The sequence below is a fragment of the Rhipicephalus microplus genome, chromosome 10, assembly GCF_043290135.1.
Source record: "Rhipicephalus microplus isolate Deutch F79 chromosome 10, USDA_Rmic, whole genome shotgun sequence".
Taxonomy (NCBI): Eukaryota; Metazoa; Arthropoda; class Arachnida; order Ixodida; family Ixodidae; genus Rhipicephalus; species Rhipicephalus microplus.
Genome location: NC_134709.1, coordinates 80744952 through 80817040, shown reverse-complemented (window position 1 = coordinate 80817040; position 72089 = coordinate 80744952). Strand labels below are relative to the sequence as shown.

The 72089-nt window shown below is 46.0% G+C and overlaps 1 protein-coding gene across 1 annotated transcript; it reads left to right on the top strand.

The window, feature by feature from the left end:
* The first annotated feature begins 39478 nt into the window (after positions 1-39478).
* On the top strand, positions 39479-71673 carry LOC142774306 (protein O-mannosyl-transferase TMTC4-like). Its single transcript, XM_075874703.1, has 3 exons — positions 39479-41051; positions 70157-70334; positions 71596-71673. Exons 1-3 carry the CDS (start codon positions 40780-40782, stop codon positions 71671-71673), a joined length of 528 nt encoding a protein of 175 aa, XP_075730818.1. The 5' UTR covers positions 39479-40779.
* The last annotated feature ends 416 nt before the right edge of the window (positions 71674-72089 follow it).

Genomic DNA, 72089 nt, shown 5'->3' with positions numbered 1-72089 from the left:
AAAACAGAATTGCAGAGATGGAACGCGCACTTAGAAACGACCAACAGCAGGGGACACAGGCACCAGCAGTGCAAGGCCTACAGAAAGCGACGCAAGGGGCGTCTGCTCGCGTACAGGAGAGTGCAGGTATGGAAGTGGAGAATCGGGGGACAGTGAAGAGACCACTGCCGGGGGATGAGGTAGCTAACGCAAAACGATTAGCCGAAACGTCACCAGTAGACATGCCACAGCCTGTTTTTAAGGTCATTAGTCTTAAGTCGGATGTAACAACACTTGCGGATAAAGTAGGCAAACAAGGGAAAAGACAGGATAGGTAGGAGGCTCGAGTAGAAAAGATCGAACGAAGCCAGATTAGACACAATAGAGGAGCGTCTCGGCATGCTCTCCACTCAATTTAAGGATTCCCAAACCCAGGTCATGGGCATGTTTCAGCAACTGAGGATGATTCTGTGTTAGATGACCACCAACCCAAGGTTGGCGGCGACCTGTGTGGCCCACTCCACGACCCTCAACTGGACGACTGGTTCTGAGCTTGTCAACACGGCCTCCCAGGGTCCCACGTTTCTGGATTTTTTTCTTTCTTGCATTTATATATATATATATGTACAAATCACCAGAAGAAGCGAACGAGCAAAAGAAAAACGATGCTTTATTGTCAACGTTACGGGCCAGGGACCGGCCTACGTGAGGGCATACGTGCATATTACACTAACACGCACTTATATATATATATTATATATATATATATATATATATATATATATATATATATATATATACGGTGCATGACGTGAACACCGACGCTGACGGCAGCGGCGAAATCCAGCCGAAAGTGCTTATATAATTGGCAACAAAAAAATCACCGCATATCCACTGAGTGAATGAAGATGAGTGGAGTGACAATTCCAAGAGTTTTATCGGTAAATCATAAATAATCCGCTGGTCGCGTTCAGCATCCGTCCGTCCATCTGTATGTATGTATGTATGTATGTATGTATGTATGTATGTATGTATGTATGTATGTATGTATGTATGTATGTATGTATGTATGTATGTATGTATGTATGTATGTATGTATGTATGTATGTATGTATGTATGTTTACCATTTATCCATTTGTCTATCTGTCTGTCTGTATGTCTGTCCGTCTATTCGTCCATCCATCTAGTCAATTAACCTTCCAAGTACCGCCGTCTCACATCTTTTAATCATATATTCATGATATGCTAGTACCGCGATCCAGTGTGCATTGCAAGGACTAAAACGAGAGGTGACTACTTCATACAGAAGGTGCACAACCGAAGCCCTAAAGGGCCACTCACCAGGCCCAATACCAAATTTTAGTTAGAATATGGAACTTGTTGGGTGTCCGATGAGGAATATTTTGCCACAAGAAGTCTTTTATCGGTTCATTATGAGCTCAGAAAACTGTTTTTTTTTTTGAAGCGGCGCAAAACGAGGATAAGAGGACGCGATCTCGAAACCCTTGCCGCTTCTCCGCGTTGCCTTCACAAGCCAAACCTCTTCCCTGCCCTCTCCGGCATCCGACCAAGGGATCACGTGCGCATGACGTGACCGAACAAGCCCGACCCCCGTGCACGCGAGCAATGTTCATTTTTTTATTTACTTATTTGTTTATATTGACAAGCGTTGTGTTGAGATGTACGGCGTGTTTCTGCGGAATGGTTTGGAATCGCTGGCTTAGACGCAGTAGAGTAGATGAGCACAATGAGTGCGCGAACGCGTAGGAGCATTCCACGGCAGTCGTCTGCTGGATGCGCTGACCACAGGGACACGAACGCATGCGAAATGCTAGCACATTAGCCCCACACCTCAATGCAATTCACGAAAAAAATTAAAGAAAGACGCACATATTCCTTTATTGCGTCTCATTATTCATCTCAAGTATTATTCACCTATTCAAGCAACAGAGAACATAAACTACGCATGTCCTGTTAAATAATTTATGCCTTGTCGCGTGGTATACCGTTGATAACATCAGAGCACAGTCGTCTACGTAGATGACCAACGTCACTGCATTGCCCTGTACGTAGGGCCATTCACACGCGCACGTCATGCCCTCCTTCTCTAGGCGCGCGCCCGCAAATGAAAGTGGGAGCAGCGTTCACTTTGACTTCGACCCATTTTTGCGACGCGTAGCGTTGCAAATTTTGCAGACGTGATCATGAACGCCCCATCTACGCATTGCGCTTGTCAGCTCAAAATTGTCAAACCTGGTGGGTGGCCCTTTAAGGAGCTTCGCCCCTAAAGATTCGAAAGACACCATGACGACTACAACAACAGCATTCGTGGGAGGGCTGCAGCTTAAATGAACACGAGAGGGTGCAGCGGAGTTGCAACGTGGCGTATTCAAGGAGGTCACCACGTCCGCGGTCGCTAACACAAATATTCAGTTTTAAATGCGAAACATTTCTCAGTGAACTTCAGTGACTTTGCGCGTATCTATCTATCTATCTAGCCGCCTACGACTTTTAGCTCTTCCAGCCGTTTCAATAATTTTGACTAGTCGGAGCATGAAAATTAGGACATGTTTGTCATGAATGTCATGATTTACATTTCATGGTCCTGCAGCTCTTGCGGTGGTTTTGTTCACGTAACAAGTTGCAAAACTGGTATTGTATGGAATGATTGCATGGCAAACACAGGCGACAAACCCTAACATGCAAACTATGACATGCGTGTCATGTAACAACATGACTACCCTGCCACGCTTTCCATTTATTTTTATTTTTTGTGATTTCTTTCTCTCTCTCTCTCTTCGCAAAAATTCTCCTTATCATCTTTTATTCCTCACACCCCTTTCCCCAGCACAGGGTACCAGCGGGTCTAAGAACTAGCTAACCTCCCTGTCCTTCCGCTTAAACTTCCCTCATCCTCCTCCACCGCGCTGCGTTGCTTAGACAAATGCGCGTCTCAGCACGTCCGGCGTTTCTCCATCACGAAAAGAGAGATCTCAGTGTTGTCTCTGTAACGCATCGGCACGAAATGCAACATGTCGTATTTCGCGTCGTTTGCTGCCGGGCTGCGCCGACGAACGCTGGTGGCGCCAGGCGTCAGACTAGAGAGTACTCGCGTTTTACTAAGATTGCGTCACTGTGCCCAGCGTGCCCGCACGTCAACCCTACATTGGAGTATATTGGGCCTTTTATGATGCACTCGCTGCCGTTTTGCTAGCTACACATATGCCAATTTCGGTGTTACGTGACATCAATAGATGACGAAATATATGACTAGTGCAAACATGATAATCCTGACACGCGTGTCACGTAAGAACATGAAAACATACCACGCTCATTGCGTGCTCGCGGCCGTTTCGCTAGCTCCACATATACTAAAATTCGTATCACGTGACGTGAATAGATGACGAAGGTAAACGACACATCCAAACATGCTAATCGTGACACGGATGTCATGTACGGCATCGTTTACTTCCACCTCGCAACGTTGTGCTGATTTTAAAGTGACATATCAACATCTCTTATTCGTGCTTCGCATATTTTTGAAACTCACTGTACGTGGGATCTGTCATATTTTTTAGGGGCGAAGCTTCTGATATCGGCACCCGTTTGTCCCTCGTAGCCGTTGTAGTAGTGTGTAAAAAGTATAACATTTTGACCTGCAAGGTGGTGCCGGTCAGAGATTTCTTCTGTGCGTTGTTGAACAATGAAAAGTAATGCTCAAGTACATGCCGATGGCTGCTAAGGGGGAATGAGAGACGGGAGAATTCGGCTTTTAGTTAACCCACACGCTGCGAGTTTTTTATTGTTCAACAAAGCACAGAAGACAAGAAAGGGTTGCTACGTTATAGTCGCTGGGCGTTACCTCCTAGGTTTTAGAAAGGTTTAGCGAGAGTTAGATCGCAGTGCCGTGAATACAGTGAACTAGTATATACCATGAACTCGAGGTGGTTAAAGGTGGGAAGTAGACACGAAACGCAAACCGTAAGAAAGTGTGCGTACGCCTCCTCTCGTTCAGTCCTTGGAATATCCACTGGATGGCGGTGCTTCTATTTGAGGAATATATGATGAAATGAAGTGCGATGATGGTACTTGGAGTGTTGAAAAGGTGGACGAACGGACACACAGATAGATGCATGGACGGAAGCATGGATGGCTGCATGGACGGAAGCATGGATGGCTGCACGGACGGATGGACACATGGACGGACGCAGGACCGGATGCATAGACGAAAGCAGGGACGGACGCACAGATGAACATGCGGACACACGAATAGACGCACGCACGGACGGGCGTAAGGACGCACGGGCGGCCACACAACGCACGCGTGGATGGACGGAAGCAAGAACGAATGGACGGACGGATGCTTCGCCCCACTATACATCGTTCGATCCCTGAATATGCTGCCATTTTTTTCTTCTCGGGCAGCACCATCCTACCGTGCTCCTACCGCATACGACAGACGCTTGGACTGTTTGGACCTCAGTACGCAGCTTCCCTACATTTACACTAAGTGCTGCATGAATTAATGGAGTCGCGAATAACAATACCGCATTCACGCATCTGAGAGACGCTCTAGGTGCCGACCAGTACAGACGCGCGAATATCGGCTCCTGCTTTCAAGAATGCTTTCCTGTGGTATTCACGAATTTGTCACCGAGTTTTCAGTCCCATCGTGTGCCGAAGTTCTCAAGAAATCAGGAGATACCACCTTTGTGCTGGTGAGTGGACTTTTAAACCATTTTTGGGGCATTTTTACACGGCACTGCAACCGGGGGATTTAAGCCTAACAACCAAGGAGGCGATTGCCGCCGATGCGCCGACCCGGCGCCATCGTGACTCAACGCTCTGCGCGTTCCAAAACCTGCAAATGAGAATGAATTACCAAGTAGATGGAGAGGACATCTTTCCAGAGGATTGCACGGAAGACATGGGTTGGAAGGAAGCCGAAACGAGACGCTCAAGGAATAAGCAAGCCACGGTTAGCGTTCCTGCTGCCAAGGGTTCGACAAAGGCTGGCGTTGCGGGAGACGCTCTAACCAGTCGTAGTAGGTATAATACCAAGCATACAATCGTGCGAGCTGGACGCATGCCGCCACTACCCAAGGACTTCAGCAAAATTGTGCTACGACCATGTGGAGGAATAAATATCTCGAGAATTGGCACTGGAGCCGTGGCAGACGTGATAGTACTGGCGGCCGGCATCAAAGAAGAGGAGGCCATGCAGGACATCATCTGTTCCAACTTGCAGCAGAACATTATGGTGGCGAGCACCCCAGACCAAGAGAGAGCTTCAAGATACCTCAAAGTCAAGCAAATTCACATTGGAGGATAGTTTTCGAGGTTAGCGCGTATGCCACGGCACCCCACGATACTTGTAAAGGAATGATTCGCGGGATACCCGTAAGCGATACTCAGGACATTTTGACCCGAAAGATTGTGAACGCGAACAACCCGCTCGCGCTGTAGGCCAAGAGAATCAGGACACCGGGACAATCATAGCGTTCCAAGGACACAAGGTGCCAATATTCGTGAGATATGGACCTTCACTTTTGCAGTGCTCCCTTTACCGCAAGAACGTCGATATTTGTTACGTCTGTGGAAAACTGGTACATCGGTCTGACGTCTGTCCGGACCCAGCTGAAACCATCTGCAGAGGCTGCGAGATCAAGAACCCAGATAGCCTGCACCAGTGCAATCCAAGATGCAGGCTGTGTGACGGTCACCATCCCACTGCAGACAAAGAGTGCAAGAACAGGTTCTTAGTGCCATACGTCGTCAGACGCAGACGTAAGGAAAGATCGCGAGCAGCCGCAGAAGCACGAGACGCATCAATAACATCGAGTCCAGACATCAACGACAAGAAGCTTATTCCAGCCTACGGGACCCAGAGCATCCAGACTACTCAAGAACGGGAAAGGCGGCCCCACTCTAGGGGGAGGTCGCGTTCCAGAAGAGGTTCTAGACCCAAGGCCCGCTCCCAATCACGGGGGCACTCGAGTTCTCAAGGTCATCATCAGGGTCGGGATAAGCCTCGGCGGCACCTGAATGGCCAGCTGCCTGGTGTTCAGTTCGAGATCACGGCTTCACACCCGGGGAGGACGCCTGCAGTTGCATCGAAAGGCAGCTGGGCTGAGCGAGTGCACAACGGTGCGGCAGAGGTAATGACAGGTAAGCTGCCAGAACATGATAGAATTGCACAGCTAGAGCAAGAAAACGCGAGATTTACAAAATCGAATGAGAGGATATCAGCTGAGTTAAAGGAAATAAAAATTCTTCTCACTAAGCTAACCAGCGCGCAGTCTTCACAGCCAATGCCTCAGCCAGTCGATGTCCCTGTGGCTGAAAACGTGGGGGACCCGAGAACCACAAAAAAGAGGGCAGTCATGGCAGAACACGTGGAAGCCAACCAAACGAGCATGTCAGATATGAAAGAGGTCCTTGACACTCTCAGGAAAGTAGTAGCCAATCTTAGCGAGCAGATGGGTAGGCTACAGTCAAGCGTGGCGGCACTGGAAGAGCATATGACTTTGCGCATTACAAAGGTCGAAGCATATCTGCACAATACAGCAAGGCCTCCTCATGCACCAAACTCGCCCGTTCGGCCTTCAATACCAGTGGTACCAAACCTGTCGACAGGTGCAGCATCAGGCTCTGGCCGCCCATGTAATAACCATGATGGCAGCGCTACGTGAAGCATTTCGTATCTGGCAATGGAACTGTAGAGGTTACCTTAAAAAGAAGGCAGCCCTACAGCAGTATATCAGGAGCAGCCAAGAAAAGCCTCATACTATATTATTACAAGGAACCCTTTCACCGCAAGTACCATTGTCTGGATTCCGGCCTGTAATAGGGGATACTGAAGGGAGGGGAGTCTGCACCTTCGTATGCAACAAACTAACGCACGTAACCGACGACCTCAAGATAGAAGCAGGCCGGTTGGAACACTTCATGGTAGAGATCGTGCCAGGTACCAGCAACCGCCAGAGCATTTTCATTCTTAATATATACAGCAGTCCAAAGGAACAAAAGCAAGGGTTCAAGACGGTTCTAAAGAAAGCTGTTAATATCGCCGGAAATGTCCACTCGTTATAGCAGGGGATTACAACGCCCCTCATCATACATGGGGTTACAGGTACAACACTGGGAAAGGAAATCGACTTTGGCAAAGTGCCAGTGAACTTGATCTCACCCTAATCACAGACCCCAGCCTACCAACAAGGCTTGGTACATCTTGCTGCAGGGATTCCACCCCGTACCTTACATTTGTAAGGAACATCAAGAAGGCCCAGTGGATGAACCTTGCTATAGACCTAGGGAGTGACCACTGCATTCTCGCCACTACCTTCTCCGTGGAGCGTAAAAAGCAGAGAGAATTCCACTTCACAGACTGGGATAAGTTCAGGACGATAAGGATGGAAAGGGATCAAGATGGCCACAGACAAGGCTTGGAGCAGTGGGTCAAACAGATTAAAGATGACATCAAATCCGTCTCCTCCACCATTACCACAGATTTTCCGGTTGAAAGAATGGATAGCCGGCTCGCTCATTTTCTTGAGGCAAAGCAAGCACTACTGAACCGTTGGAAGGGTCAGCTCCTGAAGCGAAGACTGAGGAAGAAGATAATTGAGGTGAACAGATCAGTCGAGGAACATTGTCGCGCACTATCCAGGCAGCATTGGGACGAAATTTGCAAGTCCGTCGATGGTCAGATGCGCAATGGCAAGACATGGAATATGTTAAAGCATCTCCTCAACGAAAACACCACCAAAACAAATCAAAAGCATGTTATCGCTCGAATTTTGCACAAAGAGATAGGGCGCACTACAGAACAGCAAGTTGTGCAGCGGCTCGTGCTTAAGTACCTCCCAATCAAAAGAGGATTGGCACCACCAAGTAGACAGTACCAGGGCAGGCCCAATCTAGGTCTTGAGGGCGACTTCAACATCGAGGAGATCAGAAGAGCCTTGCCTGATCTCAACGGCAGGCCGGCCCCTGGCCCGGACGGTATATCAAACAAGGCCCTTCGTAACCTCGATGATGATTCAATTGAAACCCTGAAGAATATGATCAATGCAGCATGGAAAGAAGGCAGGTGCCAGGGTAGTGGAAGCTGGCCAGGACGATCCTTATTCCTAAGCCAGGAAAGCCCCCTAACTTGGACAACTTGAGGCCAATATCCTTGACATCATGTATCGGCAAGGTTGCAGAACATGCCATACTGCACAGGATAAACAAGTATATATAAACAAGATAAACAAGTATAAACAATATATACACACAATATGGTTGGATTCAAGACAGGGCTATCCACACAAGATGCATTGAAGCTTATCAAACACCAGGTCATCGACAACGAAACGAGAGACGTGAGAGCCATTCTGTGCCTAGATCTAGAAAAAGTGTTTGACAACATCCACCACTCATTCATACTCGAAGCAATTTCCAAGCTTAGTCTGGGGAAAGCCTTCAATGACTAGGTATGGTCCTTTCTTACAGATTGGAAAGCCGTGATGAAGATTGCATTTATCGAGACCGCAGCAATCGAACTAGAAGCAAGGGGCACGCCGCAAGGGGCAGTGATTTCACCAATGCTGTTCAACATTGCCATGATTGGACTGTCAAAGAAATTATCGAGCATTGAAGGATTGAAGCACAGCATCTACGCAGATGACATTACCATCTGGTGCACAGGTGGAAGCGAGGGGCAGATTGAGAGCGCCCTGCAAGAGGCGATTGACATCGTAAAAGAGTACCTTCGTCCTTCTGGGCTCAAGTGCTCCTAGAGTAAGTCAGAACTTTTACTGTATCGGACTGCATGCCGGGGACCGAATCCCAGGGGATGAAAGCCGTTAAACCAGATGGACATCAACCTCCGTACAAATCAAGGAGATTCCATTCAGAGGGCCGACTTCATCAAAGTCCTGGGCATGCTGATAGTCTACCGGCGCCAACAGCAAATCTATAGCCAAGTTAACTGTGAAAACAGACAGTGCGGTGCACCTCATACGCAGAGTGGCCAACAAAAGAAATGGAATCAAGGAAGACAACCTCATCAGGTTGATGCATGCGTTTGTTCTAAGCCACTTCACGTACGAGGCAGCAATGCACAACTGGTCAAGAGCAGAGTCCGAGACACTGAATGTGCTCCTCAGGAAAGTTATCAAGAAGGTCCTGGGCCTACCAATACATACCAGCCCAAGCGTCTGCTTGAGCTTGGCATTCACAACACGCTCGAAGAAATAGCAGAAGCCCAAGACAGAGCCCAGTTTGCAAGGTTATCTACAACAAGGTCGGGGAGAATGATCCTGCAGGAGCTGGGCCAACACCCAATGGCAATCAGGCACAATTACAATGATATCCCCGACAACATCAGGGAGAATATCATGGTGTTTCCTATACCAAGAGACATGCATCCAGACCACAATGTCGGAAGAAGAGTAGCGAGGGCCAGGACTATACTTCGTCAAGCCTCATACGAGGAACGAGGGGTCGTATTTGTTGACGCGGCTTCCTACGCCAATGGGAAAGCGTTTGTGGCAGTGGTGGTCGATGGGGCTGGCCATGTCAACTCAGCGATGGTCAGGACGAAAGACCCAATCATTGCGTAACAGGTGGCCATCGCCTTAGCACTCAAGATGGATAACATTGAAGTCGTCTACAGTGATTCCATGGCAGCACTGCGGGCGTTCGCCAAGGGGACGGTCTCTGAACAAACGCTGAGAATACTGCAAGGCAAGAACATAACGCATCATCTTCTGAGTTGGTTCCCAGCTCACCTTGGGCAAATCAACGATTCCCCTCCCAATCTCAATGAAGCAGCACGCGAGGCGGCGCGAGAACTTTCCAACCGCGCCTCCCCGGGGATTCGTTCTACCGGTGAAGGGGATAACCGGAAAATTCTTACAACATATAACGAGCTCACTAAACATTTCTACCTGTCTAGAAGGATTTTCCCTCCACCTCACAAAAATCTAACCTGGCCCCAAGCACTTACATTAAGGCTTTTGCAAACGCAGAAGCACCCTACTTTGAAAACGTTACACATCATGTACCCTGACCTATACCCAAGTAATCTTTGTCCACATTGTGGGGAAATAGCTTCATTAGAACACATGCTCTGGCAGTGCACCGAATTCGATCATATATCGAACATCACCTCGGCCAGATGGGAGGCGGCAATCCGCAGCTCATCCTTGGCAGATCAGCTCTGGGCTGTCCACCAAGCCCGCGAGGCGGCTGAGGAGCTTGGCATCTCAGTCCCCACGTGGGAGCTGCCCGCAACCCTACAGCAATGATCTGTGTTTTGGAGGACCAAATAAAAGTTTATCCAATCCAATCCATTTCACGCATCTGGCACGGAAGTACATGTTTTATTTCACCAGTAACTACCAGCATCAAGCATCGGGGTTCCCCTTCATACTACGCTGAGCAACGAACAACATATATTTACTATATCATCATAGCAACTATTAGAAGAAGTTTATAGTAATCACAACTTTATGCCAAGATTGGATATGAACTTTTGGTTAAAGACTATGTGGGATGGCAAAAGAAAATCATCTTCTGCCACAAACATTCTTGTTTTTTGTAGTCCAAGCAAAACGCTATAGAAAACAATGTGCTTTCTAGACAGAGAAAATATGGAGGCTTTTTTACAATAGCCAATTATTAGGGTCTTCACAACGCCCTTTTATCAGCACGCAATCAAATATAATTAGATGCTCTAGTAGAGTACGATGCACTCAGGTCATTGTACATACGCATTGTTTACCATGGTCCATTTTTATGTGTACACATAGGCTGTGTATGATATAACAGGAAACAAATTCACTTAAACCAGGTCGAGACGGCTTTTAGCTCTCCCATAGTAGAGTACCGAGTACTCTAAATCCATAACAACTTTTTATAGACACGCAATGTCTTAGCAAGTTGTATGTGCCTTATCAAGTGTGAGGCTCACGGGATGGCTCAAGCTTTGCCATAGTAGAGTACCTCGTACTCTAAATCGTTGACAACTTTTTCTAAACAGACAAAGCGGCTCCAGTATGTGCAGCTTCACCTTTCGACAGGGCCTCATCAAGTACGAGGCCCACAGGATGGCTATATGCTATCATCTCATAGTAGAGTACCATGTTCTATAAATCGTTCACCACTTCTTCCAAACACACACAAAGCGGCTCACTTCAGTGAGCCGCTCCAAACGGCTCAGTTCTATGGCCCACCGGTTCACCAGGGGTCGGTTACTCTGCATACTTCCCACAAGACAGCTTAATTGATGACTTCAGCGCTTTATAACCCCTCATTTACGGCCTTATCGAGGGGAATTCACCCCGGTATTCTAAAACGCCCCTTCACTGAAAGCTCCACCTTCACTTGATGGATGGGTGGATGAATGGATGTATGGATGGATGGATGGATGGATGGATGGATGGATGGATGGATGGATGGATGGATGGATGGATGGATGGATGGATGGATGGATGATTGGTTGGATGGATTGATGGATGGATGGATGGATGGATGGATGGATGGATGGATGGATGGATAAATGGATGGATGGATGGATGGACGGATGGATGAATGGATATGGCTGTACCCTTTAGATCGGGCGGTGGCTAGCGCCACCAAGCCGTAATACTTAATGAACCAAAAACTAGATTTATTTTTTTCTTTAAAAAGTGAGTTTGAAGATTCGTACTTTGCAATAAAGAGTTTAATTTTCACTCGTGCCTTGACTTTAGCCACCAATCAGATAACCTCCTTCTAGTTAAGTCTACCCACTTAAAGTCTATTTTGCCCTCCCGGTCCGTAAACCCCAGTGCTTTGAAAAACACTGCGCCATCATCCTTCACTACAGGGTGAAGCCCTTTACAGAACATTATCAAGCGTTCAGCAGTTTCTTCTTCCTTTCCACAAACACTGCATACTGTGTCTAATTCTTCGTATTTGGCCCGATATGTCTTGGTTCGCAGTACTCCCGTCCTGGCCTCAAACAGTGGGGAACTACCCCGAGTATTATCGTAGATCCTTTCGTTGGCAATTTCCTGCTTAAAAGCTCGATAGATCTCTAGTGCGGACTTCTTAATTATGCCCATTCTCCACATGTCAGTCTTCGTTTCCTTCACTTTCTTCGTAACCGATACTTCTTTTTGGTTTGACCACCTGCTATTTTCTAAGTATTTACCAGTCAATTTCCTGGTTCGCTTCCTCCATTTTGTATCGACATTCTTCATGTACAAGTAGCTGAAAACCTTCCTAGCCCAACGCTCCTCCCCTGTTTCTCTCAATCGCTTCTCAAATTTTATCTTGCTGCTAGCTTCCCTGCCCTCAAATGATGTCTATCCCATATCATCTTGTACTCCCTGATTCGGTGCATTCCCGTGACCTCCTGAAGCAAGCCTACCTATTCCACGTTGCTTAATTTCTAATCTTGCTTGAACTTCTGATCTCATACACAAGACCGCATTGCCGAACGTCAGCCCAGGAACCATGACCCCTTTCCATATTCCTCTCACAACATCATACCTATTGTAATTCCACAGTGCCCTATTTTTCATCATCGTTGCATGTCTGTTACCTTTAGTCGTCACGAATATTTCGTGTTCCCTAAAGGACTCGGTCCCAGAGCTTATCCATACGCCCAGATATTTGTATTTATCTGTTATCTCTAGCGTGACCTCCTGTATTCTAAGCTCACTACCTTTGTAGTCATTGAAAATCATGACTGCTGATTTTTTCTTACTGAATCTAAAATCTAACCTATCTCCCTCATTAACGCAGATGTCCATCAATCTCTGCAAATCTTCCTTGTTGTTGGTTATTAGCACTATATCATCTGCGTACATCAATGCTGGTAGTGCCTGATCAATAAGTTTTCCTTGTTTGACTAAAGAGAGGCTGAAGCCCAGTCCACTTCCCTCTAATTTGGCCTCTAATACTTGTAGGTACATCATGAATAATAAGGGTGACAGGGGACACTCCTGCCTAAGCCCCCGTTTTACCTCTGCAGGCTTGGATACCTGTTTTTTCCACTTTATAACTACCTTGTTACCTTTATAGATACCCTTTAAAAGATTAGTGACTACATGTTCCACGCCTAGTGTGTGCAGTATTCCCCACTATTCCTCTTGAACCACGCTATTGTGCATTCCCTTGATATCCAAAAATGCTAGCCATAGGGGCCTGTGTTCCTTTTCTGCTATTTCGATGCACTGCGGCAGAGAGAACAGATTGTCTTCCAACTTCCTGTGTTTCCGAAACCCATTCTGCAGTTCCTCCAGCACCTCCTCATCCTCTATACATGCCTGCAGTTTTTCCTTTATAATCTGCATCGCCAGCCTGTAGACCACTGATGTCACTGTTATAGGACGGTAGTTGTTTATGTCAGCTTTGTCCCCCTTTCCTTTATAGATCATGCTCATCCTGCTAAGTCTCCATCCATCGGGAACTTCACCATCGATTATTATTTTGCTCACTGCCTCTCTCAAAGCCTGCTTACACTTCAGACCTACTGTCTTTATCAGCATAATTGGAATGCCATCTGGGCCTGTCGATGTACTACTAGGAACCCTTTTCTCAGCCCTTTCCCACTCTCGTTGTGAAAATGGAGCCATTGCACCACTTGACTGGTCCTTGTCAATTGTTGTGCATAAACTACTCTTTTGTTGAAATTTTTCTGTCACCCTCGTTCTTATATATTCAATAGCTTCGTCCCCTTCTAGCCTAGCACCTTGGGCTGTTGTTATGAAACTCTGCTCTAGGCTCGTCTCAACTCTTAGAGAGTTTAGATGGTTCCGAAATTTTGCAGCTGCCTTTCTATTCTTTTTATGTACTTCTGCCAGCCACTGAGCTCCCTTTCTTCTAATCTTTTCATTGATGAGAAGGAATGCATTCCTTCTACAGCTTAGAAAGGTTTCCCAGTTTCTTTCAACATCATCTGTCGGTTCACCCCGCTGCTTAGCATGTCTGTGTTCCCTAGAGGCTTCCTACCGTTTAGATATGGCTCTCTTAACTTCCTCATCCCGCCAACTTTTGGGTTTGTGTCTTCTTTTCCGGGGTGACTTGTCACGCGTCTTAGCAAGCTCTAGCTCAAAGAGACTAATTAGATTCGTATATGTCCACACTGTCTTATTATCCTCCGTGATTACTTTCTCAATTTGTTTAGTGGCTATTTCAATTTGCCTTTCTGGATAAAATTTTTCCTGTAGTTGCTCATCTTGTCTCCTTCCCACTTTCACTGCTCTGCCAAAACTTAGCTTGATACGTTTGTGATCACTACCGAGACTTCTGGAGCCACCTTCATATATGTGCATTTCCCTGAGCTTATCATACATTCTATGTGACATCAGTGCATAATCTGTCGTCGACTGCAGCCTTCCTACCTCCCATGTTATTTGCCCTTCACGCTTCTCTGTACTGTTGCAAATGATCAAATCAAGCCTTTCACACATATCCATGATCATTTTGCCTGTCGGGTCGGTATACCCAACTATATCTTCTATGTGCGCGTTCATGTCTCCTAGTATAATTATCTCGCACTCTCTTCCTAACTCCTGAATGTCGTCTGATATACACTCTACCATTGCCTGGTTTTCCTCTATGGCCTTTGCTCTCGTCCCCAAGTATACGAAACCAAGGAGTGTCATTTGACCTGCCACTTTCCCTTTTAGCCATAAATGTTCCTTGCACTCCTGCTTGACCCTTTGGCAGTTTGTACTTTTATGAATGAATGCCCCAATACCACCCCCTTTCTGCTGCCTTCTGTTCTATTACAATATTCCCACGCATAGTCCGCATTGTTCGGAGGTTGTTCCATGTTCCTGAGATGTGTTTCTACAAAACCGTATACCATCGGCCACTCTTCCCTTAACTGTTCTTCTATCTCTTCCCACTTAAGCCTGTTCCTACCACCCTGCATGTTAATATACCCTATGTCTGAACTGGCTCGGCGCTCGTGGCTACGTCTATTTCTGCCCCGGACTCTACCTATCTTAGGTACTGGTGCCAATTTGGAATGGCATCTGTCCATACCACCTGTCGAAGAGTCTCCCTGGCTTTTTCCTCGTTACTACCTATCCTGCACCCCGAAGGGCTCGCTTTCCCCCCAAAAAAGCTACTGCGCGTCGTGCAAGTCGCCAACCCACCTCATGACCTAGCCGCCCATCTTAGTGAATTCTGTCTCGTTGAAAACCACCCTACCTATGCACCTCTCTGTTTATTTCCACCACCTCAAAGCCTTTCTCTCGACTCATTCGCCATATCTCTTGGTTTGCTTTGACAACCGCTCTTTGCAGGTGGCTATCACGCATCGGTACCTCCGGTATCGTGCATATCACTACCTGTACCTTAGGAGAAGTGGCGCGCATGTCATCGACGTCTTTCGCCAGTGTGGTTGCTAGTCCTGCTGTATCTTGATTTAGGACATCGTTTAAACCGGCTGAAATTATCACGAGGTTTCGTCTATCAGCTGTAGTTTCGAGTTTTGAGCTCGCATGCCTCATGACTGCTTCAAGCTTGCGTCCTGGGAACGCCCGTACTGCAACCCTCTGGTCACCTCTTACCCTCTTTTTGATGGCTTCTGTGCATCGACTTAAATTCGAGTCCCTGGCGATTATCACATGATGTGACTTTTCAGCTGGAGCGTCCCGCACCTGGGGGCTATCAGCTGAGAAAGCCGATAGAAACGCCATCTACAGGCGGGAAAAGTCACTCCGTATCTATGAGAGTTTGCTGCTATTCTTGAGTAGCGCAGCGTCATTTTCAGCCGAGCAGCGGCGCAGTGCGTGGCTATTTCATGTGAAGGGTGACAGTCGAGTCGAGGAGCGTTTGTGAATACGGGGGTCAGAGTTTCAAAGTGCATCAAAGGCCGCGCATACGCTGTGCGTCGTCATGGCAGAACTAGAACCAGCCACGTCTAAAGCGAAATCTCTCTTTCGCCCACCGTTTTTTAACGTTTCTTGTCACATGCGCGGGTGCATTCTTTTTTTTTACTAGCCCACTCACGCGTACTCCGATATGCGCGAAGACTCGTTTTAATGCGCCCGCTTGCTCGTGATACGCCGTTTCCCGCGCGTTTCAATTCACGCATTTTGCAAGGATGCATTCTGTAATCGCTGCAGCCACACGTGCATTTAACAGAAAACAACAGAATGAATCGCACTCAGAACAATATGTCCTTGGTCTCGTTTTATTGCCATCGTTTCCGAAAATCAACATGTTCATCAATTGTGGTGTGACACAACCTTAAGCGATTAACAAATTAACAGGATAATAATGTAGAGATACTTGAAGAAATGAATTACAGTGAACTGGACAACAAAAGAAGAAGCACACAGGACGAATCACTTGGTCAGTGTGCCTGTTCATTTGTTGTCCCGTTAATTGCGCTCCATTTTTTCAACTGTATGCATCACCAACTGGGGCAAACCTCTACTCTTCTAAAGAACACACACGTGTTCAATTTCACTGAAAACGAAAATTTCCAGCAAGGTTAGGGGCTTGCATAACAGTGATGTAAAATAGAACACTTGGGCACAGCTTAAAAAAACATCTTTATACTGAGAAAAGTGCACAAGATCTCCTGACATATGCATACGATACGGCACATAATTCGGCTTTTATGTCATTATCATGACAACATACAAACGTAAATATCCACGCCATAGTGAGAACAATAAAAGTAGGTGAAGTAGCTAAAATGGAATGATAATGTAAACATTTAAATATGTCAAAATAAACTCTAGTCAAACTCAACTAATATTGGCCACACTTCATAGTTGTTTTTTTTTCATATAACTAGTGATATGGAAAACACGGACCAAAGGAACATGTAATATCGAAGGATAATTGCCCTTGAGAAGAACCGATTCTGCAGTTGTTCAGCTGTAGTCTGTGCACAGCGATGAGCTGCGGCGTTCTGGAACAGCCTAATAAGAACGCTTCAATCCTGAAGAAAAGTGACATCATTCAATGAGATGATGAAGGGCGCAGGCGAATCGTGCTAAAAGGAATGTGGTTCTTCGTAACAGAGCAATACGACTTTTCATACATCTACCTAAAGCCTCTGAGACACGATTATAAGCGATGACGAGTGATTAGCTCGACAAAAATGCAAAGAACGGACTCAAACATGCGGCTTCATGGCCGTTGTGTGTTTGTATATGGTTACATTGCCCGTGCTTGCCCACCGCTTGTTTGTACAATGATGTAAACGCTGCAATTGTAGGCTTTTCTTGTGACTCACTTTTGAAAATATTAACTGTGTCCACACTGGAGAAAACGTGTAAGTACTGCTAGTCGATGTGGACGCAAATTAAACTGACAATGAAAACTACGGCTCAAAGGGCACGCTCACCCGTCATCATTTTGGGCGTCGGCACCATTTTCCGGAACTTGTTCTAGAAGTATCTGAGCAACAAGACACAATGCATGAACAGCACATGTCGAAAAGCATCGCAGCGCGCCAGCACACGGCAAGGGAGCACCATGAAACAGGCGAGCGGAGATCGCCAGCGCACGCTCTGCGAACGCCAGACGCGAAACTTTTTTTACGAATTTCGGAGCCAGCCTGGAGGCGGGAACTGCGCAGCAGAAGCACTTGTCACATGGCTTCCGAAATGGCAAGCACACGACGTGTTAAGAAAAACATCCATTCACTATCTCGGAGGGCATGCTTTTCAGCAGTTCTTTTTTTTTCAATGCCAATAGATGGCGAGGCAGCCGCACACGCTCTCACTCAGACCCAGCCAGCTCACTGAAGGTATAGAGTTATTCTATGCGGAAAGTACGTATCCGACGGCGACGGGTCAGTGAAAGAGCGAAAGCCTAGGGACCCTCCGCTCTGAGTGAGCGAGAGAGAACCGTCCTTCAGTTCGTTCACTGGCTCTCGCTGAACCCTTGAATCGTCGGCTCAGTAGGTAAGCCGCGAGCTGCGAGCGGGTGGCGGCGGCTGGTTAGTTGCCGAGCCGGATCAGTCGGAGAGCCGCGAGCGGGTAGCGGCGGCGGGTCAGTCAGTTGGCTTCGCGGTGAGCTGAAGAACTGCGGCTCACATTTACTGAGCCGCGGATCATTCGTTCTTTAAGAGCCACTCAAAAGATCCGGCTCACTTCGGAGCGACCCATCTCTAAACAAGACCGTGCGATGTATGGCCCGTGGGATGGCTTTTCAGCTCTCCCGCAGTAGAATACCGAGTACTCTTGATCGTTATAACCACTTTTTCTAAACGCACTGTACCTTTTTGAGGTGTATATGGGCAGCCTAAAGCTTTCCCATAGTAGAATTTATGATACTCTAAATCGTCAAACATTTTTTTCTTTTGCTAAACACTCCCCGAAAACGGCTGCATGTGACTTGTGACCCTATAACGCTGCAAATTACACCGTACCATTCACCACCAAACTTTGTAAACACATGAATAGTGGCGCTCACAGAGCGGATCACATTTGAACCAATTTGTTCGCGGAGTAGCACTCCTCCCACTTAATGTATGTATGTATGCCCAAATATGCCCAGTACTGTTGGTAAATGTGGTTCTGTCGGTGTGCCCAATTACGCCCAGTACTGTTGGTAAAGTCTAATAATGCATCATGACCGTTGAAACCCCGATTTGTACCTTTAATGCGTCATTTCTACGCGTCCATCGAATTTGTCGTGTCTCTAATGAAAGTAGTGCAATTTTTTTCAAAACCTTAACACACTGCCAGGTGGCGCCCTTACCAAACGCGTCATCGTGGCTCACTCTATTGGCACCCTCCATGATCCACACCAAAAATATTTGTGCAGCGCATACAGCAATGCTTTTGCTTCACCTAGATCTAACTCCGCATTTCCCGCTTGCGCTTGCCACGCAATACATCGTGGCCGGCCAAAAGCGAAGACACAATGCAGGTTGCGTTTATTTCTAATCGTGCACTGGCATTCAATAACTCTAACATGTCTCGAGTGGACGACCGTACCCCAAGTTTGGCGTAAAATCAGCCACGCTTTTCTGGCTGTCACACCATTTTATTAGGGTTTAAGCTCCTTGAGGCGTGGGTCGTGCATTCCTTCTACGTAGCAGCCAGCTCTGGTTTTAGCTCTTGCAATTTCCGCTAGATGTCCGCTGGATGGCAGTACTTGTACATGAAGAATATATGATGAAATGATGCGGGATGATGGTACTAAGAGTGTTCACTATACGGACGGACGGACGGATGGATGGATGGATGCATGGACCGACCGACCGAACAACCGACCGACCGACCGACCGACCGACCGACCGACCGACAGACAGACAGAGAGACGGACACACAGACAGACGGACAGTCAGACAGACAGACAGACAGACAGACAGACAGACAGACAGACAGACAGACAGACAGACAGACAGACAGACAGACAGACAGACAGACAGAGAGAGAGACGCGGCCGGCGGATCATTCACGGTTTACCAATAAAACCCTTCCAAGCACCGCTCCACTCATGATCATTCACTCCATGGATATGCTGTGATTTTTAGGGGCGAAGCTCCTTATGGCGTGGCTTGTGCGTCCCTCGTAGTACGTAACCACCAGTGTCACATACCCGAAATAGGTATAACATTTGACCTCCAAGGTGGTGCCGGTGAGAGATTTCTTCTGTGCGTTGTTTAACAATAAAAAATAGTGCTCAATGTACATGACAATGGCTGCTAATGGGGAATGAGTGACAGGAGCATTCAGCTTTTAGTCAACGCGCACGCTGCGATCCCCATTAACAGCCATTGGCATGTACATTGAGCACTATCGAACAAGAAAAAGTTGCTACATTATACTCGCTGGGTGTAACCTCCTTAGCTTTAGAAAGGTTTAGCGAGCGTTGAGCCGCAGGGCCATGAATACAATGAACTAGTATATACCATGAATGAATTCGAGGTGGTTAAAGGGGGGAAGCAGATACGAAGCGCAAGCCGTAAGAAATTAAAAGCTGAATCCTCCTGTCTCTCATTTCACATTAGCAGCCACTGGCATGTACATTGAACACTATCTGACAGGAAAAGGTTGCTACGTTATACTCGCTGGGCGTAACCTCCTTGGTTTTAGAAAGGTTTAGCGAGCCACAGCCGGACTCGACGCTCCTTCCCCACGCTCCTTACGGCCTTCTCAATACCGGCGCCACGCATCTATTTTTTTCTGACGCGTTGAGGGCAGCACCACCTCACTGTAAGCTCCGCCGGCTCCCCGCGTCGCCGACTGCGACTTTTCTTGACTGCGTTCGATGACCTCGGGTAAACAATGCATCAGACACGCTCAGGCACGCTAACTGCCCTAGCGTAGCCATGGTTTATCGAACCTGCAGCGCGTGGCCCCTCGGCCACCTCGGCTCCTCGACAGCCGACGAAACGGAAAGCGGAGTCATCGCCGTCTACCTACGGGAAGTTCTAGTCCACCTTGCGACAAAATAAATATTGCTTTTTCTCTCTGAATTTGGTGCGCTGTAATGGATTATTGTTGCTTGTGACAACACGCGTGTGCGAAAATCCCGGAAAGCTGCCGGAATGGTTGCGACTGTGTAAGCGGTGCTCTCAGGGGTCGACTATACCATTTTAACCTCATCACATGCAACGACCGAGCTGTATTGTGTGAATAAAACGTTCATCTTCAAGAATTCAGGCGCTGCAGTTGGTTCTGTTTCTCGTACTCAGCGTTTTTATGATGGCCATAGCGCTGTGGCGCGCACACTGCGCCCGTGAACGCGCTTGGAGGCGGCGGAGCAACAGTGGTCAAGCAGCGCCACCCCGAACTTGCGGCGGCAGGCAGCAAAACGCCCCAATGCGAAGGCCGTAAGGGGAGCGCCGGAGAAGGAGTCGAGTCCGGCCGTGAGCGAGCATTGGGCCGCACTGCCATGAATACAGTGAACTAGTATATACTATGAACTCAAGGTGGTTAAAGGTGGGAAGTAGACCCGAAGCACAAGCCGTAAAAAAAGTGTGCGTGTGCCACCTCTCGTTTAGTCCTTGGAATGTCCACTGAATGGCGGTGCTTCTATATGGGGAATATATGATAAAAAGATGCGAGATGGTGGGACATGGAGTGTTGAATAGATGGACGAACGGACACACAGACAGATGCATGGATGGACGCATGAACGGACGCAGGGGCGGATGCATGAACGAACGCAGGGACGGGCGCACGACGGGCGCCTCTCGTTTAGAGGACGAAAGTTAGACTCACGCCCCGCCGCGGTGGTCTAGTGGCTAAAGTAATCGGCTGCTGACCCGCAGGTCGCGGGATCGAATCCCGGCTGCGGCGACTGCATTTCCGATGGAGGCGGAAGTGTTGTAGTCGCTCATGCTCAGATTTCGGTGTACGTTAAGGAAACCCAGGGGGTCGCAATTTCTGGAGCTCTCCACTACGGCATCTCTCATAATCATATGGTGGTTTTGGGACGTGAAACTGCACATATGAATCAAAGTTAGACTCACACTTGGGCTATTTTTGCGTTTCGTACTTTTCTTTTGCATTCGGGCAAACTAGTAATGATGAGAAAGCGCTCTAATTAAAAAACCGGCTTTTTCTGGGCAGTTTGCGACCATAAATTATGAAAAAAAAATCGGTGAATCCCAGGTACCTTCGGAATCGACGTTAGGCGAAGCATGCGGAGGGAAGGTGTTCACAATGAAGCAGCACAGAGACGAATAACAGAGAAAGACTAAACTACACGAGCGCTGAAAGTTGACTGTGTCGTAATTTATAATTTAGTGGAAGGTCAAGAAGTGGCACTACAGATATGTACAAATGTAGGCAGAGACATACGTTAAACCGCCGCATATATTTACATAACCGGTTGTTTACAAATACGTAACGATGCTAACAGCAACAAGAATGTCAGCAACACCAGAAGCGTTAAGCTGGTACGAAGCGCTGATGCTCGTGAGGATGGTATATCATCGTGAGAACCACATATATATAACATTTATCACCACATATAACTTCAGCGGATAGCACCGAACTACTACAATCGAGGTTTAGCCTACGTGACAGCTGTATCATATGAGTACTCATGCAATGTTTATAACATTGGAGAGGGGGCACTGCAACAGAAATAGACATTTCACGAACATCAGGGTCTATTTCACAAGCAGCTCTGAGACATGGGGTGAAATACTTCATTCGCGTAGAATACTATATCAGGTTTAATTTCTGCTGGGATCCTGGCATTTATTCTTCACGTTCGTCGGGTGAATGCTGCCAATGCGAGCTTTTCTCTTGACTCTCTCACGTTGAAACTACCCAAGTGTGTTCTCGCCAATCCTGGGTAGATATGAAGTGTCAATCGCCTGCAACACAGACCCACATATACCACTGGCCCATACCGTTCACGGGTGAATACGTAATGACAGAGCGTCCATATTTGTTACTCTGACGCTTCGTGGTGAATTCCGACAACGTACCGCAACAGTTGAGCAGGGTTGTCCCAACTCGTCAACATTGGTCAAGGATAGACCATTCTAAAATGAACATAGCAGGTATTAATAAGGAAAGTAAAACCATGCAAGAAAAAGTAGGGTTTCGCAAAAAAGCCAAACATTTTCTTTTATAATATTGCTGCCCTGAGTATCAGCGGTGAATCCGCAGGCAATGGCTGGATTTTTTTAGTTGATTTTTATGATGCATATCTTTCATACAGCATATGAGCGACTAGGACGAATAGAGAGACTAGTATGAATAAAAGAAAGAACAGCGTGAAGAAACAAAAAATGAGGCAGGAACATCTGCCATGAGAAAAGGAGAAATGTGGCTTTGTAAAATTACAAAAATATGCATCTGAAGGTGCATAAGGCGCATAAAGTGCAATAAGGTGCATCTGAAGGGAGGACGTTGGATAGCCAGAATACAAAATTTTATGACTCATAATAACGAGGAAGCCCTCTTAAAACATGAGGTCTAACTGACAGACCATAGAGCTCCACAAGGAGGGTTCTTGACAAACACGTACCAGTTGTGAGATAGAATATACGGCACAATTTACAAGAACCGCGCCAGTCTGACGACAATGGTCGACCTGCCCGTCTCTTTGTGGTCTTTTCCCTAGCTTTCTAACCTAACTTTTATTTTTATGTCCGGGGTTCGGGGTCTTTACTGTCGTGTAACACCCCACACGAAGAGCAAAGCTTGTAAGGGCGAAAAGAGCGGTGGCAGCACAATAGAGATGGGGTGTCCGGGTTGGAGCTATAGTACTCCGTTGCAACTGCTTCTTCTTTCTTTTTGTCTTTTTCACAGCCGGAAGCGATGACAAATGACACATAATATTAGGGGAAGCTTAAACACGCGTAGAATGTACACAATATCTGCATCAAGGACCACCAAGTTTCCCACTTCTCTGTCGTGATAATCCTGGAAGAAAAAAAAAAAGAAATAACTAAAGGAGAATAAAGTGGTAGTTTGAAGAAACATTTAAATTGTGCTGCAGTTCGATGCCTCACTAGTTTGTTTATATCGAAAACCCGACGTTAAGCTTGACTGCATTATTGTTGATTAATTGATGACACTGTTTAGTGGTGTCCTTCCTTTGCACATCAGCATTGTCTTTGCACAAAAAATGGCGCAAGTAAAGGTTGGCGACAAGCAGCTGAGTGTGAGAAACAACTGCACGTCTAATTTTTTATTGTCCACAACATGTCACAAAAAAATTAAAGGCACTTGATCTTCGCCTTCAAAAGTAAGTCACCATAGCGTAATCGCACTTCGTCAGCATTGCCTTCTAGACTGCTAAGTTTCTCCGGTTTTTGATGCATGCCTCAACCATGTCGTAAAGAAACAAACGACTGTGCACGTAACATTGGTCGTTTAAAGGTACCATTTAATGTCTACTGCAAGCGCAGTTGTAAAGTGCCCCCCACACCATAAATATTTCTTTAGGAATTAGCGAATGGCCTTCGACGAGTCAGTATATACGGCAAAATGTGAACTTACGGAGCTGTTCACTTTGTTGATTGTTCTACTGCTGATAATAATTAAGCATGTCTGAGCACTTTGTACTAGATTTACGTGACACGGGACAAAGGGAGTCTGGTGAAAGTCTTTATATCTACCAACAAATGGAGGGGTCGCTTCATGAAGTGAAAGGAGCGTTTTCTCCACTAGAGAGAAAAATAGGTTGCAGACAACCTATACAAGGAGGAAGAAGACACGGACAATTTGAAAGTTTCTAGTAAGTTCATTTTTCATTAATTACCTAGCTGCTTCTTTTCGTGTTACTCTGTACTGCGCAACCTGTTTCTGTGGCAAGTATGAACTGAAACACCGAGCGGAAAGTCTTATCGAAACATTTTTCTTTCAATTGTCACGAAATGATCATCTAGAGCCTGACTGAAGCCACTAAAAAGTGTGTTGTTTATTTCTCTTCCCCCATCGGCTGGTGTAATCTAGTATCTCGGTTAACTGATTGAACTACAGTAGGAAATTGAGCTCATCCCCGTCAAACGGGCGATAGTTACGAACACCAATTGACATTGCACAAGTTCTCATATATCAATGAGCAATCAATGCTCAACAACCTCTGTGAAGAAGCATAGCCCATTCATGTTATACCAATTCCTGTTACGGAGGAAGGAGCGTGCGTTTCTTTTTTCTTTTTTTCTCTCTGTGGTGGTGCCTTCACTGACGTAGAGCGTTCAGCACAGGGGAAAGCTTGAAAAGGTAGATAAAGGGGGCGTCAGCACTCTAAAGACGGTGAGAATTGTTGTTAATAACTTTTCTTTTTTGTTTTTGGTGTTGTTGCTGGAAGAATTGGTAAATGACGCGGTGCATTAAGTACTAAGCAGGAAACAACCTCACTTAATTGCTGGCAAGAAAAATGGTGTCGTGTCATCGAGGATGCTTGGCCGTAGCCCAGGGGACCACGGTTGTCCCTGTCCATTTGGCCAGTATAGACTGCGTCTTTGTTTTCACGATCGCACCGCCTTTTTTTCAACGCTTTGTGTCAGGAGTGCAGTTCAAGGAGCTCTTTTGTGGGTACATCCTGGTTGCGTTTCCATAAAGTATGGTCCTTCACTGTCAATTGCGGCTTGAATGTGCAATAATACAAACATTTCTTCTTTGTAAGGCAACGTTTTGGCGGCAAGACACTTCTTTTACTCGCCAAGCCTCTTCCACACAACACAGGTCAAACCGATAATGATGAGTACTTACATATGATAAGATGATGCGTATGACTAATGCTCACAATTATTTTCCCCCACGCGTGAGCGGCCAGCCTGGACGCCTCTTATACGGAAGCGGAACGTCGAACGAATGGCTTCAGACGCAATACATGGACAATCTCCGAACCACGACTGCGACGATCCGAAGAAAATTTGGGGAAAGTGACACGATAGTTCACTGGTGACGTTTGTTCATTGAGTGTATTGGGTGCAATGAAGCGTGACTGAAACTTGTCGCACCATCCTGGAGTACGAATAGGCGTCCGAAGCAGCACTTCGTCCCCCGGGCTGAAGGAGAAGTCACGATGGGAGCTGTCGTAGTGCGGCTTGCGATTTTGTTGATTGGCTTCTGTATTAAGGCGAGCTCGTTGCCGACATTCCTCGAGCCTTGAGATGAACTGCGCTAATATGGTTGCCGAGGTGTCAGTTGGAACATTTAGGAAAGAAACGTCGATGATGAATGTTGGTGAAAAGCCATACACGAGGTATAAAGGAGAGTAGCCAGTAGTTCTATGAACAGCGGTGTTATGGGCAAATGTCGCAAAAGCCCAAATTGTACCCCATTTGTCGCAGTTTGGTGCGATGTACATCAATAGCGTGTTTGTTAGTGTCCGATGAAATCTCTCTGTCAGCCCATTAGTTTGGAGTTGGTAGGCTGACGTCATCTCATGTACTGTACCACACGTCGTGAGCAGGTTTTCGATTGTGGTGGACAGGAACGTCTTACCGCGATCACTAAGGAGGACACGAGGTGCACCGTGACGCAGTACAATGTCGTTGAGAAAGAAGTCTGCGACATCAGAAGCAGAACTTGTGCGTAGTGCAGCAGTCTCTGCGTACCGTGTCAGCAGTGACAATCCAACGATTGCCAGCCGGCGTGATAGGGAGAGGTCTGAGTAGGTCTATGCCAACGATGGCGAAAGGTGTCTCGGGACACGGGATTGGTTACAGATGGTGAGCATGACATGAAGTTGGTCGTTTCCGCCGTTGACACAGATGGCAAGATGCAACATACCGGGCCACATAGATATAGATGCCAGGTTAGAAGAAACGTCTGATGTGGCTTTGTGTTTTGTGAAAGACCAAGTGGCCTGCACGTCGGTCGTCGTTGTATAATGCTTATGCGTTGGATAATGCAATTGCATTATGGGTCGTTACGCTGGCGTGTGGTAAACTCGGTGTTGCGATTTGAAGCCAGCGTGTCGATAACGGTAAGGTAGGATAATATCAGGGGTAACGCAGTATCTTGGCCACAAGAGAAGCAATCAGCAGACGTACTCGATGATGACAGTGGAAGGGGGCAGCGAGATAGAGCGTCCGCATCTTGGTGTCTTTTGCCAGACTTGTAAATGATGTCAAAATCATACTCTTATAGGCAGAACACCCAACGACTGAGGTGACCAGACAAGTTTCGCAGTGTTGATAGTCAGAATAAGGCGTGATGGTCTGTAATAGCTCTAAAGTGACGCCCGTAAAGGTACGGTTGATATTTTTGTATGGCCTAAACGACAGCGCGGCCCTCTATGGAGTAGTTATGTTCAGCAGCTGTAAGAGCACAACTAATATACGCAATAACTTTTCTCTTGCAGTGGCATCCAGCTGTAGAAGAACTGCACCAATTCCATGGCCGCTTGCGTTGATGTGCAGACATGTAAGTGCGTTCTCGTCAAAGTGACAAAAAACAGGGTCAGATGGTAAATTGTGCTTGAGGGCTTAAAAGGCACGCTCGCAGTTGTCGTTCCAAGCGAAGGTAGATCTTGATATCAGCTGCTTGTGCAGTGGGGACGCGATGGTAGCAAAACGACTGACGAAACGGCGGAAGTATAGGATGCGGGGGCCCGGAAACTTTGTCGTTGTTTCTGATTTTCTGGACGAGGAATGCGTATCACGGCAGCAAGATTGTCAGCATCCGGCAGAACGCCATTTTTGCTGACAAGGTGGCAAAATGGCATTTCTTTGTGTTTAGCTGAAGTGCAGCATTAGAAATACAAGTGAAAACTTCGTCTAAACAATCAAGGTCTGACGGAAAGAAGAGGAGAAAATGACGAGATCATCTAGATAGCACAGACATGTTTTCCACTTAAGGCCGCGTAGAACTGTGACGAACATGCATTCAAACGTAGGAGTAGCATAATATAAACCGAATGGCATGACATTGAATTCACACTACCGTCTGGTGTTGCAAAGGCAGTTTTGTTTATCCCCTTCGTGCATAGGTATTTGTCAATAACCAGACCGTTGGTCGAGGCTGGAAAAAAGTTCAGCGCTTTGCAGAGAGTCAAGAGCGTCGTCGACTCATGGCATCGGGCACACGTATTTGCGCGTGATCTTATTAGGTGCCTGATAATCGACGCAGAATCGCACCGAACCATCCTTTTTTCGTACTAGCCCTACAGGTGATGACCATAAGCTAGACGAAGGCCGGATTACATCTCGTTTGAACGTATCAGCAACGTTGTCCTCGATGAATTTCCGCTCTGCGGATGACACTCGATATGGACGGTGGCGTACAACTGTATTGCCTTCCGTTGCGATTCGATGCATGGTGACGGAAGTGTGACCGACAAGATTGAAATTGACATCAAATGAAGCGCTGTGTTTTTTAAGTACACCCAAAAGTTCTTGCTTTTCCGCTGACGTGAAATCAGGATTTATTGTGACTGGTAAAGAAACCATTGTAGCATGGTCAGCAGTACTTGTAGAGGAAGATGGTGAGTCTGCGTGAAGGGGCACCAGAGAAAATGGTTCGGTATCTGTGAAGCAGACCACAATGGTGCCCCGGGACAGCGCAACAAAGTAGGGTTAACTGCCGTAACTAATGCTCTGCCATCACAAAAACGCACCATGCTAGGAACAATTGTAAGTCCTCCAGAGATGTAGCATTCACACGGTGCTAAGAACACGTCACCAGTAAGGATATTATCTGATGTCAGGGTCAGAATTTGCTAAATACCTGGGGGAATAAAACATTCATCAGCGGTGAGCATCGTTATCAGACGAAAGCACAGTTTCTGACGTGCGGATGACTCTCTGACGGCAAGATATCATGGCTGAAGCTGAGGAGAGAAAGTTCCATCTTAAAATGAGCGCATTAGTACAAGATGATAGAACGAGGAACTGTATATGGTGAAGGATGTCCTCAATAAAAACTCGTGCTGTGCAAACACCAGAAGGCCGAACAAAAACCGCATTAGCACACTGAAGGGGAGGGCCATCATACGGTGTCTTCACTTTTCGCAGACGGGAACACAAGTCGACACTATTAACTGAGAGCGATGCACCTGTGTCCACGAAGGCTTCAGTTCATATATCCTCAACACACACTGAAAGTATATTTGAGGGGCGAGGAGGAGACCCGGCACTAATAACAAAAACAATTCAAGTTAACGACAATAAAACAGTGAAAAACATTATGGTGTAAATGGAGGCCTTCTTGTTTACCTATTGTGCTATATACAAGCCATACGATGTACAACCTCAGTGCAGAAATAGCTCCTTCAAGGCCAAATTATCCATCAGATGAATCAAGCGGACACTGCCAGCTGTGAACACCTTCACTGGCATTGTGTTTCATTCTGACATTGCATTGCGCAGAAAGGTGATTTCATTATTAATATTATCATTGATAAAAATGTTATATACGAATTATAATATTAGTGATATACCGGGATTTACGTCCGATAATCATGATATGACTATGAAAGACGCCGTAGTAGAGGGCTCCGGAAATTCTGAATATCTGTTTTTCTTTAATGTGCATCGACCTCACATTATACATGCGCTTTTTGCCTTTCACCTCCATCTGAATGCGACTGCCGCGGCTGGAATCAAACCCGTAAATTCTATTCGAGCAGGGGAGCACCGTAACAGTTACACTACGCAGCGGACGTTTGAATAAAGGCGATGAATGATAGGCCAAACTCAAGGAACAGACGAATGCAACACTGTGCGCTGCCTTTACAAGCTTGAACTTTTCACTTCCAGTGTACTGAACTTTCATCTGTTTTATAGTTACATAAAAGAAGCATTCCTAACGCGAACCAGTAGGGTAGGCCATCTCAGTTCATAACAGCGCGCTGCATGTCCGTGGGACTAAATATATTTTTTTTAGTTTTTGTTGTCTTATGCTACCTCATCACCATCAACGACCAACCATCAAAAGGCCCCCGTCAGAAATTCAACGAAGCACTTTGCGATAACAACCGCAAAATGTCCTCAATATTTCAGAGTGCTCCTGAAACCGTTGAACCATACTGAGCAGGAACGAACCCGGTGTGAAAGTGCCATTTGTGCATTGGTTTATGAGCGGCAGCCATGGAGCAAGTGTGACCGGAGTTTCACAATTGTTCTAAACTTCGAACTTAGCCTAGCGTGACTGCTGACCCCAAAGAGATGCGAGCTAGGCTTTAATGGTGAATGGATTGCCGCTGTTACATGATCCTGTGAGCAATACTTCTTTACTGGATGTACAGCTGCGCCAATATTCTCAGAGATGGGTGCAGATATATCCGCGGGCCAGCTGTCATTTGTTACTCGATCATACTCAAATTCTGATGCTGGTGCACTGTATATTACCATTGTGTTCATTTAGATACCTTGGACACATATCTTTCTGTACACAGATTTAACATGATCCCACTGGGGAAGCAACAGTTGCAGATTTCAGAAATTGTTTGCTGATGCAGCGTTCATTCTGCACACTATGCCTAAACTTGGTTGTGGTAATTTCAAAAGCTTACAGTCTCCTGTCGCACACGGTGCCTGGAATCAATGTCTGGCCTAATGGCAATGAAAGTAATGTGACCAACAAAGATAGCTTCTCTTGTATATTCATGTACTGCAAAAAAGATAAACTTTTCAACATAACAGAATTCTTGTCTGCTCAGACAAAAATGAATAAGATATTATTACGTCAATTTATTAATTTATTGTTATACATAGTCTCACATTACCAACGAATCATCAAAACTATTCAAGCTTAAACTTTGAAGTTTTGAACTCTATGATAATCAAGCCTCAGATTCTTCTCTACGATTATAAGGAAATAATTTTTTTTGTCGGGGATTCTACAGGAGAGCGCTAAATTGTGCTGATACTCCTGCTTACCAGTTCGATAGAAACGGACTATTCTTTATCTGTTTTTCAGAGCTATCATGGTACATTATTATATACAATGTGTGTCTGTTATGTCTTAGTACTCGATAACTTCATAAGCCAGGCATGAAACGAAAAAAAATCAATAAGTAATACAATTGACAGGCATGTTTTTGTTAGGGATGCCATATGTGAAAGAAAGTTTAGTTGTTCCTTGTCATCTCTATCCTTCATCAAGTGTGGCGCCACTGATCATTAAAAAGACGGTTTAAAAGGTATGGATTATTTCTTCAGGCTTGAATGTTTAGCCTAATGGCTAAGTCTGGTCACCGCATCAAACCAACAACAATTATAATAATCGCACACATTTACCCATAAAGAGAACGATGAGTAGTATGTTAAGCAGCCACGGTTCGACCAAAAGTTCCATAAAGACGTGCTCTTTATTGATCACCGTAGACGTTCATAGTTGCACACACAGCCGCTTTGTGAGCCCTCGCCATTTCCGCACTCATGCTCACGTCTTCATGCTGCTATGCTCCACGTGTGTGAGAGAGAAAGGAGTAACTTCCCGTATAATATACAGAGAAGTGCAACGCCGCTAGCGGGCTTCACTTATACCGGAACATGCGCCAGATTAGAACGATTGCTCTTCCGAAGAGCCATCTAGTGGGTGCTTCCACAACTAGCGTGGCTACCATGATGGACAAGCTCTGACTATAAGCATTTTTACATCTGAAAGAGAAGCGCTTGGTTATGTGTAGTTTGCAATTGCACTATGTCGGCCGCTTTAGGCGGTCGTACCTGGGGAAGGGCAGAGGGGGAGGTGATTTTAACTGCAAAGAGAAAAGTGAGCTCCGTAACTGTTTCTCAGAGGGAGGACACCTCAACACTAGATCACGAGGTATGGGGGTATAGAAGGGACTAAAAGGATAGGATTAAAAGGTAAAAAGTAAGATAAAGAGGAAGGAGAAAGCGAGGCGCGGGGACAGCGAACGACGGAGGTAGGGAGAAGACAGGAAAGACGGACACGGTTGCAGGAGCCCGAGGACGGGGCACCACTGGCGAGAGCTCTTGTCGGCGACAGGAGATGGCGTAGGGCTAATCCAGTCGGCCAGAGCTACGCTGTCGCCGTCGTCGGAGACCGGCGCCAGGAGGTGGCGTAGGATCAACCCAGTCGGCCAGAGCTGCACGGTCGTCGGAGATAGCGAGGGCACAACCGGTCAGCACGAATCCAGCGAGTGAGTCGGTCGTGCCATGCGACAAACCAGTTCGGCAATTTGTCTCCGTAATCCACCGAAGTACTACGCGTTTGTCGCGCGTCCTCCGAATGGTTGGTTGCCCGGCGTGTATTGTTCAATGTGCATTTCTTCACCGTTCAGTTGCTGCGGTGCGACTGTGTTCTTTCGTGTTTACGAACCACCACCAGAAGTTGCGCAATAAAAAAGAATGGAACAAAAGCAGGCTATACATACCTACGTCCCACTCGGCTGCCTAAGTTCTTCCCTCATTACGACAGAAACACCAATACCAAAGCGTGAGCGACCCTATAAACTATATTCGGCGATGACACGTGTCAGGAGGAAATTATAAACACGGGTGTGCTGGCATAATGATAGATTACAAACGGTAGACGCATTTCTTTTTCATCAATCAGCAGATATGCAAATCGTTACAAAGTAATTTCACGTGCCAGTAGCGTGACCAGAAAATATTTAGGAAAAGTGGGGGCTGGTGGGGGAGGCGATTGCGACCATACTTTATGTGTGCTTGTGAGTGCGTCTGTATGTGTGTCTGTTTGAACATACAAAAATAAAACATGCAAAAATGAAAAGCTTCCTTGCGGAAGAGTAGGGTGAATACTGCCTCCTTCCCTCTCCTTCCGAAGGCTACATCAGCTCTACGTAGAACAGGGCCTTCGGAAGTTTGTGCTACAGAAAGCGGTTATCTTATTTACTACACATGTGGCTTCTTATGCTGTGCTATTAAGAACTATTATTGAAATTCTTAAAGCAGCAGCACCTGTTCTTGACACGTGTCAGTGTGCGGGAAAATTTCACGTGCGATTTATCTAGCACATTCGCACCTTGATGTTATACGCATGTGCGATAAGTTAGCCGTATATATAGAAGAATATACACAATCGTTTGTTTTCTACTCATTCTATTCTCAAATTTGTTACGTTATTATTATTTAGGACATGGCGTCTTTAGGTAGCCCATTTGACGACATATGAGGCTCTTTCTTTTGAGAGAAAACGGGATACAATCACGTTTCTAAGTATGGAAAAAGTAACATACGTCGTGTTTATTGATATGGTGTAAATAAAGCATTTATTCTAAGAACAGCAAACTGTTCACTCAACAGAAACTCGAACGTTGAATGTAAAATTGCGTGCTCACAGAATATGCAGCCAGGAACGCACAGGTTGTGTTCAAAAGCTTCAATGCCATGATGCCGTAGAAAAAACATAACATAGTGGCCTGGGAACATTAGAACACTTCTTTGAGTGAAGACACAGACAACGCTGCCAAATCAGGTCCGATGAAGCCGTTACATTGTGGCTATGCCCGCCAAGAAATTCAAGTCCAATTACTACATTCGGTGTCATTCTAGCCGATTTTCAGCAACATATGCGGGGGTCACAGACCCACATCATATTTGGACGCTTCTATTCGCGGAAACACGCAATCGTAACCTCACATAGAAAATGTTAATTTTAAATGCGGAGCATTTCTAAGTAAATTGATGTCGCGGATCCGGCGTCAGCGGCGCCATCCACGCCCCCACTGCGCATGTTCAAGTCTCGTGCTGGCCTAATAAGACACCTATAATACTGTCCCACCAGAAGCCATTAAAGGATAAGACACCACCGGGCGTTCAGAAAGCCAGGCATGCGCAGTAGGTGTACTAACCTGTCCCACTGTACTTTTCTCCCTCGAACGCGGGCGATGCGCATATATAAGTGACGGAGCGCGCGTTCGTAATGCAGTCAAGGGTGTCTTTACTTGGTTTCCGCTCGACTTGACGCTTTGCTTGATTCAAGTAGATGCGATGAACGTGACAGTACCTTCAACCTGTGGTTGGTCACAACCCAACATCAGCGTTCCACCACTCGTTTCAGGCAACGCTTCTCCTTCGTTCAATAAATAGGAATGTTAAGGACGAAACAACAATCCAGCATTCCCAAAGCATAACCAATTATGTAGCATTCATGCGATACTCGCCCTCTGGGACGCATTTACTCGAATTCCCCCTCTGATAAACACTTTTCGAAAAAAAGCCCAGGTAAGCGCTTATACAAGGTTACGGTAAAATTACAATGCCTCTTTTGAATTTTTTTTTCGTGATATGAATCGAGAGAAACAAAAAATCGGACGTATTCGCTCACTTCAATCCCGAGGCAAATTGCTTCCTTTTCGGTCCTCTATGAACGGAGCAGGACTGTAGATATCATCCTAATTACTACTACTTTTCTTTTTGTTATTTTGCAGTCCCCGTAATTTGTTCTCGTTTCTCAATTTGAGTCGAGTCAGTATTTTTACGTGCACGTCCGCTCTTTCCTGTGAAAAATAAAAAAAAATCAATAAATGAAAGTTTGAGGAGACTATAAGGAGAGACGAATGATTTGCGCGATATATTACAAGCAGACGTGTTGTAATAACGCGTGCCTTAGTGGTGTACGTCTTTATTTTTTCTTGCGTATTCATAAAAAAAGTTTTATAAGAGAGGGCAGACAGTCGAACGTTTCTTGATGAAAGAAAAGTGGATCGCTTGGTCTTTCTTAACTTGAATAAAACAAACGAAACGGAACACGTGATTTCGTTTGTGTCATGCGTTTTTTTTTTGCCTACTTTGGTGGCTTTAGACTATGACAGGCGTTAGTATAGTACGAATATGCGCATGCGCGGAAATTCGGCGTGTTCTAAAAAAACATTTCAAAAATTTCAGCAAAAACAACTATTATTAACCTGCGATTACGTGAGCTTGCACTACCAAGTAAGCTTGTCTGTCAGTTCTTATTATTATAACAAAGAAAGCGAGACCACAGATTTATCCGTCTTTTTTTAAGCAATCTAAAATTTCATTGAGCTCGGCCTCAAGCTATCGACTAGTTAAGCCACTGAAAAGCCTAAAGCAGATATTTCAAGCTTTTGAAAAGCACCATTAGAGAAGCACTGTAATGATATTTAGTACTGTTCCTTCTATAGTGACTGATTGTACCTCGCTCGGAGGATCACACTCCTGTTTAAGTTCTCACTATCTAAGTTAGTGCTACGTTATATTATTAGTTTATTCATCGCTCGCTATATTAACTACATACATTTTCCATTATCCTACATAAATTTTTGTATTCGTACACTGCAATATGTTAGCAAGACACTTCTGTTTAGGTTATTCCTGAACCATGCTCATTCTCTGTGCTTGTTTACCATTGACCTGAAGATTACTGTAATGAACGCCGGATAAATTTCAATATAATTCTTGTTGGGTGACCTTTGTGTGTGCGAATGAACATACGGAAGATTTGCCACCATCAGAATTGTTTCTCAGCGGAGAGTCGCAGCAGCCGATTCATATATCTTCGTTGATGGAATTATCAGTGAAGTCTTGTTTTTACGTAATATTTGTTTTAATTTTCGTGTGAAAGCGATGCGATGTCTTCTTATAAGGAAATTGCGGCTATAAGAAAATGACTTAGATTTACATTACGCTGTCTTCTCTACAGGAATGTGCCCCATAGACAAATTTTTGTTTTACTTTGGGAAAACAGAGTCTACGTTTTCATTGGAAGATGCCGATATTTTACGTGCTCATTGACAGTTCCTTTCCTCGTGATAAACAGCTACTGCTAGCGACACTTTTTGATAATCTGTTCAAGCATTTTATAAAATTTGTTATCGCGAAGTCATGTTTCAGAATTCTGGTCACTACGTATATTTTTATAGGTCAAGAAATTTCATGAAAATTCGCTGCATTAGTCCTATTTACCCACGCGTCAGACCTACAATAAAAATTTTCACTTCTCTTCATTCTTTTGGTGCTCTTTCGGTCTCATTATGCATCTGAAGTTCTCTGAACTTTTTTCTAATTCACACTTCTTCCTTCATTACAATTGGCGTTATTATGGTTTGTTCCTAAATCATTGAGTTGCGTATTGAATGAAGTTAATTGAGAAATTTCACTTACTGCATTTGTCTGCACTTCACTGAAAAATGTAAACGAAACTAGATAAAATAATGACAGCATCTCATACATGTAAGGCTCATTGACTGTTATTTTTTCTCCATTTTGTGTTTGTTGTCCCTCTAAATTGGAACATATTTGTCTTACTCTAACTTTCGATTCTCTTTTGTGTTCGCTCTTTGCATAGCAAGCTTCATCTTTCTGTTGGGATTATTTTTCGTTTCTTCTCTTCACTATTCGTTTATTTCTCTCTTATTTCATTTGCTTTCCTTAGTGTGCACTGATCATTTCTCCTCTTTTTTATCGAAATAAAATTTAAGGATTTCTCACAAAGTATTGGAAACCCTTTCCAATTCATTGTTACAAAAAATAAAAAAAAACACAATAACATACTCACATAGCTGAAGTCCTACATCGGTGAGCCCAAAAGTTCTCATTCAGCCAGGACAAGCACAAAACCTTAAGGCTCGCTTTCAACTTAGTTTGCTCAGTAAGGGTCACGAATCTTTGTATCTTCGAAAAAAACGTTGCAGTACGTTCATTGTTTTGCATTTCTACGTTGCCGTCATTTCACTTTTTGAGCAGCTCGTACAGCTTCAAGCTCAAAAGCCAGCTTCTCGGAGGTGATGCCTGTCGCCCCATTAATCTCAGGCAGTTAGGAAAGTTTGCAGAATGCGAATGAAACGAACGTCTCTTCACGTTCGCTACCTTCAATGGATATCAATATCCCTCTACTGCTTGTTTGAGACTATTAAAAGCAGTATTCGAGTTTCCATCTTTCACTTTGCTTTATTGTTTACTTTCAGAAGCTTGTGCTATTAAAATCAAATAGAGTGCATTTCGTGTGTTAGTACAAACCACTATACAGAGTAAACATACAGGAAGTTTTTACAGCTTTAAATTTTTGGGGAACCTTCCCTCAAAAATAACCAATCGAAATTAGGTTAATTAGCCTTACCTGTAATGTTACAGTGAAACTCGTGTTCTAATAGAACAACGGAAAACAATCAGGCGTAACAGAAAAAAAGGTAACACAGTTTTGAAGGGTGGATATGAACCCACGAAGCAATTTGCTGCTTTAAATACACCAATCGATCCTCTTCAAAAGTGTAAAGTTAGCTTTTCTGCTATGATGTTTCAGCAACTAAAGGCGGTTTGTCATTTAGTGAAAATATCCTGATCATGTGCGGTTTGCTTACGCAATGACTTAGACAATGGTGAGTTGCCTCTCTTGATACAACCACTCATAATAAACATGTTCAACATGTCCAGCATGGTAAACTAGGACCGCGTCTCCGCTTAAGGCACAGCAGGTGCCGCCATTACTCGTTTATACATGCAATGAAGATAAGTGTACTTGTAAATTATGAAAAAGGGTCTATAGAAGTGCTGTTTCGAATGTAAGAATTATGTAAAGCAGAAAATTAAGCAGCATCTGTTTCGTAATCTCTAACAGCAATATATTCGGTATATATTTCTCTAACTGTTAATGCGCTGGAGGCGGAAATATTGTAGGCCCGTGTTCTCAGATGTGGGAGCACGTTAAAGAATCCCAGGTGGTTGAAATTTCCGGAGCTCTCCACTACGGCATCTCTCATAATCATATGGAGGTTTTGGGACGTTAAACCTCACATACTAATAATAAATCTATCTATCTATCTATCTATCTATCTATCTATCTATCTATCTATCTATCTATCTATCTATCTATCTATCTATCTATCTATCTATCTATATATCTATCTATCTATCTATCTATCTATCTATCTATCTATCTATCTATCTATCAGTAACTATGAATGCCCTTATTTATATTGTCCTTTTTAGCTGTCATTCTTACTTGTTTGGTATTTTCATAATATTTACTCTGTATAGACGTTCCTTGTTTTCATTCCGCAAGGCAGGTTACATCTGATCAGGGCGGCCATTGGTGTCTACTTTGCGCGAAGTTGGCTACTTTTTGACTCGTTTGGCACAGAAAATTTTTTGTTTGCGCCATGGGTGATTCCTAACTGCTTTTAAATCTCTTCTCTTACTTATTCGAATTAGGTTAATTTCCCCTTCAGTAGTAAGGACTATGTTAACAATAGCGCTGCTGTTCGATCTGGGTACAAATTTGACGATGATATTAACTGACATTGCTACTTCGCGTATACATTCAGCTCGAGTTCTGGCGTCTTTTTAATTCCATCCAACGACAACCCTGCATCTGTTACGAACGTCCAGCGTGTCGATTTGTGCGAATACAGCGAGCGAAATACCGCTTTAACCGTGCCCTAGCTACAGGAGGCTGGCACTTGCTGGAGACCTCGCAGATATTTCTCGAACGCAAACACCGCTACAGAGCCGGCCTAGCGAGCGTGCCGTAATTCATGCATATTCAGCGAGCTTTCGCGGCACTCCTGGCTGTCCAGGTTCTGCGCCTTCCCCTAGTACAGTAGAGAGATGGCAGTATTACTCCTTAAGAGTAATTAGGTTATGTTAGAGATGTATTCCGGCTAAAGAAATGGTGTTACATTAACATTACCCTAAAAAATCATGACAATTTATCTAAAGTGTGGTGCGCTCAGTTGATCACCTGTTCATGTATTTATCTATTATTTATTAACAGTGCTTATGCTGGGAAATTCCTGAAATCTTTGTTCAGCTTTCCAAACTTGATGCTGTGCAATCCCATAACTCGTCTTTTATTTTGTTTCCTTTTTCACCAATTTGCTTATCCCTAAAAAAGAAATAGCGGGCATGCTACATTGTAGTAAGAAGTAACTGAGAAAGTCTCAAATTACTCACTTTAATAAAGGCATTGTATCAAGCTAATACCTTAGTTTGTGTAATCTTGGAAATGTAATTGCTACAAAGTTTGCAACAAATAGAACAACTGAATTTCGCTAAAATATTAATTTTCCGTCAAACAGACATCAATAAGTAAGCTTTTTCTAGAGTAAGTAATTTACAGGAAGTTGGTCAGCCATGCTGGACTGCTCACATCCATGTTTTTTTACAGTAAATTATTTACAGGACCCTGTTGTCGAATTGGGCAGCCATTCTGGATAGCTCACATCCATGTATACGTTAGCACTCCACCAAGCCCACGACGGAGAGTTGAAGCAAGGCATTCGCGTTTGCCCGAAGGAGGCAAAGAGACTAAACTCCACATGGCGGTAAGCCTTGCCGGGTATTCCATAAAGTTTTATTCATCCATCTATTGATTGCACTACATTACTTCTACCACATACGCTGTTGATTTAATGCTGTAATGAAAGATGAATAGCTGCTTGGCAATTTTCTAGAAAAAGTGTGCTGTTCTTACAGCCAATGAAATCCGTTATCCGCACTACTTCTGGCTGATGTACTTATCCGCTAATCACAATACGACTTTCTATGCATGGTCTTTCAAATGAGAGAAACAATGACAACTGAGCAGCACATTGTTCACTGGAGGTGCTTCAACACATAAAACCCGCAATAACGCTGGGTTTCGTTATTTCACACATTTCTATCAAGTTTTCAAATGACTCTCCATTTCGATTATTTCCTTTAGTATAACTAGACACTGTATTGCTCGATGAGATGCTGGACGCGATGCTGTGGCCACGCCAGTTGGAAGTTCTGCAGTTGCAGAAGCGTAATTGCATGGGATGGAGAGAGAGAGCGAGTGGTGGGGGGGGGGGTGGCAAGGGAAAGTAATTTGCATATCAGGAACCCAAAGATGGCACAATTTATCACACGTATGACGCACACTGTACAGATTTCATTATTTGCCATGAAGTCTAGAGGTGTTCGAGTATATCGCATAATAAGTGTGCTTTCCGAATCGGATATACCACGAACTGTTCAACTCTCGAAGTCTCGAATATTGGCGCAGCCCTACTTCGAACGAGGTCTTTATAACAGCGGCTCAAATCCCTGCTCCGAAAAGATGAGTTTTTACGGCACCCCCAACCCACAACATCTGCGCCACCGGTAGATGGCAGTAGTTCCCACGAAACGCATCGAACGGGCCAGCACCAGTACACCATCGAGCATGCGCGGATCCACGCCAGGGGTCTCCCGTTTCGCAGGGACGTCCAGTTCGTGTGAGTCCTTTCTGCTGGGTGCCTCGTGCGCCGGACGCTCTGAGCGAGGGTGGTCTCGCGCGGCTCTGCAATCGCGCGCGCGCGAATCTAATTCGCGTTTCGTTGCGCCGTGTGCTTTCAGCTTACTGTGAATCCTTCATTTTAATCTAAGCCTGTGCCTGGGATCGTCGCATAAAAATTTTGCAATGGGCAGTCCCGTCGGTGGATAAGGAGAATGGATTTGGTGTTGTGCATACTTTTCTGAAAAAGGAAGATGCAGCTTCAGATGAGCTCGCGTGCAGGTGCGAGCACCGGAAAATGTCGTGTATCTTTCAGTGCGGCTCAACTAACATTTAGGGGTCCACGGGGACATGCGTTCCAAAGGATGTACCAGTAGTGTTCAAGAAGGTTTACGTTTTGTTTGATTTTCTTTTAGTCTCTTCTAAACTTTTGCTCACGGTGCACTTCGTTCCCTTGTTGTGATAAGCATGTGTCGTCAGGCGTTCGCATCCCCAAACGGAAACAGTCCGAAGGTGTCTACCACCATTCATTTGCTGTACCGACCGACAATCGCGTCTCTGGAACGGGTTTACCGAGGATTACCACGCTGCGTCACTGACAGTGTCGCACAAGACCATTGTGAGTGGACATACGCATTGAGTCTCTCCGCCGGCCAGGAGTAAGCCGTCCGATGCTGCCACGTGTTTCGAAAAGTGACGAATCTTCCCACCACGTTTTCGCTTTGGTTGTGTGCACGCCTGTGTAGTTCATCGACTGCTCTAGCGCCGTCCAAGTGTATTGTTTGAAATAGTAGTGCGACGACAGCGTGCCTGTTTTGATTGTGTTGTGTGGCGTTGGTTGTGTGGATCCCGAAGATGGCTGTAGGGGGCTGGTTGAGCGGAGGTGCGCAATCGTCCCTGCTTCACGCCTACCTAGAGTCATCTGCAAGTGCGTCCACCGCGACGGCGCTTTCCGATCACTCTGACCGCGATCGGAAATGCGGCCGACCGTACACATGGCACAAACGTTGTCGCCGTAAAACAACGAGCACTGCGGACACTTTGCGTGCGCTGACTGGGTCGCTGGGCGCCCTATGTGCTTCTGTAATCGCGAGGATGCGTTCTTACTTTGTATACTCTACGAGACTACATGCGGCCAGTTGGAGTGCGGTACCAGCTGAGGACCAGCACCACCAGCAGCGGCAGTGATCATTCAACTGCCAAAGACGTCCGCGCCTCACGCAACAACAGTCACAAAAGAGACGCGACGGGGCAGTTGGTGCCGCCGATGAATCGGTGTGCGGCATGGCACGTAGGCCTTTAGCCGCGTGGATGCCCACGTTGTGTGCCGGTGTTGTGGCGGTACTGTGTTACATGAACTCGCTGGATGGCGATTTCGTGCACGACGACATGGTGGCCGTCGTTGGCAACCCCGACGTCACCGGCGAGAGTAGACGGCATGCAGCATCTTCGTCGTCATCGTCGTCGTCGCTTTGGATAAACGATTTCTGGGGCCGACCGATGGCGGATCCTCGAAGCCACAAATCGTACCGGCCCCTCACAGTGCTCACTTTCAGGTGAGGAGTATGCGTGCTTAGAAGTAGGTAAATGTAACGTGCTTCTGTTTGTAGAATTAGATGCGCACGCTGTATCCTAAAATGAATGAGGACAGGTATTTCTACATCCTCGCCAGGGCTTGCAAACACCCCCCGAAAGTGAATTCTCAGACAGCAAGCTAAATTATTCCTAGCCGACTATTTTGCCGCGATGGAAGGCGCTTGCGGTTCCCGGCTGCTGACCCCGAAAATCACGGGCCGATATTGGGGAAATACTAGAGGGCCGTGCTCTGTGTGCAGTTTAAACGCACGTAAGTGATTTCCGTAACCGGCCACACAGGCTTGCCTCATTAACATATTGTGAATTTCGAACGGTAAACCCTAGATATCTGCTAATACTTTTCGTATCTAGGATACACAAATAGTCCAGATGAAGGACATTGAGAACGCCAGACATAAAGGCGCGATTCGCCCACTGATGTGAATTCCAGTTGAACTGCGTGGAAAAGCTTCGCCTAAAACTCTCTTCTGGAGGTGGTAGTATAATCATAAGATGAACAGGTGAAGTGCAGGTGGTATGTTACATATACGTGATGTACTCCTGCAAGCATTTATTGAGCCAGCGTGAAAGAAGTATCATCAGTACAGCTAGTTGTTACATAAGGACTTACTAATAACTCCTAATGCGTTAAAAATGCGATTGATGATTGATTGATTGATATGGGGGAGTTTAACGGCACAAAACCACCAATGACAATAAGAAGCGCCATATTGAAGGGCTCCGGAAATTTAGACCGCCTGGGGTTCTTTACTGTGCAGCCAAATCAGAGCACATGGTCCTACAGCGTTTTCGCCTCCACCGTAAACGCAGCCGCCACCGTCGGGATTCGATCCCATGACCTGCGGGGCTGCAGCTGAGTACTTTAGCCAGTATTGCTACCACGTTGCATCTTAGTGATAGAATTGTATCTTATGTGTATCGCATCCCGGATGGTATAGAGATGTGTACTAGATGCGTTATATATTAGATACTTCATAGATAACCAATAGGCCTGCCATGCAACCTTAGTTGGTAGGATCGTATTGCTGGTGTACTTTTTATGTTGAAAGCTTATACAATAATTAGTATTAACCAACTCAACGTTGTGGCACATGTTTTACATTATTATTATTATTATTATTATTATTATTATTATTATTATTATTATTATTATTATTATTATTATTATTATTATTATTATTATTATTATTATTATTATTATTATTATTATTATTATTATTATTATTATTATTATTATTATTATTATTATTATTATTATTATTATATGAGCACACAGCAGAGCGGGTGGACGGCACGAAGAGTACGAATACCCACTGTTCGGCCAATATTTCTTGCTCAGAAATCGTTCCAATCAGCTGCGTTTAGCGTACACAGTGCTACAATACATCCTGTGTTCTTCGGTTGAAATGTTCACATTCCCGCTTGTCGAAAGCGCTTTTCGAATTTCGCTCTAATTCAGTTTTTGTTTTTGAGATTCTAAGGAAACTCTCTTTTTCTATAGCCTTTGACTCGCCCCGAAATTTAACCTCGCCGTTGCAAGACTGTGTTATGGTAATTCACTGTAGGCTTTGGTGCTTGGTCAGCATACATTAAATGCAAATAGGGGTCCTGTTTCGTTCGTTTATCTGCGCGCGCGTCGGCTGGCGTTCGATGAGGTGCCTAACCTTTCAGTATTGTTCGGTATGCCAGTTTACTTTTTTAGCAGAGACTGAGAGCAGATGCTAAACAGAAAAAAAACACACCAAGGAAGAAGAGTGCTGAAACGCCATTTGCACTCCTAATGACCCGCGGCATGCCGGTCAGTCACGCTAGCCCGGTGGCGTAGCGGAACGTTTTCTATTCTTGCGGATAAAGGCTGCTGGGAAAGCCCGAAAGAGTGTGAGATGCACATCTTATTTTTTTTTCATCAACTGTACCTGCGTGGCCAATAGAACCACGGAAAATCTGGGAAGCGAGTGAAAGATTCTGTAGCGTATTGCAAGATTCGTCTAGTCAAATCGCGACGCGTTATCGTCGCAGAAAACGTACGCGACAGGGCTATCACCAGAAATTTCTTCCCGGAGCTATAATGTATGCCATTTGTGCGTGAGTTTGTCATTGTATATATATATATATATATATATATATATATATATATATATATATATATATATATATATATATATATATATATATATATATAGGTATGGGATATGGCACAACGGGAGCGTTGTCAACAAGGATAAATATATTTATTTCCCAACAGTTTCGGGAGGGGACCTCCCTTCATCAGGGGATGAGTTATACTGACATGAACTTCCTTGCTGCCGCGTCCCTCTCGCCTTGAAAGACGTTTGCGAGAGTGAGAGGGAACTGGAAGAAGGAAAAAAAGGGAGAAAAAAGACGAAAAAAGAAAGAAAAGAAAGAAAGTAAAAAAGTAAAAAAGAGGAAGAACCACTGTCAACACTGACAACGAAGCCAACTGTCCGTCTACATCCACCTACGGTTCATGTCACGTGCTGTTCGGTTCTTGGCGTGTGTCGGGCCACCCAAGATTGTCGCCGCGGTGCCGGGAGGGTCCGGGACGGCGTGCCTAAAGAAAGGGGTTTCCCCGTAATTGGTCGTTTGGTCGTTCGGCGGGCGGCGGGCGGTGTGTGTAAAGGAAAGGTTTCTCGTTAATGGGTCGGTCGGCTATTTACCTTTAATCTTCGTCCGTTTCCCTTCAACGGTCATGAAGTGGTAGGCGAACGTAAACACTTTGTATGTGCATGTGAAAAAAAAAAAAAAGAAGAGGACAGTGTACACGTACGAGTCAGTCAGAAAAAAGCATGGTCTCCAGCTATCAATCTTTGTCACCAATTTTCTCCTGGCTTACTTCTCGGAGGCAGTTGAGTTTTCCGGGGTCCTCATTGATACCGGCTACTAATGTACGAAATTTGAAAATAAAATATGCCTCACGCTGTTCGCGCTCGCGTCTGTTTGAAAAACCGAACTGCAAAAGAGTTACGCTAATATTTTTAAAACTGTGGTTTGGCAGGCGCAGATGTCTAGATAAAGGTAGCTTCGGCAGTGAAGTGGCGTGGTACCGGTGATTATTGAACCGCAGCCGAAATGGCGTGTCTGTTTGGCCGATATATTCTTGTCCGCAGATGTTGCAATGTAGCATGTATATTACGTTACTGGAGTCACAATTAAGGCTTTCAGTTATGCAGAATTTGAAATCCGAGAAGTTCGCTTTGGATTCACGTGTTGTGAGCATCTGTGGGCATACCTTGCATCGAGATTTTCCGCAGGGATGGCACCCTGATTGAATTTTGGGGGTGTTTGTTTTTGCCCTGACAAGAATGTCCTTCAGATTTTTATCCCGGCGGTACACCACGTGAGGTGGCTTCGCGAAAATAGAAGTTAGTCGTTTGCTTTGCCTGATTATGTTGAAATGGCGGGAAAGTATGTTGTTGATTCGTGGCGCTGATGAGGAGTAAGTTAGTACAAGGTTCGTTTGGGAAGTCGTTTTAGGTACTTTGTTTGGTCCCTTAATTATATCATTCCTGTTCACGTTGCGAGCACGTAGTATGGCATCGTCAATAATGTCTTCCGGATAATTTTGTTTCAATAAGGAATGCTTTAGGTGTTCCGCGTGTCTGTCAAATTCCCGCATATCGGTGCATATTCTTCGGTACCGGTAGGCCTGAGAATATGGAATACCCGTTTTGCAATGCTTTGGGTGGCTGCTGTTGAAATGTAGGTACATTTGACGGTCTGTAGGCTTTTTGTAAAGGTTTGTTGACAAGCGGTCATTTTCGACCGTGACAGTAACGTCCAAAAAGTTAATGCTAGTTTTGGAAATTTTGTGCGTGAATTTTATTGACGGGTGGCATTTGTTAAAATCCTCTATGAAGCGGAAAAGACTTCCCTCATCATGGTTCCATATCATAAAAATATCGTCTAAGTATCTTCTGTAGTAGAAAGGTTTCAAGGTGCGTCCCTCAATGAATGGGATTTCAAGTGAAGCCATAAAGGTGCTCGCGAAGTTTGGGGCCATTTTCGTGCCCATTGCAGTGCCACTGACCTGAAGGAAATGCTTGCCGTTGAACTCAAAATGGTTATAATTTAGTACAAGTTCAAGAAGTGTAAACAGTACCTCGTCACTTACACTAGTTAATGAGTCAGATTTTACATATTCAGAAACCATAGCCGCTATTCCGTCATGGTGGGGTATGTTGGTGTACAGTGAGCAGACGTCCATGGTCACCAGAAAACTGCCGCCTGGGATGTCGAGACTTGAAGTTTCGCAGATGAAGTGGTTTGTGTCCTTTAGGTAATAGGGAAAATTTGGGGGGATGTTTTTTATTAAGGAATTGATGAATTCTGATATATTTTCTGTTGATGTGCTGTTACTGGATACTATCGGACGGCCCGGATTACCTGCCTTGTGTATTTTGGGGAGCAAATAGAATCGACCGGGAACAGAGTGGGCCGGTAACATTGCTTTTAACATTTTGCCGGTAATTTTCTCGTCCCGGCGGAGATTGTTTAGGGTTACTTTTATCTCCCTTTCAAATTCGGGAGTCGGGTCTGTTGGATTTTCTTTGTAGAATTTTGTGTCTGATAGCTGTCGTTCCCCTTCCTTTAAGTAGTCCGACGTATTTAGAATTACTATGCAGCCTCCTTTATCAGCCGGTTTGATAGTAATTCCAGTGTTTTTTCGTAGTTCATCGAGTGCCCTTCGTTCTGACTTTGATATGTTGTTTCGAAATGGCCGATTTTTTCCATACGCTCTGATGATATCTTTTTGAACTGCTGATATATACATATCGAGGTGTTTGTCCCTCTGCTCACCCGGACACCATGATCCGTCACCACCAATCACTCTATTCTCGTTCGTACAGTCCTTGCGATCATGAAAGTATTCACGGAGGCGGAGATTACGCGCAAAGTTATCGAGGTCTTGGTACAGTTCAAATTCATTGAATTTACCGGATGATGGACAAAAGGTCATGCCTCTCGACAAAAGTTGAAGCTGAGCGGGTGTGAGTGTTGTGTTTGACAGATTGAGTGCATTTTCCTCATAAGTTTTCGGCTGCTCTTGGCTATCACGTGGCACGGGAGTGTCAGCGTCATATTCGAGAGTAAGGATGTTTTGATTAGGATTGCACTGTGGTTCTGAGTTCCCATTTTTCTCCTCAAAGTTAGGTTGAGGTACGGGTGGTCCCTGGTGTTCTTGTACGGCCTCATTCCTATTTTCCTGTTGCAGAGCAGTGGAGCTACTGCAATCCCGCTTGAATTTTCTATCTTTTACTACTGAAATTTCGCCTCTCTTCTTTAGTTCATATCTTTCCAGTTCTCTTGCCTCATGCTCTCCGAGATTAGATACCAATTTCTGCGTGGCCTCCGTGACACTGTGTTCGGCGGCCTTACGCTCACAATGGTCCGCAATGACCCGAGTCAGTTGCAAGGACGCTTCTAGTAATATTTTTTCCCACTTCCCCCTTTCTGCTTCACTTAGTGTAGACATTGAGGGGTTGCAGGCTAGGCGGAGACCCTTAGGTGCAATTTCGTGAGATAGATATTTGTTTAGTTGTTCTGCGTGTTTTTCGTATTGCACCCGCTTTTCAATGATTTTCCTAATCGATAGAAATGAGTGGGACCATGCGTGTTTAAGACTGCCCGTACCTTTTGTTTCCCCGTGTCATTTGGAAGCCGCCGCCTTGGTCTTCGCCGCATTCGTCCGCCTGGTGTTGTAAGGCCTCGCTGGTGGGAGTGGCGACGTCGTCACTGCTGGGACCCTGGATGGCTCTTTGTATATTTATCCTTGTTTTTTTATATATATTTATCCTTGTTGACAACGCTCCCGTTGTGCCATATCCCATACCTTCACGAAGACTAACTGGCCCATTGAATTATTACTCCCACTATATATATATATATATATATATATATATATATATATATATATATCACTGAAAGAAATGCCTGGCCGTGGTGTTAAGAAATTTCGCCAATACTTGTATGGCCGCCCATTCAAGGTTATCAGTGACCACCATTCGTTGTGTTGGTTAACAAGTCTGAAAGATCCTTCCGGGCGATTGGCACGCTGGAGCCTTAGACTACAGGAGTTTGATATAACGATGGTGTATAAGTCGGGAAAACGACACACGGACGCCGACTGCCTATCTCGATCACCAAAAGAGTCGGCTGCTGCTTTTGATAAAGAGACAGCGTTCCACGGAATCCTCCACACGTCAACCATCGCAGATCACCAGCATGACAATCCTCAGCTACTTGGCTTGATTAATTATTTAGAAGGACGAAGCCAGCATGCGCCCAAAGCCTTTACAAGAGGACTATTGTCCTTCTGTCTGCGAAACAATGTACTTTACAAAATGAACTTCTCGTCAGATGGGTCCACCTACCTGCTTGTCTTCCCTACCACTCTTCGTTCTGAGGTGTTGCAAGCGTGCCATGACGAGGAAACATCTGGACATTTAGGCTACACGCGCACTCTGAGCAGAGTTCGAGGGAGATATTACTGGCCTAGACTCACCGCTACCGTGAAGCATCATGTTCGGACCTGCCTCGATTGCCAGCGGCGCAAGTCACTTCCAACGAAACGAGCCGGTTTGCTACACCCTGTCCAGATCCCGACAACGCCATTTGACCAGATCGGAATGGACCGTTTGGGCCCACTTCCCACCTCTAGTGTTGGTAACCGCTGGGTTATACTGGCGACCGACTACCTTACTCGCTACGCCGAGACAAAAGCCATCCAGAGAGGCACAGAAGAGGAGGTAGCACGGTTCTTCATAGACAACATTGTGCTGAGACACGGTGCGCCATCAATCGTTATAACAGATCGCGGAAACGCATTCACGGCCGCGCTTTTAGATCATTTGTGGGTGCTCAGCGGTGCTATTCATCCCAAATCAATAGCTTACCATCCACAAACCAACGGGTTTACCGAGCGACTCAACAAAACTCTGGAAGACATGCTTTCGATGTATGTGGACGTCGAACACAAAAACTGGGACGACATTCTCCCTTACATAACGTTCGCATACAATACTGCGAAACAAGAAACCACACGGATGACGCCATTCCACCTTGTTCACGGACGAGAAGTAAGAACGATGTTGGACGCGATGCTGCCACACGAATGCGATGACAACGAAAGGACTGCTGACGCGTTTACTCAATGCGCAGAGGAAGCCAGGCAGCTCGCACGTCTGCGAATACACCAACAGCAAGAGTACGACGCAGGCCGCTATAACCAACGTCATACACCTGTAACGTACGAAACCGGGGACAGGGCATGGGTGTGGACGCCTGTACGAAGACGGGGACTGTCCGAAAAGTTGCTCAGAAGGTACTTCGGACGTTATCGAGTGCCGCGACGACTAAGTCACGTTACCTATGAAGTCGTCCCGGACAGCCCAAACTGTACAAGGCGTCGCCAGCACCGACCTGAACTTGTGCACGTAGTGCGCATTAAGCCATACGTCAGCGAGTGAGTTTGCGGGGCACCGTCGCTTCTACAAAGTGACTTTATGCGCGAATCACTGGCTCAGCTATAGCATCGGGGCGATCCTCTTTTAAGGGGAAGTAAATGCCGCGCCCGAAACAAGCAACGAAGACGATGTGCGCGCCAACAGCCTCGTGAGAAGGACACTGAAGAAGACGACGTGCTTTTGTTTAGCTCTCCTGCTCTTGGCTCCTGTATAAAACACACGCCGTCGGTTCTCGGACTCCACATCTCGGTGAACTGCTTACGTTGAACCGCGACAATATATATATATATATATATATATATATATATATATATATATATATATATATATATATATATATATATATATATATATATATATGTGTGTGTGTGTGTGTGTGTGTGTGTGTGTGTGGTATGCTAGAAAAATAGCGTGAAGTCAACGCCTTTTCCATAACTACCATGGTATATACCACGCCTGTGTATATATCGACATGCGAACTTGAAAATTCTGAGGGGTTCGGAATATAACCCCCTCTGGTCTGCTTACCTTTGTCTGGGCAGAAAATACTCTGAGATACACCGGTCGCGTCGACACCTCGCAGAGTAGGATTTATTTCTCATACACACAAAAAAAAAATACTTGGCAAACTGATGAAACAATGCGGAACTCTAAATGTCGTCTCGTTTAACCAAAGTAGGATTTAATCGTTGTATTATAGCGCAAGTAGTTAACATATACCTGCACAGAGCGTATTGCGAATCCTGTGCTATAAAATGGCAACAACAAGCGCATAATAAACGCTGGCACTCGATATTATCTTCTTCAAAGCGTCGTCATTTACGGAGACCAACGGCACAATTTGCGTTCCCGCGTAAAGGGGTAACCGGCGCCAATGCTCATGCATACACCACACTGCGCTTCAGCGACACAGAAGACCGACGTTCACAGCTTGAGCCGAGAAGGGGCACAGTATAGTATTGCGTACCGCCGGCCTCTGCCTCGGTCCACCAGGGCTTGACATTGGCCCGTCGACATCATCGCCTTTGCGCAACGCTTGCGGCAATTTGATGCATCGGTGCTATCCCCGTGAGAGAAGTCGGCGGCGGAGATACACCGTTCGCGCACCTGGAAACTGAAACACTAGGACAAATGGTCACACGCTAGCATGAATCTAAATGCAAAGAACGTAACTGCGTTTCGCCTTTTCGGTCAGTTTCAACGTAGTAATAGCAGCAGCACGTACTGCTACCCAAGAAACTTACGTTCACCTAATTTATTACTCTCTGACTCCGAAGCGTGAATATTGTGTTTTAATTTTTACTACAGTAAAAAAAGCACTTTCTCTGCTTTCAGGTAAAAGGAAGGCGCTCAATGCGAAGGACTAGCTCTTAGGATGTTATATCTAGCTTAAAAAAATAGTATTTGAAATATATGACCGGACACAGGGAGAAAACTGTTGAATATGAACTGTCTCCTCGTTAAGGCTTCTGTTACTCACCGATACTGCTGGGGTATACGCCGGCACACAGAATCGGAAGCCATCCAGCACCTGTAATTGTAAACAGAGACAGGCAACTCTCAGGTGGCAATGCACCGGCTGCTCCTATAGCTGTGATCGAGACGCTTTAACTATGACCGTATATACTTTAACCAGACCAAGCTTCAACTGCGTCGCCACCGAATCGTTCCCTATAGCCGCCAATAAATGTCAAGGCGCATTACTTCCCTTTACCGCTCATTGACGGCGGCAGAAACCCATGCCGTCTTGCTGCAGCCAATACAGAGCCCCATTCGCTAAACAAATATGCAAGCTACAGAAGGTGTGTTTGTGGAGTGTTGTGCATGCGCCTTAATAGCTTAGACAGCAACAAAAACAATAAAAAGGGGCGTTTGGTAGCTTAGTTGGTAGAATGCTAGGCGCTTATCATCATGATCCACGAGATCGTATAGGTGCGGTTTCTGGCTGTGCAAATTTCTGAGATAGTTATTTTTCACTTTCGTTCGCGTTCACTTTGTCAATGTCGTATCTGTGACTCATATACGCCACTGAAGTATTCATGTACCACGGCATGAAACATTTTTTGTGTTTACATTTATACACTGGTTCATACAACACTAAAAGCCCGGTGAAATAACTATGACGCTGCTCACAACACCTGCATTCGCTGAGAGGGTCTTATATGTAGCCGTAATAAGTGCATTCAGTAATGTTAGGAATATCGATGTTGTCAGAAGTAGTCGATCAAATAATAATGAATGTGTTCGCAAATCGGGTGTTGAGAGTTTCGTTTTTGGGCGGACCTAAAGAAACGGTAAATTGTAAAAAAAGACAAAACAAGAGACAGCACCCTTGCTGCAAGCCCACTGTTCTTGATGATGATGATGATGATGATGATGATGATGACGTTGATGACCTGGACGACGCTCACCCACAAAGGGGTATATGCCAAGAACCGGGTGGTAGGATACTAAACTGAAATTAAAACTTATCTGAAAAGCTAGTTTAGAGACAAAAGTATTGACATTTTTAGTTGTTCGTTCTCCGCTTCTTTCTACTAGCCGAGCTCGCGCGAGCAGCAGTGCCGATCTTGCTTCCTTACAACATATACATAAGGGCTATCTTCAAGCCAGGTCTTTGTTCGAGCTCTAAACGAGAGAGAAAAACAATGTGTACAGTCAGCTTTTCTCATACCTGACACGCAAGGGACCTTAAAATGTGCGTTGCTGAACCTTTTATTCAGTAGTTTTAGTCTATTTGTATATTTCGCAGATCTCGCAAGCTTATAAATATTAATCGCAGACAACGCTTCGTTACCAACTTGTACAAACTTGGTAGTTGTTTACTTCTGACTCACCCGGCATTTTTGAGAAGGCCAAGCTTCCACATTGCCTAGTTTTCTGCGAAGTTGGTGACAGAGAGGCATTATTAATGTGCGAGGCGGGGTTGCTTTCTTCGAAGTTTCGTGTTCGGACCGCTTTCGCTGTGGTAAGGCCAATGTAAGCTTCTGAAACAGGGGTGAAAACAGAGGGAACAAAACAACCGCACGCACTTGGAGATGCCACCCACGTGGTGCGTAACAAACAATTACAAGCTGCATGAAAAAGTGGCAGGCAGGCAGCCCTCGCCACGGCGGCTCGAGGAACATGTAGGGGCGGAACATTAACGTGTATAGCTCGCTGCCGCAAGCGAGCTCATGGGGAGCCCCCGACTCGCGCGGGGGCTCTCTTACTTTCCCAGAGTTCTTTTTTTTGTCTTATCTCCGCCCTTGGTTTCGCGACAGGACGTCGCAATATACGAGAAACAAAAAAGGAAATGCACGTTTCGAGGTGTGCGAAAATGTACCCTCTTTTTAGCTGCTGTGAGGAGGTTTATTAGCCGTTAAAGGCAGCGACGAGACAGCGTGAAGAACCGTCCAGCGATCGGCACAGCAACGAACCGAAGCACGAGCCGAGAGAGCCGGGCGTTGGCGATGCTGCTCGCTGCAGGCACATCTTCTTCACAATCGCCTCCGCTGAAAAAGGAGCCATCCTGGCGACTTAAGAAGTTTCAGGCAAAGGCTCATGGTACGGTTTCAGTCGGGAAACATGGACAATGTCACGTGCACGTCGGCGCATGTCGTCCGATCGGGAAACTGGTTCAATTAGGAAATTAACCGGAGAGGTTTTCTCCAAAACGGTGTAAGGCCCCTCGTACCGGGGGACAAGTTTCGAGGAGAGTCCCGGTGTTTGGTATGGGATGGCAAGCCACACAAGAGACCCTGGGGCATAGCTGGGATCCGGAAGAGAGGTGCTACGGGTTTCTTTCTGGCGTTGTTGCTCTTCCGAGGTGAACGCACGGGCGAGCTGGCGGCACTCTTCAGCTTGTCTAGCAGCATCGGAGATAGGTGGACACTCGGAAGCATCAGGACGGTAAGGAAGTAGGGTATCAATTGTATGGGAAGGCTCACGTCCGTGAAGAAGAAAGAAAGGTGAGAATCCCGTGGTGGTTTGTATTGCGGTGTTATATGCGAACGTGACGTATGGGAGAACACGGTCCCAGTTGCTATATCAGATGCCACGTACATTGAGAGCATATCACCTAGCGTGCGGTTGAACCGTTCCGTTAGTCCGTTAGTCTGCGGGTGGTATGCTGTCGTTTTCCGATGAATGACGTGGCATTCCGAAAGCAGAGTTTCGACGACCTCGGAAAGGAAAGCGCGGCCTCTGTCACTAAGGAGCTCTCGAGGTGCACCATGTCGAAGGATAAAGCGTTGCAAAATGAAAGAGGCAACATCCTGAGCTATAGCGCTCGGCAAAGCGGCTGTTTCGGCGTAGCGTGTCAGGTGGTGAACCGCCACTATAATCCACCGATTACCATCTGGTGTCAATGGAAGGGGACCGTAGAGGTCAACGCCGACGCGATCAAATGGCTTGGCAGGGCATGGAAGTGGCTGCAATGTGCCAGTCACACGTGGCAGTGTTGATTTACGTCGCTGGCAGTCAGGACAGCACTGCACGAATTTACGTACAAAATTGTACATGCCACACCAGTAATAGCGATGGCGAAGGCGTTCATATGTTTTGAACACTCCGGCGTGGCCACATTGCGGATCGTCGTGAACGGATGCGCATACTTGCGATCGTAAAGTGCGTGGAATGACCAGCAACCACCGGCGGCCATCGGGAGCGTAGTTGCGTCGATGAAGAAGTTGATCGCGGATGGCGAAATGGAAAGCTTGACGTCGGAGGGATCGAGATACTGGAAGGTTGGGCGTGCAAGACAAATATTCGATAAGAGAGGCGATCCACGGGTCGCGACGTTGTTCGGTGGCAATCGAGTCGAGATCCAGCGATGACAAGGTCTGGAGGCAAGTGTTTCCGCACGTCTGATCTGATGGTAAAGGTGAGCGGGACAGGGCATCAGCGTCAGAGTGTTTGCGTCCGCAGCGGTATACGACGCGAATGTCGTACTCCTGGATGCGGAGTGCCCATCGCGCAAGGCGACCAGAAGGGTCTTTCAACGTGGAGAGCCAGCAAAGCGCGTGGTGATCAGTTACTAGGTCGAACGGGCGGCCGTATAAGTACGGCCGGAACTTTCCAAGCGCCCACACCAGAGCCAAACACTCTTTTTCTGCCACGCTGTAATTAGTTTCGGCTTTCGTCAGAGTGCGGCTAGCGTAGGCTACAACGTATTCTGAATAGCCGGGCTTTTGTTGAGCGAGGACCGCGCCTAGCCTGACGCCGCTGGCGTCGGTGTGCACTTCGGTAGGAGCCATCGGGTCGAAGTGGCGAAGAATAGGTGGGGAAGTCAGCAGACGGCGCAGAGTAGTGAAGGCAACGTCACATGCAGGGGACCAGGAGGTGAGGTTCACGTCACCGCGAAGAAGCTGGGTTAACGGTGACATGATAGATGCAAAATTGCGAACAAAGCGCCGGAAATAGGAGCATAGGCCTACAAAACTGCGAAGTTCTTTCATGGTCGTCGGCTTGGGAAATTCTGCGACTGCTCGAAGTTTTGCTGGGTCTGGTAATACGCCGTGCTTGGACACGATGTGGCCTAGGATGACGAGCTCGCGTGCAGCGAAGCGGCATTTTTTCAGGTTAAGCTGCAGACCAGCGTTGGTCAGACAACTCAAAACGTGCCTGAGGCGAAGGAGGTGCGTAGGAAAGTCATGGGAGAAAACCACGACATCGTCGAGGTAACAGAGGCACATATTCCATTTGAGGCCACGTAGCGTATTATCCATATGACGTTCAAACGTGGCAGGCGCGTTACAAAGCCCAAAGGGCATGACGTTAAATTCATATAGTCCGTCTGGTGTAATAAATGCCGTTTTTTGGCGATCGGCTTCTGCCATTGGGACCTGCCAGTAGCCAGACCGCAAATCTAGCGACGAGAAAAATTCCGCTCTGTGAAGGGTGTCAATGGCGTCATCAATGCGCGGCAAAGGATAGACGTCCTTGCGGGTTATCTTATTCAAACGACGATAGTCCGCGCAAAATCGGATAGATCCGTCTTTCTTACGCACCAGGACGACGGGAGACGCCCAGGGACTGTGAGATGGTCGAATGACGTCTCTACGAAGCATATCTTCGACTTGATTGTTGATGACGCGGCGCTCTTCAGCGGAGACACGGTATGGTCTTTGACGCAGGGGTTGGTGTAGGCCGGTGTCAACATGATGTTTGACTTGTGATGTGCGGCCCAGTTGAGGTTGCGACACATCGAACGAATTCCTGAACTCATGCAGAAGATCCAGCAGGTCGGCATGTTCGGTGGGAGTGAGAGTGTCGGCGATGGCGCTGGAAAACGTATCATTGGACGACTCCCCGAGTGCCGACAGTGCTTTTGGGTGGTCGCAGTAGTCGTCCGGGACATCAAACAAAAAACGAAGGGTCGAGATCCTGCACGCGGCCGAGACATTCCCCCGCAAGCAATGTAACAGGTGTGGAAAGCGGATTGCTTACGAACATGTTGCTTATTCCGGCGGCAAGGTCAATTGTTGCGAAAGGCAGCGGCAAAGCTCGACGACATTTTAAGATATCGGAAGGCATAAAAAGAACTGTAGCGTCAGTGTAGGCGTTGCATGAAACGGGAACAAGGGCGAAATTTCCAGGCGGAATATCGGTATCTTCATGAACGAGCAACTTCGGCGGCTGATGAGGAGCGTCCAGTAATGGGACATCACACAAGGGTGAAAACTCAACTTCAGCGCGTGCGCAGTCTATGACGGCATTATGGCGGGATAGGAAGTCCCACCCGAGGATGACGTCATGCGAACAGACAGGAAGAACAATAAACTCCACGATGTAAAGAATGCCTTCGATGGAGACTCTTGCAGTGCAGGCTGCGAGAGGCGCTACTTGCTGTGCGCTTGCGGTGTGAAGCGACAGTCCCGAAAGCGGCGTCGTTACTTTGCGTAATAAACGGCAGAGATTAGTGGCAATAACCGAAACAGCGGCGCCAGTGTCCACAAGGGCGAAAGTACAATAACCTTCAACAGTTACTGCGACCACGTTAGCAGGAGAGGAGCGAGGGCTTAGACAGTTCGAAAACGGCGCAGTTCTTGCCTCTTGAACTGCGTTGCTTAGTTTTCCTGGTCGAAGGGTCCGGGCCGGCGACGCATGGGGGAGGGCGATCGCCGACGAGGAGAGGGTGCGCGTTGCGGCTGGAAGGCAAGGTGGTCAGTAGGCGCATAGCGAGGTGGCGAGACCGGCCCGTATTGGACGAAGGGTTGGCTGCCGGGATGCGACGACCGGGCATAGTTGCCGAACGTCTGAGGTCGACGGCGGCAGTAGCGAGCAACGTGTCCGGGAGTGAAGCAAGCGTAGCAAATCGGTCGGTTATGAGGCGTCCTCCAGGGATTGGCGACTGGTGCTGCCACCCAAGGTGCAGTATAAGCAGCCGGGTGTGCGGGCTGTGAGCGCGTGGTGTAGGGCGGTTGCGGGTGCCTACGTACAGCGTCTGCATATGTGAGCGATGCGGCTACGGGCTGCATCTCTTGCGAAAAGGCGACAGGAGGAGCCACAGGCTGCGTTGCATAGGTTAGGGGCGCGGCCACAGGCTGAACGGCTGGCGGATATGCGACAGGAGCGCCTACCGGCTGTGCGACACCCGGGCAGTGACCACGGCTAGATAGAGGTGGCTCGTAGTGCGCAAGAGGAACAGCTTGTGCAACCTCTTCCGATATAGCAGTGCGAAGCGGGGCAGGTAGACGGTTGGTGGTCTCGTGAGTAAAGGGCACTAGGGAAAGTTCGCGGGCGACTTCCTCACGGACGAAGGCTCGGACTTGCTGAAGCAATGGTGAATTGTCGGGCATGGAGTCGAAACTGGACAGCGACTCACCACCAGGCTGAGGCTGCCTAGTCAGAGTGCGTTGCTTCTTCAACTCGTCGTAGCTCTGACACAAGCTGACGACTTCAGAAACTGTGCTTGGATTCCTTGCCAAGAGCATTTGAAATGCGCCGTCGTCGATGCCGTTCAGGATGTTTTTGACCTTGTCAGATTCGGGCATGGTGTCATTCACACGTCGACAAAGGTCGACGACGTCCTCAATATAGCTGGTAAATGTCTCGCCAGTCTTCTGAGAGCGGACGCGCAAGCGCTGTTCTGCCCTCTGCTTGCGGACAGCCGGCCGACCGAACACTTCAGCGCATGACGTCTTGAAGACGCTCCATGTGGGGATGTTGTGTTTGTGGTTATTAAACCACAATTCGGCGACGCCAGTGAGATAAAATATCACGTGGCCCAGCTTGTCGGCTTCATCCCACTTATTGTTGGCGCTCACCAGTTCGTAGTGCTCGAGCCAGTCTTCGACGTCGGTCCCATCCGCACCGCTGAAGACCTTCGACTCCCGTAGCGTAGGATGGCCGGGGCAGTTGAACTGGAGCGAAGGCGTCAATGTAGTGGCGTTGGCAGTCATGACAGGTGGTAGCGTGCGGCTTCGCAGCTCCAGGGTGTAGCAACGGGGATTAACAGCACCTTCCACCAAATGTGAGGAGGTTTATTAGCCGTTAAAGGCAGCGACGAGACAGCGTGAAGAACCGTTCAGCGATCGGCACAGCAACGAACCGAAGCACGAGCCGAGAGAGCCGGGCGTTGGCGATGCTGCTCGCTGCAGGCACATCTTCTTCTTCACACTGCCACCTTCGAAAGGAACGCCTTTTGCAGAACTATAACGTGGGCCGTGGTGCGACCGCCACGATAGGACGTTTTCGAAAGAAATAGCGTCAAGGCCACTGCACATGCGCAATACCCAAACCGAGTTTGGGTTTTGCGCATGTGCAAAAAAATAGCGTCCGCAATCCAGAACCCAAACCGAGTTTGGGTTCAAGGTCGGGGACGCTGTTTTTCTAATTTAGCGGGAGCCCTGAAGACTGCCCCCAGAAGTTTTGGGTCAGACAAATGTGACGGCACCCACTGAAGGGACGGCTCTCGGCTAAGACTAGAGTGACTTAGATTAGGGGGAGCGTCCGAAGCGCTGCAGACCCTATTCGCTGCTGCTTGACCCAAAGCACCCTCACGCAAGGGGCTTTGGGGCCCCAAACTTTTCAGGCCCCTATATTCAAAGACTGCATTGCGTTGCTTCCGTAAATAACTCGAAAAAGAATGAGTCAAAAAAGCACGCAGCGGGCAAATTCACTTCATTTTGTTGTCCTTGCAATATATGTGTATCCTATTCGTAACGAAGCAAATAAGGACCGAATTTTATCTTGTTATGTCTCTCCTTACACCTGGTCCCATAAATATTTGGAAGCGTGAGTAAGCTATTGACAGACAAGCTGTTAAAGGCATCAATAATTTGGTTGGTCTATGCTGTGTGGCCTGCCTTGAACGGCCTATCATTTATGTGCCAAATAAATTGGATAAACCTCAATGCAGGATTACCACTGGTCCCCTAAAGATGAATACGCCAACATTTAGCACAACAAATGGGTATTTGTCACAGAAACATTCGCTGTCTATCAAAAAGATATCATCACCATAGGCTGGTATGTGCCACATACGTTGGGCAAGTCTTGTTGCTCACCACTGGTCACTTAAAAAAAGGAGGCAATCCTTAGCCCTAAAATAGCAAACGGGAAAGGCAACAGAAACTGTAGAAACACCCCAGAAGCGACAGAAGGCTTACGACAATGAAGGCGAAGCGAAAGCCGAGTAAAGGCACCCGTGACTTAACTTCTAACGCACGATTCAGTGCCTACAGAGACCGGTTGTGGAGCACAATCCGTCATTGTTTATCTGTTTTTACTATAATAGAGTCTGCCAGTTTCGGCTTTGCGAGGCGAGAGAGGGAGAGGAAAGCGATAGTTTTGAAAGTACCTTCCTGAGCCCGCACGAGATGCGACCATGCGCAGTGCGAATGGCGCTGCCGCCGATGCCGAACGCGACATCATGCGATTGATTGATATGTGGGGTTTAACGTCCCAAAACCACTTCATGATTATGAGAGACGCCGTAGTGGAGGGCTCCGGAAATTTCGACCACCTGGGGTTCTTTAACGTGCACCCAAATCTGAGCACACGGGCCTACGACATCATGCGACTAAGAAATGCTCTGCACTAAAAAAAACGTTTTCAACTTATAGAGAGATTGAGAATTATTGATTATATTGAACATTGTACTTACTTAGTTATTTGTGATGAAAGAGTCTTACAGAATGTGAGTCATTTTATAATTTTGGGATGATTCATTCACAAAAAATTTGCCATGTCAAATGTAAGTCTGCATCGCTGTGGCAGGATCCTAGGAAGCTATAGTTCACATTATTCTGCAGCGATTCATTTATTCCAAGAACATCAGTACACTTGAACCGCCTTCCAGGATCTGTGGCCATCTTGACCGATCATCACTTGTTTTGTTATGCGCTAACTAGCATTTTATAAACGCACTTACTTGTTCTGTTTGTACACAATGCTTATATTTTGTTCTTTATTGTTTTTCATTTATTTATTTTTTATTATTAGCTGACATTGTATGAGTAAAAAATTATGTTTGGCCCTTCTCCACAATGCCTTTGCCCGGAGAGTATTACGATAAAAATAAATATGCAAAGCTCGCAGCTGTAAACAGAAATGCAGAGAAAAAAGCATCGGAGCTTGCTCAGTGCTGAAGGTTTCATTTGAAGACGTGTGACGTGCGCGCAACTAGTCGTGAGAACTCGGAAGTTGTTCGCTTGCGCGTGTTGCCTGTTGGAGGGATGCTCCTTGCCGTCCTTAGGCTTTACCTAATTTTGCCGCGCAAGAAAGCCGTATTGCAGCCGTTAGCTGTAAAGCGCCACGTTTCACGTATGCCTGCAGACGTGAAACATCTCAAGTACTGAATTGCGCAACTTAACCGGCTCCTCACGTTAACGTTATATCATCTACCGTATTCACAGGCAAGACGTCGGGCGTGCTCTTCGGGTTTGCAAAGGGTACTCACCGAGTTCTTCAGATTGGGCATCCGCTATCACCCTACTTGATGACTATTCCGTCTTTTTCGACCTCGATTCACTTGTAGGGTAGCATACTGCCCATATTCTGATTGGCGTCGCCGTTTTTGCTGCATTCCCTCTTTCTATAGACAGCGGACTTGAAAGATCTGAAGTTGTAATTTATACACGTTGTCGCCGTGGCAGCGCCTAATCGTTGCCCGATCATTTGGAAAGAAAATCCTCATGATTTGCAATCTTCGTATCAAACAAGTACCAGTACTGCACACTTTGAATGACGTTGTACTCTATCATTATCGTGTATCATCACTACTTTATAGAAATAATATTATTTGGGTTTTGCTACTCAGAACTGCGATGTGATTACGAGGGAGGTCGTAGTAAAGAGCTCACGAAATTTGGTCTCTGAGTAGACTGGTCATGACCGACCTACTCAGGACTGATTGTTCAGGACCGACCAAGTCCTCTTTAATACGCACTGACATCGCACAATACACGAGCATCTACCTTTTCACCTCCACAAAAATGCGACCGTCGTGGCTGGACTTGAACCCGCTACCTTCAGGTGAGCAACCAGCCACCGTAACCGCTGCACCACCGCTGCGAACTGCTTAATAGAAACACGTACTACCACATTGCTTTTACAGTAACCATAGCTCGTGAAATACAGTGAAATTCAAGTATACGATATGTTGGATTTCTTCACAACTGCTACATGAAGCTACAAGAAGCGGGAAGGTAGATTTCTCGTTCGTGCATGAGCTCTCCGCCTTCCACACAATCTACTTGCCGAGGAACCACAGAGCGCGCAAAGAACGGCGCCGTCTTTGGCTTCGTGACTTGGGTGCACGCGTATATAAAGCGGTCGACGCCGCTGCACAATGGGCACTTGTCTCACAGTGAGACGGGACGGGGGGTCCACCCAACTAGGGGACTACAGAACGTCCGTGCCGCCACTCAGCTTAAAAAAAAAGAGGGGGGGGGGATTTGTGCCGCTCGTCCACTCGCCCATCTATACACGGTGCGGCGAGGGGCACGTGGCGTTTCCGTAGGCAGGGTGCTGCCCTTTGGGATGTCCTGTCCTGGCAAACAACTAACTGTGAATCCTCACTACAACCCCCACCACCCATTCTACATGCTTCAATGCGTATAGCGCCCAGAGGACCCCACACGAATTCCCGGTAGGGTGCTCCTCGATCATGCCAGCTTTCTCGCTTGCTCCTTGAGTAGTTTTCCTTTTTTTGTATTTGTGTTAACTTGCCTTTGTGTGTGGTGGGTGGGGAAATGGGGGTTATTTCCTGCCATTTCGCAGCGAACACGAGAAATGAGGGGCACGAGCTGGAGGAGAGCAGGAGAGGTGGTCCCCTCTCAGCAATGTTCTCGGCGAACCGATGCGTACACTTTACTGCCTTTTCAGGCGTGATGCCATGTATCATCGTGACAGGCTCTTTTTCCAATCGTCCTTGCTACCCTCAAAAAACCATATATACACTATAACTTGCTGTCGAACTAGCTGATGTTATACCATCTTCAAAAGCAGGTGCGACTTGGCATTCCCCCATTCATACACGCATTGAGAGTTGCAGATCGCTAGACGATGTTCGAGGGGTGTGCTCGTAAATAGGTGTGTGTGGGGGGGGGAGGTGCGTGTGTGTGTGTGAGTGTGAAGTAAGGAGTGCCAAGGAGTTGCGTCTAATATTCAAGATGTTTACCTACGCGAGCAAAAAGGCTCACCACTGAACGAGATGTTGCTTCCTTACGTCCGAAGTGTATGTAATAAGACCTCAAGACAAGATCAACACCATTGTTCTATTCTGTTTTGCTAATCTTGTCTGTGAATACGTGGTTGACCCATCCAGCGGCACTCTGCCTGAACTATCATTAGGTAGACCCTTCCGTGAACGATACATTTAAAAGCAAGTCAAGCTACTCGCAAAAGAATAAACAGGTACCATGGCAACGCTTCTATTCTGCGAGCATATATTCAGATCTATTGATTATCTGAACAAAACAACAGCATATAATTGAGCTTGTTTTGTTCAACTTTTGCGAGTAATTTTGCGTCAGTGAATGGCAACGCACTTAATTTAAAACATGGCGTCTACGCACTCTTGCCTTTACTACAAGAATAGCGGCAGTTGCAGCACATAGCAAACAAAAGACTGGACAAAAATGACATATGCGCGCCTTCGAGGCGCCACTCTTCTTGCTTTTGCTTTGATCTGCAACACAACGACCGAAGCACGAGACAAATGAGCCTTGTCCTACCGGTGTCTTCACACCAGAGGGCGGGTTGGGCTTCTGTATACCGTTCACTTGTCTCGCTTGTCACGTACCTGCGATGGCTGACACATGCGCCGGCACGAACAGGCCAATTAGCGCTGCGAGCGCGAGGGCCAATCTCAAAACGCCGAAGTGGCGCGATGCACGTGATAATAACACAGGCGCGTGCAGCATGATGCAAGCTTCGTGGCCAGAGCTTTGCGGTTGTCGTTAGCGCTCCTATTGCATTTTTTTTATATTGACCCTCTGTCGTGATCCCTCTGTCGTTCGATTGACCCTCTGTCGTTCCTCTGTCATGATCACAGACAGCGGAACCGCATTTACGGCAGCTCTTTTAGATCACGTCCTGATGCTGAGTGGAACAACGCATCGTAAGACCACCGCCTACCACCCACAAACAAACGGGCTGACGAAGCGTCTGAACAAAACCATTGAAGACATGCTTTCGATGTACGTAGACATTGAACACAAAAATTGGGATGAAATCTTGCCATTTCATCCCAATTTTTGTGTTCAATGTCTACGTACATCGAAAGCATGTCTTCAATGGTTTTGTTCAGACGCTTCGTCAGCCCGTTTGTTTGTGGGTGGTAGGCGGTGGTCTTACGATGCGTTGTTCCACTCAGCATCAGGACGTGATCTAAAAGAGCTGCCGTGCGTACGTTTGCGTACAACACGGCCAAGCAAGGAACGACCCGCATGACCCCGTTCAGCCTCGTTCATGGACGAGAAGTACGAACTATGTTAGATGCGATCCTGCCGCTCGAAAGTGACGACATTGACCCAGACGCTACACGTTTACGGAACGCGCGGAAGAAGCTAGACAACTGGCACGTTTACGGATACGCCAGCAGCAAGAGTACGATGCAAGCCGCTACAATGCTCATCGCAGAGCAGTTGTCTATCAAACTGGCGACAAAGTGTGGGTTTGGACACCCGTACGGAAACGAGGACTATCAGAAAAGCTCTTAAGAAGATAGTTTGGGCCATACCGAGAGCTGCGACAACTGAGTGACGTCACCTACGAAGTCGTTCCCGACAATTCGTGTAGTACCAAGCGTCGCCAGCACCAGTCTGACCTCGTTCAAGTAGTGCGCATGAAGCCTTGCGTCAGCAAGTGATTGCGTGAGACTTTTCCTTAAAAAAAAACTGCATTATTGACTTAGCATTGGGTCGATGCTCTTTGAGAGGGAGGCAAATGACCCGTGTCTATATGTGGACAAAAACAATGATGGGGGGATTTAGCGGACACCAGATAGTGGGCCTCTGGCTTGACTGGAGAATGAAGAAGAAAATCTTGCGGCTCAGCTGTTGACAACACGCTGCTTTTGCTGCCTCAATGCGTACTTGTGCTTTGTTCGCGTTGTACTGCGACAATATGCAGGTGCTACATATATAAAATGAAGCGCACAAGCTTTGGTCACATGGGTTAAATGTTTTTGGATGATGCGCAGCAATACACTATTGCGGCAGATGGTGAGAAGTCATATTCTGATGGTCGCCTTATGGCCGGTTCGAACGAATCCGTGCTGCTACCATCATTGCTCGTCAGTGGCGAAAGTGTCGGCATTCTTGGTACTGCAGAAAGCGCACTATTTCTTCTGGTCGCGGACAAATAAATGCGTAAAGCACTGAAAAAGACCAACCCGCTGTAGAGAAACCACAGTGAATCGAGGTTACGTGGAACGTGCCAGGGCACGATCATGCGTGGTGGTGTTCCTCAGTTTATGGTCACAGATGGCTTTACGTATTCGGTCAAGCATGCGTCACTAGCGTGACTCAGCACGGTCAAGGAGCAAATGGTGTCGCTAAGGGTACCGTTCATGAACATTACTGTTTCCGAGCACATGCTTCGCCTTTCTTTTTATATCCATATATATGTTTGCTTACAAACATGGCCCAGCTCTCCGCAGTTTTTCCTTGCATAGTTTGTATTCAAGTGGCGTGTGTATTTTTATGTCTATTTGCAATACAGTATTGTTTTATGGGAGTATACTGAAACAACATGTCTATTTATGCGAATCGGTTAAGATAGGCCCAGTGTCGGCTTTGCTCACTTAGTAAAGCAGGTGTAATAATAAATTTGTCGAAAGCTTAAAAAAAACAACTGGAAAATGAGTTGTTTCCACTCTGTCTTCTCAATTTTTATATAGCTAGGCAGCTTCAAATGGTTTAGCATATTATTAAGAACAATATTCAGGAAAGTTAAATTTAATAAATATTTAAATACTGTAGTTAGGTGGTTATGAGAAATGGAGAGACAGAAGTTTTTCCCGCGAAGAACAGATCGCTGCGTTAAGATATAGAAAAAGCAGCCTCTAATAGTTGTGGGGACAATCGAATTCAACAAAGTTAAGCAGTGAAACCTAAACCAAAGTGCCAATGAGCGCAACATGCACATCACCCCAATAACGTTATTGATCAAGCAAACGATTATATATGTGTGTTTTTTTCCGCGTTTTTGAAATCAATGTGTGCCATAAGGGCTGAAATTGCAAGCGTAGTCCGCACATCTACGCTCAAAAAATGTCGCCTCGTGACTGCTCTAAGAGGATCATTCTTTTTGGAATGCTGCTCCACACTGGTCTAGTGGTTATGGCACACCCTAAGGTCATCGGATCGGGTCCTCACCGTGGCGGCTGAATTGTCGATGGAGACGGAAATGTGTCAGGCCCGTATACATAGCTTTAAGTGAGCGTTAAAGAATCGACCCCTTATAGTCGAAATTTCCCGTACCCTGCCACTACGACCTTTCCCATAATCATATGGTGGCTTTGTTTCGGGACGTTGAACCTCAGGTATTATTATCATTCTTTTTGGACGTCTTGGAATAATACAGAAGTTGCGCTTTGGCGCGTTTCACTAGAGTCCGTTTTTTTTTGAAATCTCAAAGTTATGACTGCCTAACTCCACTAGTTATAAGCGTAATTTAGCTTAACCTCTTAATTACTGCTGGAAAAGATGTATTTAATGATTTTAGGATGCCTATGGCTAGATAAAAATTGTTGTACAGGTATACAACTTAAGTCGCATTTGCCTGATTTTTTATATTTCTGAAATTTTTTCAAGAACCTTGCACATATTTCATAATACAGATTTACAAGTCCTATTTCAGCCCGTATACAGTTTTATTTGCACCTGTAGTGCTTCTTTCTTGCCCAGCAGGCCATTCTTGACAATTATTAACGCAACACATGGTTCTTATTGGGGCACATGGCACACCATAACTATACGGTTCACTTCCACGAGAAAGGAGAGTTTCGCTTTCCCGCAACAGTCGTTCTTTTTGTGGAATCGACAACGGAAAGTATTAAGTGGAATTCCTATCGTCTGTTCTCTATACCACATAGAGGCTTGCTTGGTGGGCGGCAGTGTGGTTGTTCCCTGTGTAAAAGACCCTTTTATTTCTTCATGCTCTTAAAATAGCATGTAATGAAGAAAATCCCAGCGAACGGATCCCTAATGTCCCGTTATCAGCAAAGAATGAAGAAAATGAAATGGAAAGAAGCGACCAGGGAAATCCGATTTCATCCCGCAGCTCCAAAGAGAAGTGTAAAAATGAAAGGGGGGAAAGGACGCCCTCTGAAACGCTGGGAGGTTAAGGCCTTTAATAAATAGGCGTCATAACACACAAATAACTCCTTCCTCTACATGAACCCCGATGCCGTTCATGACAAGTGCCCGCAGGGATTAATCTATTTGCCCTCGGTGCTCGCATCTACACCCTCCAGGGAGGTGCTCCACCTCCCTAATTTCCCCTCAATCACCACTCGGTGGAGCGCAATATGGGCTTTCAAAGCGCCAAGGGTACTGTTATCTCACGAAAGGTTCAAGTATGGGCATGACACGAAGAGCCCGCTTCAGCTTTCATATTTGGAAGCAAATATTATGTCAAAAAGAAATAATGAAAATTATTTAGAAGCAAGTAAAGAGCAAGAAAACGAAGCATAGAGGTTAATGACCTTAGAGTAATGTTTTGAAGGAGCCCTAATGAAATCATCAACTTTGGCAGATAACTTTGAACCTGTTGTCTCTGTTTACCGAACGACGCGAAATTTCATACAGCCCCGCCACGGTGGTCTAGTGACTAAGGTCTAGCTGCTGAACCGCAAGTCGCGGCGTTGAATCCCGGCTGCGGCGGCTGCATTTTCGATGGAGGCGAAAATGCTGTAGGCCCCTGTGTTCAGATTTGGGTGCACGGTAAAGAACCCGAGGTGGTCAGAATTTCTGGAGCCCTTCACTATGGCGTCTCTCATAATAATACAGTGGTTTTGGGACGTTAAACCCCACATATCCATCAATCAATCAATCAATCAATCAATCTAAATTACACACAAAAGGAAGCGAAGGCTTATGTTGATGTTTATACTAAAACAACAAGGATGAGTGTTTTTACAAAGAGATTTTTTTTGTTTTTACTGTAGTCTGAAGTAGTGTCCCGTGATGTGAATTGTCTGAGACGTGTGGCGGAAAATAATTCGGGTGCGTATGACAGAGAATATTTGCGCATTGTTTTAATAGACTTATAGGTAATGTGGCCGAGCCACGGAGAAAGAATTCGAGCTAATACAAATGTATTATAAACCAATGGCAACTGCATATGCGTGCACACTGCAATTTCGCAGCCAGTTCTGTTGGGATTTTCAGAGGTTGTTCAAAAAGAAAGAAAAAGACTGATTTCGTGCGTGAACTAGTGTTTAGAAACGACTCAATTACATGTGTGCCTGCAGCTTCGCCTGATCTTCAGCACTTCTCAGAGCATAGAAAATTATATTCTTACTCCGTGTACTTAACGCATCCTCTGCAACAGCATTGAAAAGTGCAAATGCCGCTTGGAGCCTCGTTTAAAAAGATGGCAAGATTGCCCTGTTTTGAAGGCAAGTACGGCCACTTGGTTTAGCCCGAAGAGATAAAGTGCGCGCTCGTTCAGTAACCACCCAGAAGGAAGCCCTTAAATAGGCGTCATAACACACAAATAACTCCTTCCTCTACAAACGAGTTGCACGCTCCTTCTTGTTGCTTGGAATAGTAGATTATGCATGAATGATTGATTTGTGGGGTTTAACGTCCCAAAACCCCCATATGATTATGAGAGACGCCATAGTGGAGGGCTCCGGAAATTTCGACCACCTGCCGTTCTTTAACGTGCACCCAAATCTGAGCACACGGGTCTACGACCTTTCCGCCTCCATCGGAAATGCAGCTGCCGCAGCCGGGATTTGAACCCGCGACCTGCGGGTCAGCAGCCGAGAACCTTAGCCACTAGACCACTGCGGCGGGGCTAGAAGCTAATGCATCTATATACTTATATATGCATGTACCCTGTAACAGTTTGTGCTGCACAAGCTGACACACACGAAAAGAAAATGAGAAAGCAATACCGACCCGCATGATTCACAAGAACCATGTTTTTTTTTGTTTAGTGACACTCTTGGTGAGTTACGGCTTGCGCTTTCTATGTGCTTCTTTTCCAGCAGCTAAGCATCCCTACATGCCGATTCCTTGCTGCTGCAGTCTTTTCAAGGGTGAACGGGCACTCCATAGAGAGAACAGCAATGAAACATTGGGGGACCCTTAAGCTTCGCCTCTGGGAATTGAACGTGTTAGCGAAATCCGGCCCCTTGTGTGCCCTTCAATCGCTAAGTGCACACTTATTAATGTGTATTGTTGCACACACACACACACACACACACACACACAGACACACAGTAAATTGTACCAGCGCGCGCATGCGAATGATACATACAGGTTTTTGATCTAAATCAAAAGTCGCATGGCCTACAAGATAAACGCTGCGCGCTTGCCATAAAGGGTCTCACAATGCCTCATAGATGACAGCACATTATATAGTGTTTGCTGTTTGCTTGATCAAAGCCTTTGGTAAGGCATAATATGTTTACCGCTAGATGGATATAGTTGTCCATTTTTAGAACTGTTTGAAAGTTTTTGTGTGCTTCTAGCGGCGATGGCTGCACTATCCCGACCTTTTTCGGCGTAGTTTGAAGGCCTCACAAATGCGCCTACAAATCGCCGAATGGGCTCGTTTTCGTGGTGACACCTGTCGAACAAAGTGCGTTAAGGCGACTCCTTCCGCTACATGGCATTTAAGTAGTATTGTTTCCCAAGAAGCTCCATAAAACATTGTGGTTTTGTGGTAGGACACCTGCTTGTCACGCGAACGGCCCAGGTTCAATCCACAATAGGAGAGAATTTTATTATATTTACTTCTTTCTCAATTTTGTGCTCACGGACGATTTTTAGCTCACAACCAAAGGAGCCGACGCCGACGATGGGATTTCTTCGACACGAGCTCTCTAACGCTATCGCGTTAATAAAGTTATAGTTTGCGAGTTTGGCCTCTGCCGATAGCACATGATCAAATGACACAATTCCAATATAAAGAACGACGCTCAAGAAATACGGCAGACATGAATTAAATTATAGTAATCCTGAAAGAGAGAAAGACAGCTTAGTCACTTGCGTTACACGAGGTAAAATATTACCAGAAGAAAAACAACTCATACGTATCATAAATGAGCGACGAAAAACTTTAACGTAAGAGTGACGTTTTTTTTAGCTAACACTGTTGACCACCTGCTCACTGAGCATTATTTTCAGATTCCAGGAGGTGGTGCCTATCCCTTAATAATAATAGTTAGGGTTCTACCTACTGAAACAACGATTGCTGAAACCAGTTCTTTGCGCCATCTCGCAAGTAGTGTAAAGCCGCTAAAATCAAGCATCACCGAAACCCAAAGGTTTCGGTGATGCTCGCATTTAGGGCCGTTAGCAAGTTGGTGTCCACGCTAAAGCGGCTAAACGCATGGAGCCATGGGGAAAGGAGTAGCAGGTTCGAAAGCCTGGTGGCACTTGAACAGGCCTTTTTTTACTTCTTTATATGGATCTACATGGAGGTTTTGGTCACGGACAATGCTGATTTTTCGCTCACAAAGAAGGGCGGCGGCTTTAATGACTGACGTTGGTGTATCGTAAAAGTCCTCGCACGCAGGCGATTACGCAACCTCGTGTATTCTTGAAAAGAATAAATGTCAGGGCCCCAGAAGGAATTGAACCCACTAATTTCGCTCTGCAATCCAGCATTTTACCACTTAGCCACGCGAGGTCTCGGAACTATTTTTCAAACAGAAGTTTGTGTAACGTGAACTGTGTGTTGCCATGCTGGCTATTCAAATTTGGATGCATTACATAAGTGTGTTTAGAAAAAACTTTGAACGGTTTTGAGTAGTTAATACTCAACTATTAGATAGGTACACCTACGATAAAGCCGGGACGTTTAGTTAACATCAATTATAGTTGGGTACCATGCTCTGAAGTTTATTTGTGTAGCAGCGTCCAGGTCTACCATCCTCGCGAGCACCAGCGCTTCACATCAACTTATCACTTCCGGTGTTGCTGATAGTTATGTTCCTGTTGGCATCGTTGCGCAAGTGCAAATGACTCGTTATGTAAACATCTGCAACTCTTCAAGAGATGTCTGAGCGTGTAATATTGTACACTTAATGTCGTGTCGCTATATAAAATTTATAACACGGTCACCTTCCCTCCAATGCTTCGTATAACACCGATTCCCAAGGTATGGGAGATCTGCCGAATTTATTTTCTGAAATATCTATCCTCGTCAATGCCGCAGACCCACCTCTTAACAACTTCTCAATAAAACAATCAAAAGCTTCATTGAAGAATCATCTGCAGAATCGCCAAATTGAATGTCTCGACCTATGCCGCACAGTTGGTCAAATATATATATCAGTGAAGCGTTACACCGGAAACAATAACATGTGAGGCAGCTTATGGCTGACTTCAATCCAACGTGCGGCATCCCAAGCACTGCCAGAACACGCCCACGCGATAGCGTGTTCTGGCCTTTGTAAAGGGCTGGGTAAGACGAGGTGGCCTCTCCCCCGCACACTCTCTCAGCAATCATGTGATGGCGTCAGAAAGCGAGATTCTGCAGACGTGCGTAGAACGCATGTTCTCCCGCGTGGCGTGGCGATGAACCCACCTAGTGAGCTCCAACAAGAGTTCGGTACGAGTAACAGTCCCGCCGCGGTAGTCTAGTGGCTAAGGTACTCGGCTGCTGACCCGCAGGTCACAGGATCGAATCCCGGCTGCAGCGGCTGCATTTACGATGGAGGCGGAATAGTTGTAGGCCCGTGCGCTCAGATTTGAGGGCACGCTAAAAAACCCCAGGTGGTCAAAATTTACGGAGCCCTCCTCTACGGCGTCTCTCATAATGATATGGTGGTTTTGGGACGTTAAACCCTATATATCAATCAATCAATAAGGTCTACCTATGCGTTGCTTCACATACTACTCATGCTTACTTTTATTGGGAATGGTGTTTTTTTCTCCTGATGTGCATATTGATGTCTTCTCTCGCAGGGCCAACTACTACGTCCATGGGCGACAAGTGCGTGGCTACCACGTGGTCAACGTTGCCCTGCACTGCGCATGCTCAGTGTTGGTGGCCGTCGTCGCACGCCATGTGATGAGGATAACTGCGCTCCATGCGGGCCTGTCCTCGATGCTGTTCGCTGCACATCCAGTGCACACCGAGGCAGTGAGTGTTCGCTGTGACGTTAAGACTCGGAAACTTTGAGCACGCCCTGACTCGAGTTACGAATATCGCATGCACTCTAGGTACTTGCATCAAATCTTGCACCAGTAAAGTTGTGTCCGAGAACAGCTAACCATTTTGTCATGTTACCTTCATATTAAAGAAAATAAATATGAGATTTGTCGTATCGTAGATGACTCAGAAATGAATTATTGTAAATCACGAAATAATGAAGATAATTAAAAGGGTCTGTTTCTTTTTTGTGCGACGAAACCTAGCAATACGAGCAGACGATGAAGCGAAAGAACGCATAAGGTACATTACTTGTAGTCTTCATCTTCGGTGTGGCAAATATGGCAGAAACGATGTAAAGAAATAGGCGTGCATGAAGACTGAATTTGCCGTCGGTATACGAATCGAAGTTGCAACCTTTAGGTAACACGCCCTATATGCATTTACACTTCAGCCATGATGGCGGCAGTCATTCTGCCGTCGACAGGTATATATATATATATATATATATATATATATATATATATATATATATATATATATATATATATATATATATATATATATATATATATATATATGCGTTTAAACATCGCTGAGTTAGCCAGCTCCACGCATAAACAATGAGTAGTTTTAATATTCTTCTAAAAGCATCAATATTACTACTATACACCTAAACCGACATGTCCAGTCCCTGGAAAACACTTCAGTATCAACTCAATTACTTATGTGTTCTTCTCCAACAATAATTGATATCGCATTTCCATTATCGTATGAAAAATATCAAGTTGTAAGCCATATCTGCAGGGTAATATTATGAATGCATAGAGCAGTGATGTCTTGAGAGTAAGCAAAGCCTCGTGTGAATCAATGCAAAAAATTTTACTTTTTAATACTATAACTGATAGTCAATCCTTATGGTGTTCTAAAAGGTCAATCAGAATCAATGAAATCTACGACCGCGTGTGTACAGGTGGCAAAGCAACGTTAACCTATTATCCCGCCTTGCTCCTTCAGCCCCGTTGGGTGTATTACGAAGTCATGCCGTTGAAACAGTTTGTACGCCAGATACACAAAATATTTACATTTCACGCTAAGCCACACTTAAGGTTGAACTTATTTTTAGGGCAAGTGTAAAAATGACGATAATATATAACACAAACTAGTGAGGTTTGATCGTGACAATGAGATTCTTGGACAGTCAGATGGGCTATGTACAATCGGCCTATTTCTATCTGTCACCCTGTCACAGGTGTCCAGCATAGTTGGCCGTGCCGAAGTGCTCTGCTGCCTCTTCTTTCTGCTGTCGTTTCTCTGCTACCACCGGTAAGACGAGGTACAAAGGCCGAGGGGTCGTGCATTTGCATGAATGATAGTGATGCGCATGGTTAGGCTGCTACTTTAACGTTAGGCAATGCCATGATATCATCTATGCTACAATCAGGCACATACATTTTAAAAGCATGTATGTTTTCGTCATATCGAAAAGTGTTGAATATCAAAAAGGAGAAGCTCTATCTATAATTCAAGCACTTTGCCCGAACACACTTGCTTGTGCTCAGTTACACAGAATAATCTCTTTTTTTTCGCAAGATAAGGATTGCCGGTGTTCGTAGGATTAAATTTATCATGCGAGAAATTTGAGTGAGCTCAGCTGAGGATGCTGCACAAAAAAAGCTCCTTGCCCGGTATGTCGACGCATGACGTAACCTGTACTCAAAACTTCCAGTAGTGAACCTGTTGATA

Coding starts and splice junctions, on each gene's coding strand:
- LOC142774306 (XM_075874703.1), top strand. CDS start 40,780: ATGGCACGTAGGCCTTTAGCCGCGTGGATGCCCACGTTGTGTGCCGGT. Junction 41,052..70,156: donor CTCACAGTGCTCACTTTCAG/GTGAGGAGTATG, acceptor CTTCTCTCGCAG/GGCCAACTACTACGTCCATG. Junction 70,335..71,595: donor ATCCAGTGCACACCGAGGCA/GTGAGTGTTCGC, acceptor ACCCTGTCACAG/GTGTCCAGCATAGTTGGCCG.